The sequence below is a fragment of the Bidens hawaiensis genome, unplaced genomic scaffold, assembly GCF_021521415.1.
Source record: "Bidens hawaiensis isolate Kalapana, Puna unplaced genomic scaffold, B.hawaiensis_p1.1 tig00021497_1, whole genome shotgun sequence".
In the NCBI taxonomy this organism is placed as follows: domain Eukaryota; kingdom Viridiplantae; phylum Streptophyta; class Magnoliopsida; order Asterales; family Asteraceae; genus Bidens; species Bidens hawaiensis.
Window position 1 is genome coordinate 131,253 of NW_027493334.1, and position 72,089 is coordinate 203,341.

Genomic DNA, 72,089 nt, shown 5'->3' on the forward strand with positions numbered 1-72,089 from the left:
AATTGTCTTGCCATAACGAACTGGTCCTTGTAACGAATTGAACCTTATAACGAACTGGACCCTTAACGAATCAGTCCATAACGAAACAGTCCATCTAACGAATCGGTCCATCTAATTCGTCATCTCCCTTAACGAACTGGTCATAACGAATCAAGGGTAATTTGTTACCCTTTTCCCTTAACGAATCAGAGACGAACTAGAGCTAGTTCTTTGTGCTCCCTTATGCGAATCAACTAACGAATCACTTTCCGATTCGTTAAGTTCCCCTAACGAACTAGGGTTAGGTCAGGGAATGTCAGAACATTCCTTGACATTCTTTACCTCGTATAACTTTTCCGGCGCCGCCGCCGGAAAACCGCGGATTCGCCGGAAAAACGAGTTTTAACACGTTTTTCACCGTTTTTCGTCTCGTTCGATCCAGATCTGAGCTAGGGTGACCCCTAAGCTCATCATAGGTTCGGTTTATACCCGATTCCACCCGGATCTCATGACTTAAACGGTTTAACGGTGTTGGCTTGTCGTTTCGTGATTATATCTAACGGGTTAAGATCATACAATATCATACTATCATTACCTTGTATCGGTGGTTGGTTTCCTTCTTGATTTCGGCTAAGAGAGAGAGAGAGCTTATGTGTGTGTGTGTTGAGGGTGTATGGAATATGTATGAAATGAATGATTAATGGGTATTAAGGGTTTATATATTTATGGATCATGGGCTTAAGCCCATGGTCTTTTTCCTTCTTTCATAACCCAAGTCCATAACCCAACACTAGCCCGACTCATAATAACTCATATTTCATTTATTAACCGGAAACCGAAAAACAGGATGTTACAGAAATTAATGCTAAGTGTTTTATATCATTTAAATGATTTATATTTTATATTTATTATAATTAAATCACTTAACTATTAATTATCAACATTTAATGTTAGTTTATGATTATTTTACCTTTTTATTTTACCTTTTCAATGGTTTATCTTTGTCTACAACTTTTATTATTATTAATGGTGTTTACTAATTCATTAAATAAATTTAACAACATATATTTTAATTAACATAAAAATTAAGTGATATCTTATACCGAATATCACATAAACAATATGTAAGGCCCCGTTACCGGTAGCCCTACTTTCGTGTTGGATTTACTCATAAACGTAGTTCTAAATATCAGAGTTAATTAAAACATTCGCGGAACATTAAAAACATTCAAACCATTACATTCCATAGCCATAATTCTTATCTTATCGAGCATTCATAGTTATTTAAAAACAAAACATAGTCTTTTAAAATAAAACATCATAGCAAAATCTTCAGATGCCAGCTTCGTCCAACTCTGCCATGTGTCCTCCTCAAGCTACCTGCCTCATTTTACTCACCTACGTGCATACTAAAAGTCAGCTATGCTGAGTGAGTTCTAGTTAAACACATAATCATACGTTACCTTCTTACATTTCATACTTAACGTCTTAACTTTCTTTCATACACACATAAGTGCATATGCTTTCATTCTTACATTCATACTTTCTTTACATACATAATCATACGTTTTAAAGAGACTTTCGCCCTATAACCTCACAGATATCATAAGGGTCTGGTCCCTATCATCACAGATATTATAAGGGTCTGGTCCCTAACATCACAGATATTATTAGGGTCTGGTCCCTTTGTTTCGTGTAACTGTACCGTACCTGTTCATACATACTTTCCTTGACAATACGTACAATCTCCGAAGAGCGTGCCCGTACCATCATCATAACATACATACATTATGCATACATCATATATTCACACATACATCATATCTATCATCATACTTATCAATCATATCTTAACTACCACCTGACGGTACATGCAATATCCGAAGATCGTTCACGCACCGTCAAACAATCATCATACATAAATCATACAAGGCATACACTTACCACTTAAGATAAGTGTATTAACTATCACATCGAGTATGCACACAGCCCCGAAAACATAACAAGGAAGTGGGGCTAGAAACTCACCTCAAGGCGGTTGTGTTCACCGTTTACGGTTATCCCCTTCTTTAGCTGTGCGCGACTAACTGTATAATAATTATACGTATCAATAACAATCACTACACATATCGTCTTTCTAGTTTAATTATTACCCTCAACGAATGGGGGTCCGGGGGCAGCGCCCCTGGCAGCGGGGTTCTAGGGGCGGCAGCCCCTAGCGGGGTCCAAGGGGCAGAGCCCCTGGCTGGGGTTAAGCTGCCAGGTCAGCTTGGAAAAATTTTATTTTCATTAACAGTCTTAACACATTTTCCATTAGGATTTGAATCATTGACTAATATGCTACATAAAAGTTTAAGGGCTTATTTGTAATTAAATCATTCTTTTCTAAGTCCAGGGACCAATTCTGTCATTCTATTAAACTTCTAATTCGTTACTTATCCTTAACGAACTGACTTGCCATGACGAACTGGTTCTTGTAACGAATTGGAACCTTTAACGAACTGGTTACTTACACGAATTGGACTTTTAACGAACTGGACTCTTAACGAATCAGTCCATGTAGCGAACCAGTCCAAGTAGCGAATTGGACCTTCTAATTCGTTATCTCCCTTAACGAACTGGTCATAACGAATCAAGGGTAATTCGTTACCCTTTTCCCTTAACGAATTGAACACGAACTGAAATCAGTTCGCTATGTTCCCATGGACGAACTAGCTAGCGAATCACCTTTAATTCGCCATATTCCTGTAGCGAACTAGGGTTAGGTCAGGAATGTCAGAACATTCCCCCTTAACCTCGTACCACTTTCCGGCGCCGCCTTTCCGGCGCCGTCATTGCCGGAAAGCTGCCGGAAAAACGCGATTTCGCCGGAAAAAACGGGTTTTAGCTCGTTTTCACCGTTTTTCGTCCCGTTCGATCCAGATCTGAGCTAGGGTGACTCCTAAGCTCATCATAGGTTCGGTTTATACCCGAATCCACCCGGATCTCGTGACTTAAATGGTTTAACGGTGTCGGCTCGTCGTTTCATGATTATATCTAACGGATTTAAGCTCAAACAGTAAAATACTATCATTACCTCGGGTCGGTTCTCAGTTTTCTTCTTGATATCGGTTTAGAGAGAGAGAACTAGAGAGAGAATCTTAAGTGTGTGTTTTGGATGGTGTAAGGGATATGTGTAAATGAATTAAATGGAGGATTAAGGGTATATATATTTTTGATCATGGGCTTGAGCCCATGGTCTTTCCTTCATTCCTCCATAACCCAAGTCCATAACCCATATCCATTTACCCAACACGAGTCCATCTCGTATTCTATTAAACTAAACCGATAACGACCCGCTATAAAATAAACGAACTTTATTTTATTGATATAACCGAAAGTAGGATGTTACACAATAGCTTCATTTTATAGTAGCGAAACAATTGAACGAACGAACAAATCAGTTTTTCCTTTTATTGAATTATCGGCTTTGTTCGTTGTGGAGTTATGGTAAAAATGTTTTATTTCTTTTTAAAGCGACCTGGACTATTTTTTTTTCCCTTCACCTTATCACTATCCTTATCAACTTGTGTTAAGGTATTCAAACACAAGTTTATAATAGTAGTTTTTAACAAGCGTCTCTGTTATTTTGCTACGTGACAAATTTCAAAAAAATAGTTTTAAATTTATTTTCTTTTCCTATCATTTTGCAATGAGTTTTATGTTAATATTTTTTAAATATTTTTATTTTCTCAAATTTGCTACGAATTTTGCTACGGATTTTACATAAACTTTATGCTATTGAGTTTTAAATACTAATTTTCTGCTACCAATGTTTTGAAATCATTTTTATGATACTTATTTTAAGTTTGTTATGGATTTTGCTACCAATTATAGGATTTCATTTTTACAATACTTATTTTCTCAAGTTTGCTACGAATATTGCTACCAATTTTACGAACTCGTTTTTATAATACTTATTTTTTCAAGTTTGCTATGGATTTTGCTGCCAATTTTATGTAGTCATTTTTATAATACTTGTTTTCTCAAGTTTGTTATGGATTTTGCTACGGATTTTTTCTTGCAACGGAATATTCATAGCAAAATTGTAGCAAAATGTGTCGGTAGCTAATCTGTAGCAAAAATTGCTACCAATTTTTTTCGTAGCAAATAATCCGTTGCAAATGACTGCTTATGTAGTAGTGGTATCGAATACCGATCAAATTCGCGTCGACCCACCATAGTAACGCTTGGGTTATACGTACGTCAAGATTTCAATGCTGGTGATTTGCCAGCTCCCCAATACAATTAAAAAAACTAGCTCTTTTGTAATTTTAATTAGGATACTAAAAAATATTTCAATAAAAACTTATATGTGTTTCTGTTTCTTAACAGCTTGATTTTGGAATACACCGTCACGATGTTAATTCGTTAATTAGGTTTCAATGTTTAAATCGATTCGTAATCTCATAGATTCATACGTTCTCTTTATGTGTATAATCAACACATGAGTGTAACACTCTTCGATGGTACAGATGCAAAGTATGACACTCTTTGATGGTACGGCATGCGTATCAGTGAAATGAACAAAACTTGAATAGTCGAGACCAAGAGGCCATGGGAGTGGTTTATCTCTGGGCATAGAAAGTTTTACAGGGAAAAATGTTTCTTTATACGATTCTTTTTCTGGAAAAAAAAGGCGACACAACTAGAGTTAAGGGGCGGGCCTTGTAGGCATAAAATGCATAATGCACGTTGGAACGCGGGAATTCGAGGTCTCATGAACTACTATAAAAACATATTTTTTTTTCTTTTTGGACAAATGATATTAGGTCAGGTCTATTATTAGTTATAATAAATTATCTAACAATTATAAAAGATAATAAAAGTTAAATCATTTGAAAAATATAAGAGCGTGTTATGATTTTGCAAATGATATTGTTTTAAGTTTTAATAATTCATTATTTTAGACTTTTGTAAAATGTTGTGACTTGTCATGTAGTGTTATTTTCGATCATTTTCAAACCTAGCTATTGTAACAACCCTAAAAACAGGGCTGGAATTTTTTTTTAAAGAAAACTTATTGTTTCATACCGAGAGTAATATTGGTTGAATAGTTGAAGTGAATCGTACACCGATGGGCTTGCTCGAACTATCAAGATTATAGCTAATGGGCTCGACCCAAATTAATCAAATGAAACCAAACTCGGTTAACCCGAATGAACCCGATAACTCCAACCATTATATGAACTACTCTATAATTATTTAAATCATACTGGGTGTCCTCAATATTTAACTCAAACATCAAATGGTTTCTTATATTACCATCCGGTCACCAAAGCAAACGGAACGAGAATCGATAAACGTGATTTGTGACACATTAGAGATCATCTAAATAACATAAACCAGTGATTTATATATATAAATCGGTTCCCATATGCTATTATATAAATTAATTGATGAAGTTTAAAATAATAATAACTAAACTAATATAAGAAACTATGATATCTCCAAAATAATCAAAACAAATCCTGCTCAGCCAATTGAACCCACGCAGCCCCTTCCCCCCCTATCACGTGATCAGACACTGCCTCCAACCAGAATTCTGCATGCCTCATCACCCAAGAAATTCTCTGCAATCTGACCTTCTTTCTGGTATACTAGTAACCTGCAATCACAATTAAACTCATTTGCAAACCTTCATCAATATTGTTCTCTACAATTACTCTTGCTTGAAGAACCGAATTTGCCAAGAATCACCATAAACCGGGTGATCATTTGTTGTAACTACCATTGTAATGTTGTTCATTCCATTCTTATCTTATTCGTTTGATATTCTACTAAACCGGTAACCAAAATCACAGACCCGAAGTTTCTGTTTCGCTCACAAATTCAGTTCAAGAACTAGATTTCAATCCTACTCGTGAAACCCTAAAGTATTTAAGGTAACCATGAGTGCTTGTTTATCATTCTTGTCGTTTAATTCTAAGTGTTTCTGAAACCCATGTGTTGCCCTATGAATGGCAAACTATGTACATGATGAATCAAAATCATGTACAGGTCATTACTCCTTCGAGAACCCGAACTCGTTACTAGCTATAAACTGATTTTACAATAATAAAATCCTAAAAGATTAACTCAGTTTTTAAAACAAAAGAACATGGTATGGACTGAATGTATTAATCTTGTTAAACTTACCAGAACCCATAAAAAATATAACCTGTTTTGAAACCAAAAGTCTGGCCAGAAACGGCAGTTAAACCATGACCAAACTGGAACCTCCTTAGCTGCCAAATTCACGAGTAAAACAATTCGAAACGAACCCAGAACAAGACTGTATAAAATCTAGAAATTCGCCATACTTTTCAGAAGTTTATAACATCACTTGGAGCCCCTAGAATGTCCAAGCTAAACTTTCAGATGATAGTTCATAGTATAAACACCCTGATATTTAACTTAAAAACCTTCACTTTAAAAACCCGTAAAACCCAAAGAACCGACCTGAAAACACAGCCCCCCATGTATGACATCTTTTTATGTCCAGGTTTGATATTTATAATGGGGTTAATGTAAGCAAAGAATCTGTCCAAAAGCTGCTAGAGTTTCATACGCCATTATAAAACCGAATAAAAGGTGTTAACGGGCCAAACCGCACCAGTAAGCGGCCATATTAACTTTTGGGTGTTTAAAACGATTGTCAGAAGTTAAACATATCTATTTAAGTCCTTAAATCGGGAAAAGACCAGCCCCAACCTATAAAAATAAATTGTGTGTTATAAACCGTTTAAGCCGACACTTTTGTGACGCGTTAAACTAAGAAATGAGTGGTGCAACCTTTACATTACTATAGCATCTTTTTGCAGCCTTAAGCATAATGTTCTCATGACATATAATCTGTTCCAAAACTATTTTAAGTGAAACATTGTTTTCAAAACCGAACAAAAGGCGCTAACGGGCCAAAACCGGGGCCGTTAGCAATAATGCAGCCATGAGTGTCTTTTTAAAACCCATGAAATGTCAAAACAACCCATTTATATATATTATAATAGGTCTTAACAAGTTAGATAACCAAAAGTGAGTTTTTGTTAAAATTATAACGAAGGGGCATTTTAGAAAACCGGTTATTTCTTAAAAACTGAAATTATAAAAATATGATATTAGAACAGAAACCTATGAGCTAAAATGACATATATAAGTTATAAAATATTAAAGGATAAGTGGGTTTAGAAAAAAAGGCCCGTTTGCAAGTTTAAACTCATTGTTTCGTTTAAAACCGACAACGAGCCGACCTTAAAAGACTAAAATGCTTCAAAAATATAAAATGGATATTTTTCCATAAGTGATATGTAAAATACTTTATTTTAACTTTATAAACCGTTTTCATTATTTATAACGCCCTTTTTGTAAAGAAATGACGTTTATACGCGTGTTACGGTAAAACCGACTTAAACCGAACAAGCATTTTGAAACATATAAAATTAGGATTATGAAGCTTTTGATTTTTAGCAGCAAGTATGAATCAATAAAATCACAATTTGAGTTTTACTTATATTATAAAAACTATCTAAGTCTTTAACTCGTTTTTGCCAAAATAAGCGTTAAACGAAGGTACATGGACTAAAACCGTACAACCCCAAACTTTCAGACGTGCAAATATTCCATTTTTATAACATATATTTTTCTAGAAAATGGGATATATCAATTAACAAAGTATTCGTTTATATACACTTTTCTTTAAAGACATATTGTTGAAAACGAACAACACCGGTGATGGCGGGCATTGTTATCTTTCGTAATCTCATGACATTTTGTTCCAACCAATAATCATTAAACCTTTTATATGAATAAATATATAGCTTCAAGGGTCATATGGTAACCCGAAAACCCAAACTTTCCTAAAATGAAAACTTTATCGAAACCCGACAAATGAACTAAGGTAACTACAACTCCCGGAAGTTGAATTATATACCTAAACACAAAACATCAATCTTATTAAGTTATTTAAGTACAAAATTCCCGTAAAAGGAAACTTTACTCATCGAGAACCAAATGCGTTGGAAAACACTTAGAATTAACTAGTACACAATACCAATAGTGATTTTTACATTGTTCTTCGATAACTTATTGTTGATAAAAATATATATTAGGCGTACTTGGTAATTTCTAGCATAGTGAAAAGCTCATTGATTATCCTTCATATACATATTGCATACGGACTGAGGTGAGTTTCGTGCTGCCCATTTTACTTAAACTTTTTGGGCTGGATACATGCTGGTTTTACTTATGGTGTGATATTTATCAAGAGGTGTTTTACTGCTAAATTTTGTCCCAACTTTTACACAATCATTAGCCCGAGGGAATGGGCCGGAGGCTTGTATGGGTAGTACTATTTGGGAGACCCCCACGCACAGTGACCCTATGTTGGGTAAACCACACTGAGATCTGCGGATCGTTGCGGCATATAACCTACGTGTTTGATTATTGCTTTTAGCAGGGTGATAGTCCGGGACAGTTTAACTTCTAGTATGAGTTGGGGATACTTATGCTAGTTGCAGGTTTGATTGTGGACTTGATTGATGTGCACCATGCTTTATACTTACATGCACGCAAACTTGCGCACTTTTATAAATGAACTGTTTTATGTGTATGTGAGCTAAACTCACGAACTCACCAACTTTTTAGTTGACACTTTTTAGCATGTATTCAGTTATCTTGTAGATAGTGATTTGGATTAGCATTGTAATGAGCATGACTAAAGATAGAGGCGTAAGTCGAGCAAGAACAAAGAAGATTAGATGCCAATGAGATTAGTAGAACCCAACACAGATTGCAGCAGTGTCAGAGAAGAGAAGAGATAGTTATGTAATTACACCTTGTCATAAATACTTAGTACAAATATTGTAACTTATCTTTATCAATAATATTACGCTTCTTACACATGGTACCAATTTGTCCATAAAACTCCCAGGCCCCCATGGCAGGGTGTGACAGCTATAGCATATTCGAAACTAGTTTTGTCATATGATTTGGTTTTCTATTTTCGATTACTTGCTCAAAATATTTATAGCTACAAATAATAACTTCATAAATTAAAATCAACTTATGATATATAATTTATAAACCATATACATAAATATAATATAATAATACACAACAATATTGCACATAGTCTTCAAACCATGCCACAAATTAGGATAAATTTAAAACGACATCGGATCATACCCAGCTTCACAATGAAACGTAGTTGGATAAAGTCTCGCAAGATCTCGTCCTATCAAACTCATCCCCTCATAATTTCCCACACATGTTAAAGACTCGTTACCGCGAGCCATATCACCATGTGAAGGCGCTGCATGGTAACTTAAATAACTACCAGCAACAAATCAAGTTAGATTTAACTCTTCTGAACACATAGCGAATTGTAAGCCACCCACTAGGTTTATTTTATGTAGGTGATAATTTCATCTCTTAATCTTTTATTTTAATGATGTTATTGTTTAATACTCGCGTGACGTAGATCACATCACATGCAAATTTTACAACAAGGTCACTAAGGACGGAATGATTAGAATAACATTAGTCTTGAGATCCCATAATGACTATAATAGAAGTAACAGTAAAAAATAGAGAATTAAAAATAAAAAGAGTTACAATTGAATTATTTTATTTGAAATAGAAGATGAAAAACTCAAATCCATATTTTATTTTATTAATGATTTTTTTAGTACGTCAAAGAAAGATACATGCTTATATAAGATTCATCACCCTAATGGCCATTTATATTTGAACACCCAATTGCCAGGGGTATCCTTTGAAAAATAAAAACCAGTAGTTGATGCTAGCCAATAACATTTATGATCCGTTAAAATGCTTTGACCACATTCAACTGCAACATTGTTATTAAAAATATTAAAATCTACTTCTTGTAGCGGAGTGCCGTCAGCATTCACCCAGGTAAACTCCCCTCGAAACACTGTAGATTCATCATAATTTCTACGAAAGCTCCAATTAAATTGGGTTTCTTTGGTCATTGTTTTATTACCAAAATCGGTATCCTTGGAGGCAATATGAGCAATGAGATGGTCGATTTCGTTGATAAGAGTAATTGTATACGATTCGAATGAGTTGATTACTTCTGGACGTGAAGATGTTACAAAGCAAACCAGATATGATATAAAAACCAAATGACACACACAATTTTTCGAATTCATATTATATTTTTTGATAATGATTTTTTGATAATGATCCTAATGCTTAGGTCTGTTATATATAAGGGTACGTAGTTTTTGTGAACTACTGAATATAATACTGTAATATAATAAGATTGTTTATTACAACATTTAATATATTATGTTTGTTTATTACATATGTAACAATGTAACAGTGTTATATTACATATATGTAATTTAGCAATATTGGTATAATAGATGTAATATAATACTATTATATGCATGTAATACCACAATACAAATTACATGTAATAGAACAATATTGTTATATCATATATGTAATACATGTAGTATCGCAATCGACATTTTTTTAGGTGTATTGGTTTTTATTAATCCTAATTATCATCGTTTGGTCGTTACTGGTCCCAACTAACGAATTAACTGATAACGATCCAACATTTTATCATACATGTTCCCAACGGTCAGGTTATCTTATAGTTGAAATAAAATCTTTTATTTTAATAAGTAGATTAAACGATGATTTATGTTAATAGTTGAAAATTTTTGTTACATTAAAGTTTTAACTTATTAAATAAACGATTCAAAATAGTGTAAGTAATAGAGGATATTAACATATGTGTTTAGCTTTTCACATTGTTTTCTTGTAACTAGATTTTATTTTATTCGTATTGTTATGAAAACGTATTAAAATTTATAAAAGCGTGGATATAAAGTACTCATACGAAAAACTATTTATTTTGTCACACTTTGTACCGTTTTGCTTTTAACTATGTTGATGCTTATTTGACTATGCAAACGACTTTTTGTTTAATCTTAGATTTTAACAAAGTAAAATAACATATAAAATCGACATTACTTTTTTTACATAGTTGCATTGTTGGTCCTGATGTTTCTCCAAAATAATAAGATTGGGTACTAAGATTTAAAAGTCACATATATAGGTAATAAGGTTTTACTGTTGTAACAATTTAGGTACTAACTTTAACTTACGTTAAATTGTTAACAAAAGGTGGGAAAAAGAACTTAGGCGTTATTTTAAATACAAATTCTCATTAAAATGTTTGGCATATTTGTGTTTTGGAATTTCACGCTCTAATTAGTACGACAACTAGTGATTTACCTGGTGCGCTGTGTGACGAATTCAGTCGATAAAACTCAGGTGTTACCGTTACGAGTCAATGTGAATTCAGTCTATATTGACTAGGTTTGTTATGGTACATAATTAAACCTAATAAATAAATTTATCAAATTAACATACTTAAATTTAATAACAAAAAAATAGAAGTGCTCATATAGTCTATTCTTTTTAAATTGCCATATTTAACACAATATTTATTCGTCCGGTAAAAGCGGGCATTGTGTGGGGCCCCGTTTTATTCAATAGTCTTTTGTATTTGTTTATTCAACTTACGATGTATCTTGTTAGCTTATTGGTTTCTTTTATGTATGTTTGGGCCTAAGACATGTAAAGAAAGCCCATTGGGCTAGTTATAATACAAAGTCTAGCATGGCATGCCTTCACCTATAAAAGGTGAAGCATGCACATGCTAGTACCAACCTTTTGCAAATCCTTTCTTATCCATTCACTTACTCTCACATTTTCCTTTCTATTTCGGGTAATAACAACACCAACAAGATTTGAGACTCGGTCGGCTACAAGTGATTTTCGCTAGCTTGTAGTTAGATATTGATTCAAGAACTAGCTGTTTAATCCGTTCTAAGGACCTACAAGTTGTGTTACGACGGCGAATTGATATGTATTTGATGGGTATTGGTTACATTTATAAAGGTCCCTTAATAAAGCCGAGAATATAAATTTGTTGAATTAACATATAAAAGATAAACATGCAAAAAAAAATTAACATATTTAAAACGATGTTTATTCGGACGGTAAAAATCGGGCTTTGGTAAAAGCAGTGCGTTGAAACCTGGGCATTGGTAAAACTGTGCGTTACGACGGCGAGTTGACGCAAACTCTGTTAACTTTTAACGGAAGTTAAAGTTAGTACCTAACATTGTTACAAAATTAAAATTATAGTACCAATACATGTAACTTTTAAACCTTAATACTCAATCTTATTACTTTAGGAAAGCGGTAGAGACTAGCTATCTAATCATGTCCCTTCTTTTTTCAACTTATAAGAGCATTCACGTCATGGAAAAGATTAAAATATATCAAAAAAAAAAAAGAAGAAAAAACACGTCAAAAACCTTGCTGGTGTGGTGAACAAATTGTCTTTGGTTGGGTTGAAAGTTCATAACTTTGTTAAAGGAGAACTCGGGGATGGCAAGGCAATATGTTTTTGGTCGGGCATTTGGTGCGGTAATTTATAATATTACAATTTCGTCTAACTTGATGCATTGCTGGTTGTAATATGTGTTTTCCAAGTTGTACATCATTTAGTGCGTTTGCTTATCTTATCTTACTTCTCTTTTGTCACGACATCTGTCCCTCCATCCCACCTGTCTCTTTACTTTCTGCTATGTAACTGCATGTTCACCATCTTCATCTTCACTTCCGATGAACCTACACTTCTTTGAAACTCTATGCTTCTTGCGATTTTCAGTTTTTGCTGCCTAATCTGACATTGTGTTTTTGTTTCGCAGGTGATGGTGATAAAGGCATCGGCCATTTCCTTTGACCAACGTCCACCCTATTTCCCATTTACCGCGACCGGAAAAGGTAAATCCTAATTTTCTATTTACCTTTCAACACATATATGGATGTTTTGTTTGTTTATACTTTATACCGTAACTAGCGTAGCTTAATTTTTGTTGTTTAGGTCTTGCACTCCACATATTAAAACTCTTTTTGTATTATTGTGAAACCAAATATGAACAATAGTGAATTTAAATCAGTTGCTCAACTTATTGAGAAACCTAATTACTATGTGTGGTTTGTTCAGTGATTTAGGGTTCAAAGGAAGTGGGTACAGTTTCTTCATATAGCAAAAGGGATTATGAAAGTAGCCATCCTGAAAAGAATGTGAATTCTCAATGTATTGATTGACTTCTAAGCTGGGTAGCCGTCTTTGTTTGCCTCATCGTTCGTCGGAGGTAAGGCCTTCGTCTCTTTGCCCTAATTTCATTTCCAATATATATACACACATATATATTTTTTCAGGGGACATTGTGCAATACGTGTTGTACAATCTGAAACATAATTCGTACCATATTCTGATTGGACCTTCAAAGCTACTACACTTCAACCGCTTCATCTCTCTTGCGTATGAAACCGTCACCTTCTTCGTAATTTGTGTTCCATGTCTTCTTCCTCTTCCATTGATGCTATAAGTCAAATTGTGCTTTTCTACACAAGAAGATATTTTTTTTTTTATCAAATTATAAAGATTTAAAGGGCATTAATCATATATTTTACAACCTTAGTTGAATTCTTTGAAATGAGATTTAAGAGTATACAGGAACTGAGTAGACAATGTAAGTTTGGAGCCATATTTGATTGGTAGTTACTCTAAATGTGTTAAAAAACAGAGGAAATATGTGTAATTGACTATGGTTTTATCATAAAGAAAATTTGAAACTTTTTTTTTAGATTATTGGTAAGGCTTTAAAAAAGCCATTTAGTTTACGTTTTAGTTTGTTTTGGTTTGGTAGTGCATGTTTTTGTAGCATAGGCCGTCATTTGGATTTGATCTTTTTGATGATCTTGATTCTTAGTAGCCTTAAAGTTTTTAACAGGTTAACATAGTTCTATCATTTATATAAGTTTAGCCCTATTGTTCTATAGTCAATCACTCAACACATATGTTGACTAATTGAAGCAAACTCACTATTGTACATTTATCGATGTTGGCCTGCACTCTATATCTGATAACATTCGTTTCATCACAATGGAATGAGTTGGAACCAGTTCTGCTTGCTCATCCTGAGGTGACATGTTTCGCCTTATGTCTATAATCTATCATATATACAAGTTACCGGTCCAAAAATATTGTTTTAAAAAATGTGGTAGATGAATGTGGGGCAATGGATGTATTCGTATTTGGATCATTTGTTGTTCATGTTTAATAATCCATGAAGATTTTTAGTGATATGTAACATTGTATTACTAATGTGTTCTTTGTTTTTTAGGCTATAAAGACTTTGGTTATCTATGCCTTACATACATTTTTATCCTATTCTAAAAAGGTATGACATGATGCATTATGAAATAATATCTATGTGTTTCCAATTCAAACACATTGTCAGTTTTGTGATCAAACATCATGTTAAATTACAATGATCTATTTCTTTGCAGATAAGAGTAATTTCAAGAACTGGATGTTCAGCTGGATAAACATTTGGCAAATTTGTGGGTAATAACGTGTCAAACTAGCATGGAGGGATATGAACTGGACGACTTAGACTTGCTGATGATGAAACATGATGATAGTTAGATGCTACAGAACATGTACAATGAGTGCTTGCTGTTCATCCAAGATGGAGATGGACTGCAACAGTGAAGTTTTTTTTAATGAAAGAGATCAATTATGTACCTATCATATATAATCAAAGTTTGGTTATGTGTGAAATTTGTATTTATTTATAACAAATCCATGATCTGAGCCTCGAGTAGTTAATCGCGATAATGTTCGAAGTTTAGTTTTTAGCATAGTTTGTCGCCCCGTAACGCTGGGGTCTTAATACTAATTATATATATATATTAAATAACTTTCTTATGCATTAAAGTTGTACCTTTTGTTATGAATCTTATTTTCTTACGCGTGGCCCTCTCTTTACAGATGTCCTCTTCTTGGTTTAACACACACCTCTTTCACCTTTTTTAACATTACTCTCTTTTGATATTCCAAATGCCAGTCACCATCACCAATCTCTCTCTCTCTCTCTCTCAACTGGTTTCACCGCCAAAGCCACCGCTCTCTTTCTCTCTGTTCTATCGGCTCTACCTTCCTCTCCACCGGGGTTCTTATGTCTCATCGGCGGTGAGTTCGAGTGAACCCCTTACTGTCGCCACCCACCATGGTCGCCATAGGCTTTAGCACCACCTGATGGCCCGGTAGCCGGTGGTTTGGTGACGGAGTGGTATTCTTCACCTACCGTTGCCAGGTGGCGGTGGCTCGGTGATGGGATGTGTTGGCTGTTTTAAGCGACCCGTCCAAGAGAGATGGATATATAGTTTGCGTGCGTTGAGGGTTGCTACTTACCCCATCCACACTGGAGGCAGTTTGCTTTTTTGGCTGATGTGGTTTGTGTTTTGAGGCTAGAACTGTGATGACTGTCTGTTTCCGTGTTATTTTCGATAACATATGTTTGTTATTGTTTTCGAGCTGTGATGTGATGACTTTACACATTTCTATGCACGTATTTATTTCGATTTTTAGAAAGAAACAGAGGAAATTAAGGTTTTGGCCCGGTGGACAGTGGCGTAGCCAGAAATTTTTTCCTACGGGTTCGAAAATTTTTAAGGGACAAAAGACCGACTGTTTACCACTTATATTTGGGTTTTCTACGGGTTCGATGTTGAAATTTCTACGGGTTCGATGTCAAAATACACTAATATATAACACTAAAACAAAATTTTATACGGGTTCGGCCGAACCCATTCCCTTAAGGCTGGCTACGCCCCTGCCGGTGGAGAAGCTACAAAACCTCTCTGAGCCTCTATTGTAACCTTAGATGCGGTGCACATGAGGTGTTCATATGAATTCAAGTTTTTGGAACTTATAACTTGATCACTAGGATTTTGGAGAGAAAATGAGGATCATGTTTAAGTTTACCCGTCTTCCTCCTTATTATCCTCAAGAGCCATAAATGTGATCGTTAGTTATTTTATTGTTGATTACTGCCTTTTTAAATCGATTTTGTTTCTAAACGGTAAAACCTATTGATTGCGTCTTGGTTGCGATTTCTTGCTCAGTGGATGTAAATTAATTTATAAACTCCAAAAGTCAAAAGAAAAGAAGGTATGAATCTCTTTTAATAGTTTTGTCTTTTGAACGGTCTAAAGTAAAATTATCCCCAAAAAATATACTTACAAGTTCATTTTTTTTTATATTAACATATGTTGCAACCATAACGGAGATCTGAGCGTCAAGTACTTTTAAGTTACATTTCGTGTATTGGAAAATTTGTTAGTTGGATTTGTTTGCCATTTCAATGTTGCTTTGTCTTAGGTTTATTAAAAACGATAAATGATTGGGATTTTGTTTCCGTTGGTTTTGGGTTGAGGTTTATATTGTTGAATGGTTTCTTTTAGAGGTTTACTTTATGAAACCAATACATTTTTACCAATACCATTGTTTTAGCATTTAAGAAGAGTGGCTAATTTCTATTTTGTTGTCTTTTCTCTCATTAATGTCATTGGTGCTACAATGGTTAAAAAATAGCGTGACGATTGGCAAAGACTACAACATGTGTGCTCTTGCTAACTTTTTCTTACGCAAATTTAAGTTTTGAATTTTAAGGTTTATTTTCTTATGTTTAATGATGAGTTTGATGATCCAACTCCAGCGGGTGAAAACTGTCAATTCACAGGTTCAGAACCAAGTTTAATCAGGTGAGGCTTATTCAAGTTCATAATGTATGTAATATGTTGCGTCTAATTCTTTTGTTAACTAATAGTTGCTTGATTATGTGATGTAGGGTTTCTTAATCAGGGCCAAGTTTCATAGATTAAATCACTTATCGAGCTGCTTCTGCTTCAACAGGAGAGACCGCCAAAATTATGTACACGTGCCCGAAATATTCTGTAAAACTGTATTAAAACTTTTGATACTTTGTTCCGCACATGTTATTTCTATGAAGTTGGCTGGAATCCAATCATACAGTGTACTTTTTGTCTAATTTCTAAACTGATATACTATACAATAACCCGTGCTATACAATAACCCGTGCAACGCACGGGTTCTTGATACTAGTTAATTCTAAATTTCAAGTTGAATTTCCTAATATTTACAGGTTGGAAAAGAACAAGTCTTGCAAAGTTAAGGAGCGATTTTGGTGGTATGGTAACCAGATTGTTTGGCAGTGGGATTGGTCTCGTATACCCGACATTCGATGTGGAGAGAAAAGAATGGGAAGACTTGAAACGACTAGTGGCGGCGGTTTGGAAAACTGGCGCTAATTCTTGGACGTGGTTGGGAGATAATCATGCGAGTCTTCGGTAAAATTGGTTAAGAAATTAATGATCTCAAGTCGAGACATGAGCAATCTTTTTGTTATTGAATGGTGTAAATGGGTTCCGTCTAAGGGTCAAATCCATGTTTGGAGAGTTGAATTGTACAGAATACCTACTCAAGATGCGTTAAATTAATTAGGAGAAATATTCAAGTTCAACTAAGTAGGTGTGGGTTTTGTGGCTCGGCACTTGAATTGGTGGACCATATTTGTTAGATTGCTCGGTGGCTTCGGAGGTTTGGAAGTCGGTTAGCAACTGGTGTAAGGTGCCGATGATTGTGGCTTCTTAAGAGAGATTTACTTATGCTTCGTGATCAGGTGGGTTTGGAAAAAGTCAAGAAAGAGGCTTTCCAATGGATCGTTGTTATATTAAGATTGAAGTCATTATTGGAGAAATAAAATTGTGAGGTTCCTTTGGTTTTAAGTATAAATCGAAGTTTAGAACGACTTCTTGGTTATATTGGTGTTCTTTTAACTTGATGTAATTTTTGGTGTGTTTGGTCTCTCTCCGTTTTGAAGAGGGGTATTTGGTGGTTGTTTTGTGGCGTGTTTATAAAAGTTACTAGCTGGGTGCCCGCGCAATGCAGCGGGGCGCACGCGCAACTTTACATTGAATGAATAGTCCATGTCGGTACATAGTCCATGTCGGTACATACGTCACCTGATGACAGTGCGCACATAGCCTGAAATTGGGCGCGTAACTTGTGCAAAGCCAGTTGCGTGTAATCGAAGATTGAACACACGTAACCAGACGGGAATGCACGTTATCGACATTAAAACATGCTTAACCAACAACACGCGTGTAACTCATGGCGATTTACGGTGTAGGGTGCTGGGTTGATCGTTTACCAAGATTGGGTTATGTGCGTTACGTGGTGCTGGACTTCATTGGCCCCGGTACATGTAAACAACGGTATCCGCGTAACTTGTAACGAAAATAACAAGGAAAACCTGAAATATACAGTAATTTGGAATAAATCATTTTTATAAACCAATTCGTTTTGACCCCAAACCCATTCTGATTCGACAACGTTCTGACATGGCCCCTTTTTACTCGAACCCGAACCAAATTAACCATTTTTTGTATCGACTCATTCCGACCCTAATGTACTTTTACAAATGACCCAAGCTCGCCTGACTCGACCTATTACCCGGTTATAAATGGTAAGCGCGCAACATACTAACTTTTTAAAACTAAAAAAACTATAACAATATCATACTCAAATTAAAGAGAATAAAATGCTCGTTTTTATGATGTATTTTTTTTAAAAAAATATTAACGTGTGAAAAATTATGACCGTTAAAAAAGTCATAGGGGCCATATGTGTAACTATTATTAAACTTTACAAAAATGTAGTGAAGTTGAGGGACTAAAGTTTTAAATATTATATCCCCTAATTTCTAAATTTTTGATGCATTATATTGTTGTATATAAAGCAATGGGTTTGTTACTTCTTAAAATTTAAAAGGTCCCTAACTCATGCTTATATATAGATATATAGATATAGATAGTAAAAAAAACTACTTTGTAGAGAATAAATGTATGATAGGCTGATAGCAATAGACAAGAGTTCATTGGGCATACACATGACACTATTCAAAGTTTGAAACAAAGTTTGCATTTTGAAATTTTCCTGCACGTAGTTATATTTTACTAACATTAAATAGGGTAAATCTTTTAAAAGAATATATCATAATTTCCAATTTATATGAGACCACCGCCATTTCATCACTTTGTTTGATCATCGATCTTCGACAGAGGAGCGGTGGTTTGTAATCAACGATTCTCTTGTTCATTGTGAAGTGAGTTCTCTGAAATTACTTGATAATACTATAATGGACTTTTTATTTTGGTTTCTAATTAGTTCAGTAGTTGCATGTAGGGTTTTTTAAATCTGCATGATATGTTTATTAAAAACATGTTTGCTTTGCTTTGTAAATGATCAAGTGACGACAATGCCATCAAAATCAATAAACAAACTGACACAGCCAACAAGGAACTGGTCGGAGCTCCCTTCAGATTTAATGGTGAATATACTTGAAAGAATTGGTGTGGATGACATACTCCTGAATGCCCAAAAAGTGTGCACTGCTTGGCGTGAAATCTGCAAGGATCCTGTCATCTGGAGGGCCGTTTATATTGACGGAATTCCAGCTCGAAGAAAATACGAAGCTGTGGTATATCAGGAGATGTGTAAGCGTGCTGTGGATAGAAGCCAAGGCCAATTGCTTGATTTAACCATCATTGGTTTTTGCGATAGTTATCTTCTTCAGTATGTTGTTGATAGGTATTTGTATTTCATTAATCATTGATAACTTACATATCCGTCTTATAAAGCAAATTTTTTATATGTTTCTCTTCCGTTAACAGATCAAGTCAGCTTAATTAGACGTCTAAAAATATCAAGTAAATATGTTGCAAAGCTTGGAGTCTGCAGTAATTCTGGTGCGCTGAAGAATTTATCATTATTGGAGGAGCTCAGTCTTGTCAATGTAACATTTATGCCAGAGGACATTGAAGTTGTTGGTCGGTATTGCACCTTGCTAAAAACACTCAAACTGAACCTAGATGTATATATATGGAATGGCGATGAGGATGATGATTTGTTGACTATGGATTATGAGGTGGCCTTGAACTCATTGGGAGCCGCATAAAAAACAACGGGTTGCAGGCAATACTAGATGGTTGTTGTCACATTGAATCACTTGACTTGTGTCGGTGCACATTCCTGGATCTGAGGGGGGACTTAGGGAAAAGATGTTCACAACAGATTAAATATCTCAAATATCCTCGTGATTCTTTTAAAGGGTGTCTATTTACTTATAGACTTTCAGATGATTGATTCTGGTGATGAATAAGGGGAACGCACCGACAAGGTTTCGGCCTTGCTCAGACAAAGGTAAATCTGGTATTAAAAACTTTGGTGAATTCTAAGGATGTTTGTTTGGGATTTATAATTCGTACTTGAAATATGGTGTTTTGTTTATGTGTAATTCCTAAATACGATTTTTGGTTTCTTATATCTTGGTACGGCTGGGCAGATCGATATTCCTATGTTTTGTGTGAGTTTCTTGTTTATATTCCAATATTCGACGAGTGATTGTTTTGTATCTTAAGTTTATTTTAGAATAAAAAAATGAAAAAGAATTCTGCTATTGAAAGCGGTCCCAGACTCCAGAGATCAGCTCGATTTCGACTGATGGATCAAGTGATTTTATAGGCTGGCTCCTCCGGTTTTACTGATTGTTTTAAGGATGATAGGCTAAAGTTTGTCACGGAATCAAGATCGATGAACCCTTTTGAATTATACGCTTATTGGGTCTGCTTATCTCGCTCGCACCATAGCCGACACATTGGAATTTGAAATCTATTGGAGACGATGGCTTCATTTTCAGAAAATTAATTGGTATCTCTGTGGTGGTGGCCTTGGCTTATGCAACCCGTTTCTTAAACAAGTCAAGCCAAACACGTACGACAAACAAGTCAAGCTAAACACGTACGGCCCGTTCAAAAGTGCTTTGACTTGTTAACCCACGTTAAGAAAATTATCTTGATTTTAGAGATGAGAAGCATTAAATTTTGAAGTTAAATACTTTCATTTTTAATTTATCAAATAACTATTAACTTTTACAAGTAAAATTAATTTTCTTTTTATACTTTTTTTATTTAGGGAAAATTCTCAAAATAGGTATTTTCATAAACAAATTCCTAAAATGACTATTTTAAACTAGCCATGGCAAGTAGCATATGTTAAGTAGTTTACAGAACCAATTAAAACATGTCACGTGGCCATATATATACATCTATTTTAGTGGCCATATGTCGTGTTTTGATAGTCACCAAACTAAATTGGTGATCTTCAACATGACCCCGGTTAGTGGGAACTGTATGAGCTAGGCAGGCGAACCAGATGTGACGGTCTAGACATACTAAATTACTAATCAAAGACCAATTAAGTGAGTCATTAGAGGACTAAAAGTTTAGATTGTTCCATGGATGTTTTGGAGCTGAACACCAAGCTAGAAACTCGTTAAAATTACCTTGAAGAAACTGCCAAACAAAATATATATTGATGGAACGATGGTGGTGGTTAACAACATTCGGTGTTGTATGAAGCTGGCGGCGTAAAGTGTTTTGAAATCGGAAGAGTTTGCCCAAGCGAAATGCGTTGGTGGTGGCTACACACACACATCGTATCTTGCAAAACATATCAACAATTAATTTGTGGTTTCCTGATCAGCATATATATTGGAGCTCCGGTGGTAGTGAGGTTTAAGCCGGTAATTATGTCCAAACACATTGGCGTATATTAGAATAAATATGAATAGACTTGGGATATGAATAAACCCTAAAGTCTACGGAAGTCTCTTTACGGCTTTAAGACGTTTCATAGAGCATGAATGCGTGGTCTATTGATTCAATGCCATGCTAAGAGATCTGGGCATGACACACTACTCGGTTTCTTATAGCATTCAAGGTCATGCATATTGGACCTTATCAATACATGACTATATATAGCAACCACTGGGAATGATCATATTCGTATTCAACTAAAGGATCATCTGTTTAAGCATTTCCAAGTTAAGGATATTGAAAGACTTAAGTAACTTCTTGGCATTGATCGAGTTTCAATATCTTAATACAAGTATGCATAGATTAGATATCCTTGAGAAAACAAGTTTATTTAGATTGCAAGGGAAATCATCATATGCATGTTAGATGGAGACATAACTATCTACAGGTACAAGACATCTCATATGTGAACTTTCATGTGTGGAGCTCAATATTTGTGACAATGAAGTTGTCTTACATATATATATTACCTCTAACCTATGATTATTCCATGAGAGAATAAACACAATAAAATTGAGATTGACTGTCAGATCCATCTTCGGAGTCGAAAAGATAAGCTTTATTGATTATGTTAAGTCTAATGGACAATTTCACGAAATCTCTTGGATGTCCGTTGAAGATTTTTACGTGACAAGCTTGGAGCATTTGATATATATGCTCCAGCTTAAGGAAGAGTGTTAAGCTTATCGATCATTGGTTGAAATTACAAAAGGATTTTGTGTACTTCGAATAAAAGTAGTAAAAAGGAACCACAGAGAAAACTATACAAAGTTAGAATAAACTTTATGTTCTACTTATAAGGAATGCACCTTAACATTTCACTGCATTTTACAACCTCAAAACAGATATCGTATTCTAGAATGCATCGAAATAATTTCAAAGCCACATCAATATTAGTTGACAACTCAACATGGATCTGTTGGCTAGTGTAGCCGGACATGTGGACCATCAGCGTAGCTCGTATGTTTTCAATTTCCTCGGCTGGCCAATTTCATTGGCTCGTCGTCATGTATATTTTAGCATGCGACTTCATCGTATACCAATGGTTGTATATCCTATCATCAGCTTAATTAGCTAGCTATTTTAGCTACCTTAGAAGTTAGCAGGCGGCTCCAAATGTTAACCTTCTATAATTACTGCATAGTAATTAAAAAAAAATCATATATACTTAAAATGTATGTGAACATTGTAGTTTTTAGTGATTGAAATGGAATATTGACGATGGGGATGTTTAATACGTTCCAATTACAGACAACTAGACAAGCTTCGTTCCGGTTTAAGCCGAGGCGTTCAACATTTTCTCATGATTATGTGTTAGCATCAGTCTCAACTCACTTTCAAGAACAGGAAACAAAGACGGTTTGCCAAGGACAGATCATTTAACAAAACATGATAACGATCTCATAACAATAACAACCAATAATGATTCGAGTTCCATACAAGATTCTAAGCGTCTACTTAGATGTACATCAGAAAACAATCAATCACACAGCTCATCACTTCTACACATATTGCACAACATCATGAATGCCTATTATATCACACCAAAAACCATACTCAGTATCATATACTTATTACCAAAAAAACACCTCATGATTGACTAACATACAAAACCGGGACCAAACCAGCCAGTTTACCATCCCTACCCGGCCTCTTTTTCTTCACCTGTCATAGATTTAAAAAATCAAAACAAAATATCAAATACCCATAAAAACAAACTTTGATGAACAAAACTAGGAATGCAAACGAGCCGAGCCAAAGAGTACACTACTCGAGCTAAGTTTGTTAGGCTTTTCTGAAGCTCCAGCTTGAGCTACGCTCGATTCACGCCCATGTGTTCGGGCTCAAGCTCGAGATCGGCGTGGCTCGAGATCGGCGTGGCTCGAGATCGGCGTGGCTCGGCTCAACCCATTAAAACACTTTTAGTTTTTTTTAAACGGGCTTATTGAAAAGTAAATAATATTACAAAACCATGTAATCATATTTGTAGAGCTCGAGCTGGTTGAGCTTCGCTTGTTTATTGTATATTATATAATTTATATATATTAATTATATTTGATATATATTTTTTAATTATAACTTTTATATATAACATAAATATATTGTTTAGTTGTATTTATCATAACTTTATATATAACTATAACTATATATAAATACATAATCACGATATTAAATAAAAACTATATAATAAAAGGCTCGTAAGGATATATTAATTACTTATATCTATATTTATAATTATTTTTTATAATATTTTTATGAAATTTGTATATATAACGTAAATATATTATTAGCTGTTTTTATCATAAATTTATAAATAATAATTATTAAACAAATATATATTTACTATATTAGACAAAATATATAAACAATAGGCTCGTGAGTCTTACGTAGAACCAGCCATCAACTTCGTACTCGATTTCAACCTCTTCTCCAGCAGTTAAGTTCAACTGTAACATAGAAATTCTTATAAGTTACACGTCAAAAAAGGTGTAGTTTAGATAAAAAAAGGGTGTTGACTTAGAGTCAAAGTACCTCATCATCACCACCAGCAGTAAAATCATAGAGTGCTGATCCAGTTTGTACATTCCCTGAAGAAGGCCGTTCTTCTTCATGAGAGTCAAAGCTGCTTGACCCCTGTCCAGCCAAAGGATTCTCAAATGACTCGTATCTTTGGTGAACGGGTGATGAGTATGGAGGTGGCTCTTCTGTGATCTGTATATATAGAAAATAGATAGTCATATAGTTTGACCAGCTAACTTTTAAGGTTCGAGTTAAGTGGTTAATGACACTAACCGCAGAGCCGTAACCCTCATAAGAAGAGGAACCACCAGATGGCTTTTTGTTTCTGCTCGTACCTGACTTCTCCTGAAATTGTGAAGAAAAACCGATCAACACATTTAATTGTAAAACTGGTAATGGGTCCTAACTCGTTTATTAAGATTCTTTCCAAATAAAAAACAAAAATCAACACTTGTTTGCTCAGAAGAGGTTCTATAAGCATACAGTATAGGTGCAACCGGTCAGGCCAGACAGGTAAGGTGGTTTGCCAAAACAAGTGATAATTGATACAGGTCAAAACAGGTTGGGTTGACCTTTTAACACGTTTTGTCCAAAGGTATTGAACTTAAAAAAGAAGTCAAATTCGGTTAGAAGATTAGATTATTTCAGGAATCATCAAACTATAATAAATACATAAATTTTAGAAGATTTTAGGTGTTAAAAACACATATTAAGCAACTAAAACTAAATGGTCCGGTCCGCTCCCATTTTGAATACTTTATAACGACCCATTAAAAAAACATTGAAAACCGACCATAAAACCATTTTCATGGTCTGTTTGGGTGAAACAAACATTTAGTATTCACACATTTAGTTAGAATATAATTAAACCAGGCATCTTGATAGATGATAAAATGATTTGCAATTACATGGATTATAGAATTAGGATTTAGGAGCATCAGCACCACTTACATCATCTAACCAACTTCAATCATTAAAAGAAATATAAATTTTCATGATTTACAAGTTATTACAAGTTACATACCGCAGGTTGTGAAGACCTGTAAGTTGATGGTTTTGAACTGAATAATGAAGGATAATTCATTCCTCCAAAGTGGGACGAAATCGATGTCTCTACTGACCCTACTGAATCTGGAGAAGAAGATCCAGAAGACCTACCATCATCATCCTGCAAGAAGCAAATATACATTTTACATCATCATGCATAATGACAAATCCAGATCTAAAGGCACACTACTTACATCAGCTTCCGCAGTTTCTAAGAGAGTTTTAGCCCACATGTCATCATAACTCATAGAAGGTCTAGATATAATGTTCTCATCATCAACATCAGGTGCGTCAGTACCAGCACCAGCGAGAAACTCGTTAACCTACAAAAACAAAGACCATGTTTATAATTTAAGATCTTCAATAAACCAGACTTAGTTAAATTCAAGTCATGTCATTGGTTCATTGCATAAAAGGTAACTACAACCCGTTTACCTATGAACGGGTCCATTTGGGTTATGTTCTTGGTTTTAAAAAGTGTGTAGGTGAGGCGTAATGCACTTATATTTTAATAACATGGTTTAAGCTAACGATATACTAATAAACGGGCCAAATGTTTAGTTTCATTGATCAATACAAAAGAGATAATTTGATCAAGGCAAGAAAGCTTATTAGTGAGTAACAAACTAGATAACAGCCCACCCTATTCATTGCAGGAGCATTGTTCCACAAACCATCGTCGGCAAGACCTGTTGCCCAAGCATTTACTAGATCATCATCAAGATTGTCAGGCTCCGCAGGTGCTGGTTTAGTAGCCTCGTATATGAGTTCAGATATCCCTGTAGCAACAGCAACATCTCTCATGCCACTTGATGCAGTTATATTATGCCGGTTCCGATAGATCTCAATAAGCTTTGCACTGTTGTACATTGAAAACAACACAACAAGTGAAACAAACAACTGATCAAAAGACCAAATGAAGGTCAACACTCAACAACATTGTTACAACTGTAGTAAGTTAGTCAATAGTGTCAAATAGTAAAGTAAAGGAGCTGAATTGTAATATCTGTATAATTGTAAATGGTGATGTCCGTTATATACAGATTGAGCTAATAAAACAGGGATTAGCTTGAAATTTGGATTTGGATTAACTTCTCTCTAGTTTCCTTCTTACAATTCTAAGCCTAACAAGCTTAGGTCAATGAAGGTCAACAGCATAAGACAGTTACCTTGTGGGCCCAAGAGGTAGATATTTTGATCTTGGAACATAACAGAATAGTGAAACAAGATCGAGAAGCCTCTCATGTGTCTCATAGAGCTTCTTCAGTTCATCATCGGTCCACTCTTTTTGGGCATTATCATGATTACGCATGTCCCTGCCACCACAAGTACAGAAAGTATTAATTACATGATTAAAAGAAACAAATTTGAGGAAAAATAATCACGCGTGCGCACTTTATGAGATCATCTTGTGCACTGTACATGTCATCAAGGACCTTAAGCATCGGACTGAGCAAAGATCCAAGCCCAGTACCACTAGCTCCTTGATCTTCACCATTGCTAATATGCATATCTGAAAACTGGGACTGCACACCACCTTGTGCTAGAGCATGTAAAAACTCATAGATCTGTATTCTGTAAGGCTCACCCGATCTGATTGCCATGGTAGTAAGAGCTTGTGCAGCAATTATACGAACCTGAAATGAAAACATTGATTACAAGAATAACTTTAAAAGCCACGAGTGCTTCTATCTGATGTGGCATTCTATTTGATTGTCTTTTTGGAGGGAAAAGTTTTTAGCCCCTTTTCCACCTAACTCCAATTTCATTTATCCACAAAGATTTGGTTCTTTCTAGCCAACCACAAGTTGGCATGTGTCCCACTCGATATATTCTCTATTTATTTTTTGTTTTTCGTTTGTAATTATCAATATATGATGTGTTCTAAAGTTCTAAATATACCGTTGTGACATGTTTAACATATCTACTTTTCGATGTAAATTTTCATTCAAAACAGAGTTGTGCATGATAATGTACAAGACAGCTAAACACTTATGTGCAAGTCGTTACAGCTGTCACCTAGTTTTGAATGTTATATTATGGCCCCTCAAAAACTTACAACAGGTCACCTCTACTTTTCCATAACTTTTTTAAGCGTGGGTTTAAGTAAACGTCTTGGTTTCGACAACCTCAGTTTAGGGTGCCACGACGTGCGCAGGTTTAATACTAGTATATGAAATAGTAATATACATTGTAGGTACATGAATGAGACATGCATATTATACTAATATATATATACATAATTACATATCATACTCATATATACCTCCCAACTGCCAATGAAAGCACATCTCTGTAGTCGAGTGAGAGCATTAGCTAGAGTAGGGTTGCGAGAACTAGCAGCTGCAACCATTTTATCTGCATCTAACATCATGAGTGCTGTACCAGGAGGGGTTGCTGATTCCCATGCATACTCAGATGCAGCATAATTTGCATTTTCACCAAGGAACCATACCTATAATAAGTATGTTAGAAAAAGACATTACAATACATACTCAGTAATAAATATGTGTTTGAAAGGATATGATGATGATGGTTAGTATTGTACCGCTGCTTGGACTAGTCTCTGTAAAGCTAAAGCCGACTTTGGATCAGATGCGAATACCCTATCGATTGATGTAAGACCGGACATTGAACCAGGTTGTGGAGGTGGTAGATCAAGAACTATCGTAACGGCCTCAAGTGCTGTATGTTTCCCATCTGGACCAGCTCCAACCAAACATGTCTGAAAAAGAAAACATATATATATATATATATATATATGCATCAAGTGTTGGGTTCGTAGGCCTTGTTGGCCCGGTTTATTATATGAAGTCAAAAGAGGAGACGGGTGTGGGCGGTCGGGCCCAAGCCCGGCCCGGTTTAGATTTCTTGCATAATAATTTACTAACCCTAGTTCAGTCTCTATATAAACAACATTATGTACTTGTAATATTGGTCACTCAATAAAGATATACCTAGTTGCCACCCGTGGACGTAGGTCAGTTTAGACCGAACCACGTTAAATCCTCGTGTTCGTTTACTGCTTTCGTGTGTGTGTTCGGTTTCGTGTGTGCGTTTAATCCTAAAAAGTGGTATCTAGAGCTTAGGTTCGGATCACACGAAGAACACGGGAACCAACCTTCCGCCGCCGCCACCCTACTGCGCTAGGGTTCCGCCGTCATCGTTTTTTCGCCGCGAGAAAACCTTGTTGTTGCTGTCGCAACACCGCTAGAGTCTTACCGACTCAGCCGCAGGGAAGAAAGGGGTGATCTCCGGTAGGGTTCCGCCATACCCAGTCGCCGGAGTTGTTCAGGTTCGGTTTTATTTTCGAAAGCATTTAACCACCGTGTACCGTTGTTTAGTTGTGGGTCAGACGCCGGAGTTTTTTGTAAGATATTGATTTTGAGGCAGAAGCTTAATCGATATTTTCTCACTAAGAGCGTGTGCTTGGTAGAGAGAGACGTGACCATGGTTAATTATATTTGTTCAAGTTGCAGCATACCTTTTTTGACCAATAGCCAGATTTGACCAAAATTCTTGATTCTTTTTTGTTTTAAAAGATCAATTTTTGTGTGGGCCAAGTTTTCTCTATTTAGGTTCGAAAGTTTTATCGGGCAGTTTAGCCGAGGCACAAGGACAAGATATTTTTTAACAGTTTCAACGAGTCAAGAACGAGCCAATCAAGATCCTATTTTTGTTGAAGAACAGTTGAAGTCGTTTAAAGAAACGGAGAACCAGTGCCAACCGCGTTTGTCAGGTTTATCGTTTCAGTTTAAAGTTTCGGTTTCTGATTTACAGTTCGTTATTCCGCTGCACGTATAAATAGGTTGATTTTTTAACAGAGTTCAGTAGAACAATCGTTAAGTTCAGGCTCGTGTTGCTGTGTCTGTCTCTGTTTTTTATTCAGTTTTTCGTTTTAGTCATTGTTATGGCAGAAGACGGAAAGTTTTCGATACAGAAGTTTGACGGACAGAAGTTCGGTTGGTGGAAGATGCAGATTGAGGCACTACTTTGTCAGAAAGACTTGGATGTAGTGTTCGAGGATGAAAAACCAGAAAAGTTGTCAGAAGCAGATTGGAAGAAGTTAGACAAGAAAGCTAGGGCTTGTATTACATTGTCGTATGTGGCGTTTAACGTCATGAAAGAAACCACAGCCCGTGGTATGATGGACGCACTATCCAACATGTATGAGAAGCCTTCGGCAGCGAATAAGGTCTATCTTATCAGAGAGCTAGTGACAACTCGAATGAAAGAGGGTGGGTCAGTTACAACTCATATCAATAATCTTAATTCGATCTTGTCCCGCTTAGTGTCAGTTGACATTAAGTTTGATGATGAAGTTCAAGGCCTCTTGTTATTATCCTCTTTGCCCGACAGTTGGTCGCAAACAGTGACTGCAGTTTGTAGTTCGTCTACAAATATTACTTTCGATGGGATTCGAGATCTGATTCTGGGAGAAGATTCAAGACGCAGAAGTTCAGGTGAATCATCAGGCAATATGCTAGTCACAGAAGGTAGAGGTAGGGGAAAACAGCGAGGCAGTGGGAGCAGGAAGAGGAGTCAGTCTAAGACTCGTAAGGATATTGAATGTTGGGGTTGTAAAGAGAAAGGACACTTCAGGAATCAGTGTCCGAATGGTAAGAAAGAGGTGAACGTTACAGAAGACGACACAGATGACGGGGTCAGTAGTGATGAGGCTTTGGTTTGTAGTGTTGAGAGTAGCGTTGATGCTTGGGTGATGGATTCTGGTGCATCGTTTCATGCCACTCACTGTAGTCAAAGGGAATCTCGTGGTTGCTCGTGGCAAAAAAAATGGGTTCGTTGTATATGGTCGATATGTCATCGAAAGGAGTGGATCCAGTTTTGGTGAAAGACAAAATCCGGTTCACAGAATCTCGTGGGCAGAAGAAGGTTCGTTTTGCAAGTAAAAAACCCAGAGCCAAAGTGAAGATTCAGGATGAACGAGCTAGGAAGGTTAAATCAGTTGGGGGACATCGTGACAGTGGGAGCACAGGTCGTGTTTCAGTTACAGTTCCAGGTCGACAGTGGATTAAGAAAACCAGTATTCCAGCTGTAAAAGTCTCTCCAATGAATTACTTGCTGAATATGGAGAGTGTTTGTTCTCAGGTTATCTCAGGATCCGGTAGTTCGTTACAGTGGGAGCCGGTAGGGACAGAGAACGGGTCAGGGGCAGTTTCAGCCATGACTGACGTGTTGGAGCTCCGGGGAGCTTCAACGGGCCTTCAGGTTAATTGATGAGAAGGCGGTGGCAACTAGAAGAAGTTTAATGTTCAGATTACAGAAGTACAATCAGGAGTGCAGACAAGAGTACTCAAGGCCTCCGAGTGGGAGATTGTTGGGTTCGTAGGCCTTGTTGGCCCGGTTTATTATATGAAGTCAAAAGAGGAGACGGGTGTGGGCGGTCGGGCCCAAGCCCGGCCCGGTTTAGATTTCTTGCATAATAATTTACTAACCCTAGTTCAGTCTCTATATAAACAACATTATGTACTTGTAATATTGGTCACTCAATAAAGATATACCTAGTTGCCACCCGTGGACGTAGGTCAGTTTAGATCGAACCACGTTAAATCCTCGTGTTCGTTTACTGCTTTCGTGTGTGTGTTCGGTTTCGTGTGTGCGTTTAATCCTAACATCAAGTATAAGAAAGAATGAGAAGAACAGTTAACATAAAAGTTCAGATTCCACTCAGTGTTACAAAAGTTCCGGATACGACCACTCAAGAAGCCATATTGGATTTCCGCCATTGCTTCATTAGCAACTAATTGTTGGATTAAACCTCCCAAAATACTAAGCATGAATTAGTCATCTTTTCCATCTTGTTTTTAAAATAGTTTTTTTTCAACAAGAAAAGAATATTTCCATTGTTCGAGTAACTGTATCAATGGAATAATGAAACTAGCAATTTAAAAAGTAACTATATAAAAATAATAATCCTGATAATTTCACAAATCTAAAAACATATATAGTGTGGATTCAAAAGTTCCTTCATGTAAACATACGAGAATTAAATTATTATACGAAGGGGATTCTAATTTATTTCAAACAAAGGACATGGGAGCCCTGAGTACTTTTCAGGCAACAAGGTATAAACATTTTATTTTAGAAAAAGCACATTTTACATACATCTTTGTTAAGTTTTCCGTATCAACATTATCTTTTATATAAATACATTGAACACTCTCTCAATTGTTAGTGTCATACTAATACAGAAGAAGTAACACACTGTATTTGGAAGTAATAAAGAAAAACCTACCTTCCATAGTAGTTGCAGTACATCAGCATCAATTTTTCCTGGGACTTTAGTAGCAAATACTCTTGCAATTTCAAGTAGTGTAACTGCCATATCTGGAGTAGCCTATAACAAAGTATAGAACAACAAAAAGGAACAATAAGTACATTAATTAATTAAACAAAACAGGAAATAAGATAGCAGCTTGTACAACAGGTTCAGGTGGCAGTACATTAAAAAAAAACAATTAAGCATGTCCAACCAGAAAATTTAAGATATATGGAAAGCAGCTTAAGTAAAATAAAGGTCAGCACTCATCACATCAAAACATGGAATTCCAAAACGCATCTCTAAAACATTAATACAGAAATAAAAGAGTTATTGGGTATAATAATCAATTACCTTGAAACGAGCATGCAAAGTGAGCAAAATATCATTTAATAAAGCTGCGGACCAAGCAGGATCAGAGAGCTCTGATGCAATCATTGATTCTAATTCAGCAAACGTTTCTTGTGGGCTTTGCATCCATATAAGTGCTTTAATCACCATTGCACGAACATAAACACATTCGCATGCCACAGTTGTACGAACCACCTCCATTAACGAGGCCAATAGACTCGCAACTGTATCCTTGTTACCTGCTCCATCTTACACACAATGAATAACCTAAAGGGAGTGCAAAAGAAGGAAAAAAGAAGTGCAGTAACATATGTATTCTATGTTGGGTTCGTAGGCCTTGTTGGCCCGGTTTATTATATGAAGTCAAAAGAGGAGACGGGTGTGGGCGGTCGGGCCCAAGCCCGGCCCGGTTTAGATTTCTTGCATAATAATTTACTAACCCTAGTTCAGTCTCTATATAAACAACATTATGTACTTGTAATATTTGTCACTCAATAAAGATATACCTAGTTGCCACCCGTGGACGTAGGTCAGTTTAGACCGAACCACGTTAAATCCTCGTGTTCGTTTACTGCTTTCGTGTGTGTGTTCGGTTTCGTGTGTGCGTTTAATCCTAACAAGTGGTATCTAGAGCTTAGGTTCGGATCACACGAAGAACGCGCAGAACCCTCCCGTCGCCACCGCACCAGTAGGTCGATATACGGCAGCAGACAGTTCGTTTTAGGGTTCCGCCGGCAGACAACCGCCGCCGCCGCACTAATTTGTCTCAGCCGCAACCCGCGTGACGGTTGGAATTTGTTCAGGTTCTGTTATTTTTTTTTTAAAGCAATTTATCATACCCGCCGCTAGAGGCAGTGCCATTGAAGTAGATACGGCAGAGATAGCAAACTAGGTTTTGCTGAAAACACAAAAAATAGAAGCAGAAGAAGAAGCACGTGAGCAGTAGTAAATTTGTTAGACTTTGGGCATTCGTACCTTTTTGTTTTGTCAAATAAAAAAGGAATATTGGGCCTTGATATTGGCAGATCTTTTTTTCCTAGTAGCCAATTTAAGTCTAGATCAAATTATATTTTTTGTGTGGGCCGAAAATCTCGTGGGCTTTAACCAGTTTCGATTTGGCGAGAACCAGCGAATCAAGATCCTATTTTCGTTGAAGAACAGTTTCAAGTCAGAAGAAATTTAAAGAAACTTAGAACCAGTGCCAACCGCGTTTGTCAGGTTTATCGTTTCAGTTTAAAGTTTCGGTTTCTGATTTACAGTTCGTATTTCCGCTGCGGTTTAAATAGGTTGATTTTTAACAGAGTTCAGTAGAACAGCCGTTAAGTTCAGGCTCGTGCCATTGCTGTGTCTGTCTCTGTTTTTTATCCAGTTTTTCGTTTTAGTCATTGTTATGGCAGAAGACGGAAAGGTTTCGATACAGAAGTTTGACGGACAGAAGTTCGGTTGGTGGAAGATGCAGATTGAGGCACTACTTTGTCAGAAAGACTTGGATGTAGTGCTTGAGGATGAAAAACCAGAAAAGCTGTCAGAAACAGATTGGAAGAAGTTAGACAAGAAAGCTAGGGCTTGTATTACTTTGTCGTTGTCGGAAGATGTGGCGTTTAACATCATGAAAGAAACCACAGCACGTGCTATGATGGAGGCGCTATCCAACATGTATGAGAAGCCTTCGGCAGCGAATAAAGTCTATCTTATCCGAGAGCTAGTGACAACAAGAATGAAAGAGGGTGGGTCAGTTACAACTCATATCAATAATCTTAATTCGATCTTGTCCCGCTTAGTGTCAGTTGACATTAAGTTTGATGATGAAGTTCAAGGCCTCTTGTTATTATCCTCTTTGCCCGACAGTTGGTCGCAGACAGTGACTGCAGTTTGTAGTTAATCTACAAATATTACTTTCGATGGGATTCGAGATCTGATTCTGGGAGAAGATTCAAGACGCAGAAGTTCAGGTGAATCATCAGGCAATATGCTAGTCACAGAAGGTAGAGGTAGGGGAAAACAGCGAGGCAGTGGGAGCAGGAAGAGGAGTCAGTCTAAGACTCATAAGGATATTGAATGTTGGGGTTGTAAAGAGAAAGGACACTTCAAGAATCAGTGTCCGAATGGTAAGAAAGAGGTGAACGTTACAGAAGACGACACAGATGACGGGGTCAGTAGTGATGAGGCTTTGGTTTGTAGTGTTGAGAGTAACGTTGATGCTTGGGTGATGGATTCTGGTGCATCGTTTCATGCCACTCACTGTAGTGAAACGATGAAGAATCTTAAATTTGGGGATTTTGAAAAGGTTCGACTAGCGAATGATGATATTTTAGAGGTTACGGGTATGGGAGACGTTGATTTGATAACTTCAGCCGGTACTTCTTGGACTTTGAAAGACGTGAGGGTTATTCCAAGTTTGAAGAAACGTTTGATATCAGTTGGGCAGTTGGATGACCAAGGGCACGATGTTAAGTTCGGGAATGGGCAGTGGAAAGTAGTCAAAGGAAATCTCGTTGTTGCTCGTGGCAAGAAAATGGGTTCGTTGTATATGGTCGATATGTCATCGAAAGGAGTGGATCCAGTTTTGGTGAAAGACAAAATCCGGTTCACAGAATCTCGTGGGCAGAAGAAGGTTCGTTTTGCAAGTAACAAACCCAGAGCCAAAGTGAAGATTCAGGATGAACGAGCTAGGAAGGTTAAATCAGTTGGGGGACATCGTGACAGTGGGAGCACAGGTCGTGTTTCAGTTACAGTTCCAGGTCGACAGTGGATTAAGAAAACCAGTATTCCAGCTGTAAAAGTCTCTCCAATGAATTACTTGCTGAATATGGAGAGTGTTTGTTCTCAGGTTATCTCAGGATCCGGTAGTTCGTTACAGTGGGAGCCGGTAGGGACAGAGAACGGGTCAGGGGCAGTTTCAGCCATGACTGACGTGTTGGAGCTCCGGGGAGCTTCAACGGGCCTTCAGGTTAATTGATGAGAAGGCGGTGGCAACTAGAAGAAGTTTAATGTTCAGATTACAGAAGTACAATCAGAAGTGCAGACGAGAGTACTCAAGGCCTCCGAGTGGGAGATTGTTGGGTTCGTAGGCCTTGTTGGCCCGGTTTATTATATGAAGTCAAAAGAGGAGACGGGTGTGGGCGGTCGGGCCCAAGCCCGGCCCGGTTTAGATTTCTTGCATAATAATTTACTAACCCTAGTTCAGTCTCTATATAAACAACATTATGTACTTGTAATATTTGTCACTCAATAAAGATATACCTAGTTGCCACCCGTGGACGTAGGTCAGTTTAGACCGAACCACGTTAAATCCTCGTGTTCGTTTATTGCTTTCGTGTCGTGTTCGGTTTCGTGTGTGCGTTTAATCCTAACATTCTAATGCTTCCTAACATGGATGATGAAACACTAAACTATCCGATAACACTCAGCATGTATGTGGAAATTGGAACTCAAGTCAGTTGCAAATTTTGCACAGCCGGAATATACACAGCATGACCAAAATTGGCCATTCTATATTGCTAAAATAATTATCTAAGTTTTTCAAATAAACAACTTGAGAGGTTGTGACTATTTGAATACTCTCAAGTAACATTCGATTGGTTTGACCCATTTACTTATTTCCATTTCAGCTAGTATAAAGTAGCAGTAACTAATATTCGACCCATTTGACTTATTTACTTTACAGCTAGTTTAACTAGCTGTAAGTAACATTCAACCCGTTGGACCCATTTGACTTATTTCTTTAACAGCTAGTTTAAACTAGTTGTAAGTAGGAAAAATTTCGACCCATTTGAGTTATTTCATTTACAGCAAGTTTAAACTACTTCACCCATTTGACTCGTTATCAAAACAATCCAACACGAATCGACCTGTTTTCACATGAATAGGATCAAATTGCTACCTCTAGTCAAATACATAAGAGCTATGGTACACATATCATAAATACTTAAGATCGGAATCATATCCATTTACCTTCATGTTGAGATTTTCCATCTTCCTGACCATTATTATCGGCAAAAGTATTAACATCTCCTCCTTCATCAATTTCATGCACCCCCAAAGAAAAAGCAGCAGCACGACTTTTACCCATCTCCTGCACAACTCTGGCAGCTGCATGAAGTACCGGCCGGGAAAAACTACGAAAAGAACTCTCTAATCTGCAACAATTTAACAGGAAAATGTAGAAGTTTTTTACACGTATAATTAAAAACACAAGACATTCTTGTTATTTTAAGAATTACACTCTGGCAGTACATGTAGTTAATGAAAAAAAGAGAAGACCCACAAACCAAAATCAATATCATCTAGATATGAAAACACGAGAATGGGCTAAAATCCAAACATAGCATAACTTCCCCCCCCAAAAAAAGTGAATGTTGCTACTAAATAATTAACATATGTATAGAGATAAAATTCTAGTATTTTTATGATAAACAATAACTATTTCAGTTGTAGACTGGACTAATAAACTAGCTTAGAACAAGCCAATAATACATACATACATAAATATAAAATATAAATACACACAAACACACATAAAAATAAAAGTGTTTCAGGTCAACCAATCCCGTACCAAAATTACCTATTCAGTCCCATTACCCGCCCCACCTCTAGGAACTCAAAAAATATGTATAATTATATTAAATAAGCACTCAAACCTTCTCATGACAAGTTTAATAAGGAGCTGTGGACGTCTCGTCTTGGAAGATTTATCCTTGTCCTTCACAGAAGGTGCTTCAGGAGCCTTAAGAACTTCTCTCGTTAGTTTATACCAGCCAAGAGCTCGTTCTTCAGTCCTGTTGGCAAAACATTATTGAAAACCAAAAAGGCTTAATAAACCATAAGAAAAAAAAGAAAAGACTGCAAATTACAAGTCAAAATGGATAGATTTTCTACAAGTCACATCTACCCCAAACATGTTTCTAATAACTTTATTTCTACTATGAGTAATTTGTGTGTTAGAATTGTTTATGAAATTACAGTAGTTCAATAGTAATCTAACTTTTCTGAAAAACAGCATGCAAGATTAAATGCAAATAAATACATGTTGAGAGATAATTTACCCAATTAACTTTAGCCGTACATGAACCAAATGCTCAGTGAACCATTCGTAAACCATACGGCACAAAGTTCATTTATGTTCGTTTATTCAATGAACGAACAAGAACATAAGTTGTTATTCGTTTAGTTAAACGAATGAACATCAACACATGTCCGCTCATCCAATTAAGTTTGTGAGCGTTCATTTACGTTTGTTCATCTAATGTTTATACCAATTCGTTTATTAACGTTCGTTTGTTTAGGCTTGTAAAGTTTGTTTCTTTACATTCGTTTATATATGCATTTGAATTTCTTAGGCCTATTACAATTCAGTCTAGTTTATGTTCATTCACCTATCTTCAGTTATGTTTGCTCGTTCGCGTTCGTGAACCGTTTGTTTATAATATTAACGAACAAACATAAACGACCACGAACACGTCCAATTTCTTATGGAACGAACATGTACAAGAAAACCCTGTTATGTTAATTGTCCGTGTTCGATCGCTTGTTCAGTTAAAGGTAACAAACAAACACGAATATGCCCCGTTTGTGTTCGTTCGGTTAGTTTACAAGCCTAGATTGACTTGTATCCTTTTGCTACACCCGTTAAAAACAAAAAGCAAACTGAATCGACCCATTATACTATATATAAATGAAAACCTAATGCTACAGTATCATGGCATAACTGTAATTTCCTTTGTTTTTCTTAGCATTTTTCGTGCGTGTATATGGGTTACAGACTTGACTTTTCCACCTGCTTTGAACACCATCAGGGAATTACTACAGTATATTTTTATGTTATCCTACTTTAGCCCTTTTTGATATAAAAAAATTAATGTTTGGCCCCTGATGTGTTGATTTAAGGGCATTTAAAAAAAATAAGTGGTATTATGCTCATAGTAAACTTTTCTGAATTTTTTTAAGGAATTAAATTTGAGTTTTCATAGTAAACTTTTCTGAATTTTGTTTGACTTTAGTTTCAGATGATTTTTATGCTCACCACAACTAAGATTTATAGTTACTAGTTATGCCGAATTCGAGTTATTAGGAAGTAATACATTGATGCATGGACACTAAAACCATTATAAACAATAAACGCCCAGGCTATTTATATTTGAATTGATTTGTTAGTAGTTTGGCATTTCGTATGATGTTAAACACTATAAAAACAAGGATAGGCATGATCAAATGTTACCACGCGCCGCGAAGCGTGTGACTAAACACTAGTTTAAAAAAATGGGTCGAAATGACGGCAATATAAAAAAGTACCTGTTAGCGGTTTCAGATTTCCCCAATACACAAAGAATAGCCTCAAAACAAACTCTGTCACTGGGATCAAGGAGGAGTTGATACAACAAAGATGTAAACTGGTTTTTAATGTCTGGCCTTTCTATAAAAAAATTAATAAAAGAAAAACATTTCAGATCTAGATAAACAGTTACTTTTCAAGAGTAAGCAATAAAAGGATAACGCTTACCATCCAGTGGCTTAGCTCTAGATATTGAATGACACAATCTGGCCAAAGCAACTCTAGCAAGCACATCATGTAAGTGCAAAACATCCTGCAAAGCTCCTAATTCATATAAGATCCACAAATTAGTGGTGAAATTATTAATGATGATACTAATGACAGATGAGCAAAATATTCAACTTACCACCAGGCTGGGCGAGCTTCCCTGCAATTCAATAAAGAAAAGGAAGATTTAAATACTTATTAATGTTCAATTAGGCTTAATCATTATTGCAGACTTCTCATAGAAACTAAATCTATTTAACGAGTAGAATTCAAATATGAGAAAGTTATGTTTTAGTAAACATGATCATCTTATTACTGATATCAATATAAGCAAATAATATTATGAACATGCTTTTCAGCCACATACAAAAACATAAAGCATGCACAGTAAAAACATGATCACTTAGAAGACTTAGAAGTTTTGTTTATCGATACATCATGTTTAATTTGATTAAATCAAAGATATATGCTTCAAAGAAAAGAAAGAAAGTCACTGAAATAGTCAAAACTTCATGGTTTTAAGTTTTAACCTTTTGATATATTAACATTACCTAAAGCCATTGCAACAGCATAAGGATCTTTTGTAGCTAGCTCAGATATGATCTCCAAAGAATGTCTAACAGCCACAGGATCAGAAAATGAAACTCTGCAATTGATAATGAGATTAATTTAGAGTAAAATCATTTTATTAGCATTAATAGAAAGATGCAAGTAATCATCAAATGGAACTTTTAATACCCATAACTCAAATCAATAACTTTCAAAATGTTTTGACTCTTCGAACTGTTATTCAGGTTAATGCATAGCAAGTATTGAGGTGGTTTTGACAACCTATATTGTACATTAATCATAATAAAACCATGTATTATTTTACATAAAGGCCACTAGAAATAGAAAGCAATCCCTGAAGTTTCCAGAAAATTGCCTGAACCCTACAGTTTCTGGTGTGATGGCTTATTTTCGTGGGAATAAGGTTTGAACCAAACATTACCATTTAAAAGAAGAGACAGTAAAACTAGTTTTCACAATTCAGACTTCAGACGGTCCGCATAAAAAATTAACAAAATAAAGCATGACATTGATTAAACTAATAATCATTTATCATAAGTGCCAAAAGAACGATAACTGAAGCATAAAGCTAATTATAAATGTTAAAGAGGCCAAGTAGTTACTGATGACATCAAATATTATAGAGTAGAAAAAACGAACTAACCCCTGAACAGCACGATGGAGAAATATAGGATTTCCTGGATCCAAAGGAAGTCTTCTCAATGCACTTATGGCACCGTATTGGAGATTACTTCGAATTATAGACTGATATTTTAAATTAAATTAATAAGGATAACATAAAGAGCATTAACTCATCAAATGCTGAAAAAGTAGAAAAACTGCAATTATCCAAGATTACCTCTTTATCACCACCCTTTGCCCCAAATATGCCTTTCTTACGCTTATCAGGTGTATCAGCAACCTAATCAACAACATAAAAAAGCAACAAAACATGATTCACAATCTATTGCTACTTTGCAAGTCCCTAAAAAACAAATAGGAGCAATATTTAAACTAAAAAAATCAAGAATAACGTGTAGGTGTTTATGTGGCAAACCTTATCAAGAATACCAAATACAATTTCGTACAGTTTTTGCAAAATCTCAGGACTATTAGACGCATATGTAAGAGCCTTCAGTGCTTGAAGCCTTCGTGCATGAACTTCAAAAGAAAAAAAAACCCATTAAATTAATATCATTACAAAAAAGCACATATATAAGTGAAAAGTGAATTGTATGATCATCACTTGAAGAAAGCAATTACTTGTTATTATGCTAACCATATTAGTAGAGAAAATGGCTTTCAGAAGAAAGCGTAGAGCCTAACAGTTTTGGCTAATGGTTACTAGTACAATGAGAAAATTTCATGATATAAAACTTGAGTTGACTAGCAATAAGTTATGTCAATTCAAGATTTATTTCTTATTTGTTATGTTTTAAGATAAAAAGGGTTCGCAGCTGAAGTCAAAAAAGGTCCCTGAATAAACCTGCAACTTATTTCAATTGATGGTACAAAATTCTATAAAAATGTATATCACGCTCCATCCCTAAATTTAGAAAATAACCACACCAACTATATCATTGGTAAGATATTGAATGTAGAAACATTTAAACAAGTTAATAATCAACAACATCTCATAAATAATGAAATGCCAGTCATGCTAATCATATTCAAGGGTACTAAGTTTTTGTATTACTTAGAAACTGAGTTAATCAATGGCAACTTAAAGAACAAGTTACTTTAGTCTTATCAGAAAATAGCAATCAATTACATAAAATAATAAAAAAGAACACTAAGCAGGATATTATTCATAGTTCATAAGGTGAAATTTGCAGCAAGCATATGTGAATGACTCAACGGCATGATTAATTACACAATTATAGTGGCATGCATTTCCAAATGAGGATTGACACAAGCTATAAAGTGGATAATTATAGCATAGAAATTTCTTCCCTTCGGTTTACAAAAAGCAAAAAAGATTAGACGGCCTGCCACCACAAATTAGAGACCTCCATGTGGACCAAGAGCACCATCATTAGATGATAAATCCATTGCAATATGCCAGCATAAAAATTGACCACCAATTTTAGTTTGCTTATTAACCTGATAACTTCAAAGAAACTTATTTCTAAATCCCGATTTCAGCAATTAGCCATTGCGTTGTAATATGATCATGAATTCCTTAAAGTATTTTCCATACCATTAGGGTTTTCTTCTTTTATACATCTGACTCTTAGCAACTCCTATGTCCAGCTAGTGAATATCAAAAAACTATAATTTTCCTTGACACAGAAATTTGATCAGATCCTAGTTGTGCTTAGTGCATAGAGCCAAATATTAGAATCACAATCAAACTAATCAGGTACCTCAAAGATTGCTTTCTAAACTTAAAAGCCACAAAAATATAACCAATAAATGGAATCTGAAGGATATAAAATATAAAATACTTAAAACTAACACCACATTGCAAACTAAAATAGATAATCACTTGCATTCAGGATCAGGATTTACAGCCTCTGTAGAAAGACGATCTAGTATTCGAGGTACAACATCTGCTCGAGTGACCCCACCAACAGCATCAACTTCAGCTAAAGAGTCCCAGTTTGGTGTGGGAATCCCGCCACCTGGAGTTAAACCTTGTGCTCCAGTATCAGGCAATATTCTTGCTAAGTAATAATAAACATACCGTAGAATAGTCCTATCTTCACATTGCTGACCAAGCTACAAAATAAAACATATAAGAAGACAAAAAAATAATAAGTGCAATTGCACTTTTAACTAATCAGCAACCAAACCCAAGCCAAAGTTTTTTATAACATAGAAAGGGCGTAGCGTTAATTGTAATTATGAATACCCTTACCATTTGTTACTCATCAACAATCATCCAAATTCCAAATGTTTGTATTTTAGAAAAGTAAAGCTTATGCAAGCAAGTTCATACCATAAGAAGAGAAGGTGCAAGAGATGGATCAACAGAGTTGTACACAGCAAGTTTCGGGAACACATGATGCACCAACTGTCTCTGTGACTTTTTCTGCAAATGCCATGCAATAACCACTATTTAGTGGCTACCAAATGTAATATAGACTTTCAACAGTTATTCAAGTTTAGGCAAGAAACCCATACTTGGTCAGATGAAGCAGCTAATTCATGAATACTCCTTGCAAGTTGTGCATAAGAAACCGGCTACACAAAATAACTTAAAAAGCATCAGCCAAAATAAAATAACTTCAAACTGTAAATCTAACCATATACTTAACTCTAACATAGAAAGAGCACACTGGAATCAACTCAGTTAACCTAAAACTCTACTTAATTAATAATAACTCCAAACTATTATTTATCTCTCATAAAATTGCAACGATTTTCATACTGTGATGCCTCACATCACTAGATATATGATGAACAACAACAAACTATAATCAGCTCAGGGGCTGGTTGGCAACCTCTGCACCAGTAAGTGCCGTAAGAGGTATGAGTGGTTAAGAGACTCCGAGCCAGTAAGTCTGAAATCTGAATCAGTATCAAGTACCCCAATTTGATGGTGAAGGAGGTGGTGCGTGAGTGGCAGATTGAGGCTTATGAACACATGTGAAGGGAAAAATGGGTAAAACTTTCATTCAGCATCATTTTAAAGCTTAATGTGTAAGAGGTTTGTTGACCGATTCAGAGTTGTCATTCTGGTGAACCAAGCACATTTAATGTGATTGATTCATAGGTAGCCTCTCAATGGAATCATTAAGAGGCTACCAAACAGTCAACCTAAAATTCTGCTTAGTTAATCCTATTTCTAAACTACTAGTTATGTCTCATAAACATTGCAACAATTTCTATACTGTGATGCCTCACATCACAAGATATAGGATGAACAAGAGCAACCTAAATCAGCTCAGATAACCTAAAATTCTGCTTAACTAATCATAATTCCAAATTATTAATTATCTCTCAAAAACATTGCAACAATTTCCATACTGTGATGCCTCACATCACTAGATATAAGAACAAACTATAATCAGCTCAGTTAACCTAAAATTATGCTTAATAAATCACAATTCCAAATGATTAATTGCAACAATTTCCATGCTGTAATGCCTCACATCACTAGCAATTCATTGTAATAGCTAAACATTTAAACAATAATATCCTGCTTTAAAGTAACAAATCAACATAATATAATACAAATACAGTTATACAGAAGTTTACCTTCTTCTTACTATGCTTATGAGGTATCCGAACAGCGGCACGTGCAGCGGAAACCGCATCACTCTGGATCTGCATCAACGTGGACCGCTTAGACTTCCGGTCAGTAGTGGCGGTGGTCGTAACCGGCTTACTAAACGGACTGGCGGCTCGAGCCGGCTTGGCAGTTGAAGGCTGAGATGACGTGGAAGAAGGCGGAGGCGCTGATGTAGGATCGGAACTGCTGAGATCCATCAGCGATGTTCCGGAAGAGTCCTGATCAGATCAAGTATTAGTAATTGAATTAATAGATCATCAAGGTAATAGTAGAGATTGAAGGTCTTACTGCCATGAGAATTGAGTATCAACTCAACAGAATGAATGAATGAATGAGAAGAATTCGGTTAATTCGATTGACTCGGAATCGAATCCGATCTCGTTTCGCTGTCTTCCGTCCGGTGAGTTTTGCTATACGATATGGGCTCCAAATGAGACTCATGTGAGCCTAATAATATCGTTGGGCCAGAGCAAGATTGTTCACGAGTCGAGCCAAGGAGGTTTCGAGCTCGGGCTTGAAATTAAACAAGGCATCCAGGCTAAGGCTTTAGCTTGATTTTGAAGCTAAACGAGATTTAAATCGAGCCAACGAGCCGAGCCATGATCGAGCCGAGCCTAGGTCGAGCCGAGCTTGATTACAAAAATGAGCGAACTCAACTCAGAATGTTTCAAATCAAGTTTTTTTAGCTAGTTATATTCGAGATTTTATCGAGCGAGCCACGAGACCGAGATTCGAGCCTCGAGCTTTTTGAACAGCCCAAGGCCAGAGTAACGGGTACTACCGGGTCGGGTTCGGGTTTGAACAGATTTTGATATAAACAGGTGGAACCGGATAGGCTTTTTCGAATATGAAAGGGTTTGAACAGAGTGTGGGTCCCACAGGGACTAATACCTTACCGAGTCTTTTTTGTGTTTATTATTAAGATTCTTTTTCGATAAGTGTCAAAATTGGGATAGTGTTATTACTTCAAATTCAAAAAAATCATCTTATTTTAAAAAAGGAATCACATGGTATTTTTCTTTTTATATACTTCTTATGTATGTGAATATGAATTTGGCTTCCTTTTTCCCCATAATCAATATTCTCAATTACGATCAACATCTTCTCGAGCCCTTACTGAACAAATATATTTCTATGAAAAAAAATAGAACATATTGCAGAAGTCTTTGTTAGGGCTTTTCAGGCGACTATATGGTTGTTCAAAGACTCTTTCATACATTATGTTAGGTATCAAGGAAAATCAATTCTTGCATCAAAAAGGACGTTTTATTTTATGAGGGTTTCGGGTCAAGTACAAAGTGTAAGGTCAAAACCTGGTATTTTGCTCACCTCTATTACCAACAGGATGTAGAAATACTTGCTTAAAACTCGCACATTATACAAAGACACGACACAAAACAATTGATATTGGTTGGCTCGTTACACTATTATAAAAATCGGAAGCTATTGCTTAACTATAGTACGTGAAAGAAAACCTACGCACCGCGGTGGGCCTTCGGTACCAAATTAAAAGGTTGGTTTAACATGTTAAAACTTGTGGGGTTGTTTGTGCAACTCAGTGAAACTTGAGAGTTACTATATTAAAAAGTTGTAAGGTTAATTGTGTAACTTAGTAAAAGTTGTGAAATACCATACGTAAATAGGTTTGTGAGTTTAATTATGTAATTAATGGACTTCATAAGTTCGTTTGATGCATGGACATTAAAATTAATTTAAATCATATGCAAGATACATGATGACATTTTTGTCTTTTTTAACGTCTCATTTTGTTGATCTTTGGCTAAAATAAGAGCTTTCAACCTTTTTTTCAGCCATTTCCTCTTGGGGGTGTTTGGCCTAGCTTATTTTTTTGTGCTTATACTTATATCTTTTTGAAGCTTATAGCTTATTTTATATATTTTGATAAGCTCTTTTTAAATGTTTGGATTAGCTTATATTCTACAAGTTGATAATCTCTTTTTAAGTGTTTGTGTTAGCTTTTTTTATTTAGCTTATGTTAGTAAAATGACCAAAAGGGGCATGGTTATATATTATCATATATCTTATATTTTATATGTATCTACTTTGTTTATATGTGTTATACCATCATTTTTTGATACATTTATATCAACGAAGACGTAAAACTTCTACAAAAATACATTAATATTCAACAAACATTCGACTTGGTTTGGTTAGATCTCCGGTAATCATATCTCTAACTGCACTCATGTATAAATCATCTATTTTACGTTGTGTACTTGTGCCTTCATCTATTTCATTAATGTCATTGGATTCTCGACTATCAACACCAGTATTTGGAGTGTAAGATTCTTGTTGCACCTTGTTAAATCCTTTATCATATGTATCTTTTTTTCTAATATAATTATGAATTGCCATAGATGCTAGCACGATCTTCACTTGTGTCTCGTAGGTGTAATTGACATGCATATGTTGTAATATCTCCCATCTAGCCTTCCATACTCCAAAAGTTCGTTCAATGACATTTCTTAATGATGAATGATGGTAGTTAAATATCTCTTTATGTCCTCTAGGAGCACGACTAGCAACCGTTTTTCCACGACGAAAATCTGGTATATGATAACGAATGTTGGTTCCTTTATATGGAGCAAGATAACCTCTAGTATTTGGATATCCAGCATCAACAACGTAATATTTCTCTATAAGGAATAAAATAAATAGTATTATTTATATAAATAGTTAAACAAAACTTAAGGTTTAAGCAAACATGGAAAGGTACTAACCACCTATTGAACGTGAAAAAATAACTTCGGGCATACGCAATGCTTCATTGAAAATTCTAGTATCACGTGTTGTTCCCTCCCATCCAGCCCATGCAAACGTAAAACACATGTTAAAATCACATGCCGCCATTATGTTTTGCGTCGCGTATCCTTTTCTACCAATATATTTTGGTTGCTCGTGTTCTCGAACAGATGCCCTCACATGTATCCCATCGATAGCTCCAATGCAATCCTACATAGAGAAACATATATGGTTCATTATTTCAAGGTATACTTTAAATATGTAACATATGATATGGACTACCTTGAACATCGGGTAATAACAAGAATTTAAAATTTGTGATGGTACTTCTTCATTGTAATTTGCGCTAGGCTTTATAATGTTTGCACTTAACTTAAGTACCGCGTTTAAATCAAGTCCATGTGCTAAAGTCATCAAGAAAATCCCAACTGACTCGTAAATAGAAATATTGTGTGTTTGTTTCAACCCGTAATGCGTTGAAAGATCCGAACATAACATTTTTAATGCCGGTACGTGAAGCCTAAAAACTTCATAACAACGTCTCTGATGACCATTAAGTATTTCTTGAATAAAGACATTGCCTGTGCGGGAAGATGTGTGACAAAGCATACGTGGATTATTCAATTTATGACTGATTATTATCCATTCAATGGCTAAACCACATAATAAGAGCCAATTTTTCTCTTCATCCGCCTCGTGTTCTTCATCTATATCATAATTGGTTTCATCACTATCGGTATCCATTCTATTAAGAAACACACATATAGATAAACACAACTAAGATTAAAATAAGACTAAACATGCAATTCAATAATAAATGAGAAGTCATTTTTCTAATAGAAATTATAACCACTAAGGAAACACATAATTTTATAAGCCTAAAAACATAATCACTTATCCATTAAATATTTTAAAAACTCCATCTTTGCACATCACTTGTTGGAACCATGAAGTTTTCACGAGCTTGCTTTTTCAAGAAAATGTCTAGTGCGTGATTATAATTCTTTGAACCTTCTTCAAAACCAGGAAATGTTAACACAATTTCAATGCACTCTTTTGTGGAAGGTGACGGGTTTTGCGGTGGATACGATTGTGAGCTTCTCGATGATAGTGCTTGCATAACAGTAGAAAATCTTTCCTCAAATGCAGAAGTTATTGAATTCATTCTCTTAGTTGAACGAAAAGAGGCAACATTCTTAGTCTTCTTCCTTTTGGTTGAACTATTTTCGGAGAAAATAGGTTCTTGGTCATCGTTGGACACATTTATCTCGTCACTATCACCTTTCCCTTCAATCAACTCTTCATCTTTATCGATCATGTTCTCAAACTCATAAGGAGTCTTAGTGTTATCTCCAACTGCAACACAATCTCGAAATAAAGGCTCGCAATACATCTTATACATCTCTAAATTTTGCCCTCTTAGCTTGGCAAGGTCCTTATCTCCCTGTACAAATAAAAGTCTATAATATGTAAGCTAAAAAATATTTTATATACTACATTTTACCAAAACTGATTTTAATGAGCTATAGAAAAAAACTAAACTAAGTAAAATATTACCTTTATTTTTTCATCCCACCATTCATATGATGCATCAATCGTCTTTCTCACGGGAACCCACCCAATTCCAGATTCAAGTCTCATTAAACGATCATACAACTTCCATTCTTTCTTCATACTTTCTCAATGATTTTTTATTTGCTTGTGGTCGAAAGTTTTCCCAGTACGCTCTTTCATGTACTTTTCCAAATTTCCATACCCAAATTTATTAACGTAACCAGTTGGCTTGTTCCCAACTCTAACCTCATTCAAACATAACTCAAGAAATATCATATGAGTTATAACCGTCATAGTGATCTTAATTTCTTTTTATTAGTTTTCATGACAATAACGCCATTATCATGGTTCAAGTCCATGACTTGAAAATTAAAACAAAGAGAAAACAATTCAATAAGTAAAAAACGAAGAGAACAAATTACCTCAGTATAAGAAAACAGGTCGGTGTACTCCACTTCAAGCAAATTTTTTGAATGCTTGATAAATGGTAGATTTGTGTTTGATAAATAAGATATTTTAAGGTAAGAGTTAATGGTTTGAGAAATTGTAGATGGATGATAAGAGTTGATCTTTTATTCATATGGCTTGAGATGTCACACCCCCATCTACGGCCAGTGCGGGCGACCAACAGTTGGTACTGTTTTTGTAATTATATCAGAGTTATGGTTTTGTGCGAAAAATATATTTGCACGGGTTAAAATAATATTATTAACAAAACACAGGATATAAAAGTTCCCGGTTAGTGTTTATGAAAGATATATTATATACATAAACCACCATTCTTATTTAATGTTTAACAAAAATGATCTGAGCCATCAGATTGCCTATCAACGACTTCGATTCTTCAAGCGAATAACCTTCATTACCTGTAAAACAGTTTGAAAATACGTCAGCAACACATACTGGCGAATATGCTGATGCATAAAATATTTAATTTACTTAATTACCACTTGAGACGTAACTTAGGTCTCAGGCCATCGTGGCTTAGGAATAATCAAGTTAAAAAACATAAAACACAATTACAAACTTAAGCTCTACTCGAAACCGTTCAGCAAACACCGCAACGTTCGAGATTACTTAGCTACCATCGATATACACATGATTACCCTCTCTCGGACGTAACTTAGGTCTGGTCCATCGTGGCGGAGGCATATAAACAGGTGTGGTGCGGTGCGGTGTGCCCACCGTCTAACCACATATGTAAGAATCCAAACAAACGTACACGACAGCCTGATGGACAGTAATTACTTTTGTTTATAATGTTTTAGAGATACGTAATCTCATGTAATTCATTTATTTAACTCGATAATACAAGTTATAAAAGTTGGACGTATTCACCTTTTAAAGGATCAACTTCACTTCACTAATCGGTCTTTCTTTTGCTATCTCGAACCTATAGTACGAGTATAACCTTTTATTAATACCAGATCTTGAATCTGGCTAAAGACTTTAGGCTCTTTTGTATAATCTTTACCGCAGTTATATTTTCTTTTTAAACCTTTAGTTTAAAATATACTTTCTTTCTTTTATAAGTTAAACTTTTAGTTTTACTTATTTACTTTTCTTAAACACAACGTTTCTTCTTCAAGAAGAAACGTATACTTTATTTCTTTACTTATTATTTAAGAAACTCAAATAATAATAATATCGATAACAAAGTGATGTGTTAAAAGGAGTCAAATAATTTATTAACTAAATATGCTAATCTAGACACTAAGTAATAATTCTAAACTCTTAAACTTAACTTAAATTACTAACCGACAAGTGAACCGGTCGACTCTAGTACAACTAAGTAAGTCCGGATATCGAACCAACGAGACTCTATAAATTACGAAACTAGCAAACAAGACTCAACTACAAGACACAACTATTTAATAATAATATTTGAGGGGAATTATTAAACTAATTAATTAAAAGCCTAAATTATAATTAACTTATTAATGGTTAACTAATGATTACTTAATTAAACTAATAATAAACTAATAAACCCTAAACCTAATTAATATAATAATAATAAAACATAATCATTACTCTTAAACTAATTAATTTAATATAAAACCTTTAACCTAATTAAATTAACTAATAAACAATTAAGAACACTTAAATTTATTCAGATGATTAAGATAACTACCTAGGCTAGAATCCCCAAAGTTACGGTTATTAATTAAATGGAAAACTCAAGTTATGGAACTAAGATCATAAAATAGACCCTTGACAGAAAACCCGAACAAGACCATTGAACCTCAAGAAGACGCCTATGGGTTTCTAACAAGTTTTAAGACTCACCGATTTTATAAATTAAACTTCCTTACGGTTATTTAATAATTTATGTCTAAGTATCTTTATGACGAAATCCTATCTTACAGCGCGGAAATCAAAGATAGTTGAAAAGACTCAAATATAGTTAAATGACCTAGGTAGTTTATGGAGTTTAGCCTAGCATCATAAAGTCCAAATCAAACAAAACAAATAAAACTGAAAACATGGTAAAAATCTAATGAACGAAAAATTAAAGGCGATAAAACCCGTAAGCTCCAAACGTGAACTTGTAACTCTTCACCAGTCGTTCTCTTGCCTTCAAAATCACCACAAGACTCGAAAATATCCTCTCAAGAACTCCAAATTCGTCTGGTGGCTTCAGGGTATATTCAGTTTTAAGTTAAAGATGTTTAAATACCCAAAACAAGGCACAACATGTAGCAAAAACGAAATAAAAAATCTTCCAGCACCCCTAGGCGCCGCGCGACCAGGACGTGGGTACCTGGCCGATTGACATGGCGTGTCCCAAATAGGGGGCCAGCCAGACCGGCCCGATCTGATCTTTTCTTTGTCTAGTTCCTTCCTGACTTGTTCCGAATCTCCATTTTGGCTCTTTTTATAGCTCGTTTTTCGCCCTTTTTGATCACGATCAACTTTCATTGCCTACAAAACATAAAAGTGTTAGTAGTATACAAATCTCGACTAAAAGCGAACATAAACTATTAAAATATTAAAAAATATATACAAGGGAAACATAAATATTTAGCATTATATCAAATATCCCCACACTTATTCTTTTTTCGTCCCTGAAAAAGTTTGATGCAGTTGGATCAGAATCGGAAAATACAGCCTTACAAACATATTGGTTAATTTTTAAAGCTCAGAAAAAACGCAAAAACTGCGATCACCGATATTGTTGTCCACTTAAACCCGTGCCTTAATCTTTACTGGGACAAATAAGATCCGACAATAATATTACTAAGTGGTTTACACAATTAAGACCCGCTTATTTTCAATTTTTACCGGACCAGACCACCCCAAATTGACTTAAACCTCAAAATTAGCAGAATTAAAACTTTTGTTGCTCTATTTTTCATGAATAGTTAAGACGATCAAGGGTATTGTTTATCCACCTAAGCTTAAGCATCAAAGTCTACCAAGCAGCCATTAGATACGATTAAGGTTCCATTTTAATAGCTAGTGTTCCCTACAACATGACATACCCCCGTTATCAAGCAATACCCCGAACCCATCACCATATGTGAGCATGGAAAATTTCATCTGTAGGGCTTACATGTAGCGTGTCCCTTATGGTCCGTTTCTTAATGGTAATGAGACGCGAGCAAGGGGACCCAACATGGCTAACAACGTGGATGATCAAGTCTGTAGTGTATTTGTACTTTTGTACTTTTGTGATCATGTTTAAAGACTTATAAGGGTTTGCTCTTTTTGGCTTTATTTTAAATATCCACAACCCCACTTAGGAATTGTAAATACCTAGATGAATAGATTGCATACAAACCCATGGTCTCCGGACCCAAGGCATCCCATCAATACAAGATTTAAGGTTATAAAACCATACGCCAATGAGGTGTAAAACACTAAACTAGCAGTTTAAGATTTATATCACAGACTACACGACATACTCTAACGTTAAACCTACCCAAGCATCATATGATAACGTATTCAAATTTCTTATAACTCATAATACTTCCACTTTTTCATACCAAAAATTGAGGCTTGAGTATGGCCCGACCTTTCATTACTTATCTTCCATGGACAAAATGCTTTACCCACCAAAGATTTCCATTTTAACCATTTTATCAAATTGCCCTTTCATTTTCAAGGCTGACCCTACCGACACATCCCAAGTTAATATGTTCTCTAGTATTTATCTCATATTATTAATAGTTTGAAAAACCGATTTCCGATAAATATCATCATCTCTCACTTTAACGCAAAAAACTAAAAACAATGGACATTTTTAAAACTTTTTATTTATTTATTTATTTATTTTTATTTATTTTTTTTTTAAATTTAACTATTAGAAACTCAAGTACAAAAAACGAAAACAAAACTAAAATTAGTTGAAACACTTGTATTTTTTTTAAATATAACTATTAGAAACTCAAGTACAAAAACGAAAACAAAACTAATTAGTTGAAACACTTGTGTCCCATCCCCACACTTAAATTTTGCATTGTCCTCAATGCAGGCACGGGAAACACGACTCGAAAAAAAATTAAAAAACAAAAGCTAAAATTATAAAAATAAAAAGCAAAAACCTAAAAAGATAAAAATAAAAACATAAGAAATAAAAACATAAAAACAAAATACAATGGAAAAGATTTAGCTGGTAATATGCGAGACTGTCAATGTGTCAGACTATTTCCATGGGTGCTCTCCTTACCGATCGCTCAACGTGATTTAGCAACTCATTCTATCTTTCTGAACGGACACGGCCACTCCTCTCGACAAACCTAAGTAACATCAAACACAATATCTAAAAAATAAAAGTTACTTATAAGTCTTAACATCCACCGAACTCCAACCCTCCAAACCCGACCAAAAAGTCTAGAATAATATATCAATACAGACCAAATAGAAATAAAAACATTATAAAAATAAAACTAAAATAAAAACATCCTAAAAGATACAAACTCCCATGTTGACTCGTCTTCCGAAGCTCAATCCTCATCCTCCTCCTCCTCTTCTGACTCCTGCTCAAAATAGTGAAATGGCTTTGCATTATCGAATTCCGGATCACCCGGACTGTAAATAAGTCCTCCATAACCATACCCCGAACCACCCGGGGCACTCGACCCGCTCGGACCCGCAACATCCGGCTGTCTGAGAAAAGCAGGCAAACTAATCCTCAATCCAATCATCAAATACCTCATATGATCATCCTGTCTTTGCTGATTCGCCATTATAACCTGTCTCAAATCATCACGTTGCTCAGTCACATAACCCCTAATCTGATCAAAAACGGACTCCATCCGGTCATACAATGTCACACCCTCAAATCCACTAACGGAGTTTTACCGTCAGAGGCTGTGAACTAACAGGATCGGAATCATTAGTTACAATCAAACCATAAATAAAGTTTTCAAAATACGAAAACATTTAAGTGAAAATAAGTGCGGAAGCGTAAAAACCATAAGACAAATGTTGCGTCACGCAAGACGACTTAAAACCCAATTGATAACAGTTTAAAACCAGTTTGCATAAACAATAGCGTATCAAATAATGCATGATCCTATACCGCGCGCCCGCCTCGGCTACCTGAGAATAACATACTAAAAGTGTCAACACGGGGTTGGTGAGTTCACAAGTTTATATAAAATAAAGCGTTTAGCGTTTTGCGTTACCAGATAGTGTTAAATCGATTATATATCTATAGGTAGCTAGCCTATAAAGCAATTATTACTAAGTGTTCGATACCGAAGCTGACTGTTTATCATGTGCCTTGCCACCAGGTCTATCCCGACCATGGTAATGTGTTAGCCAAGATTACACCCACTCGACCTCCAGTCGAGTTTAGCGTTGGGTGGGGTTTGTCAAACTCAGTAGTACTACTCAATAATGACTCGCTATTTTCCAATACTAAACGGTTCGATGTGTAGGACTTCAGTTATTTCGTTTGCCACTTAGCCTTTACAAGTGATATATAATTTCATAACAAAATCTAAAAGCGTTTTCGGAGTACGTTATCTCCCCCAAGTGAAAAGCGTTTAAAGAGTTTAAAAGGGGAAAGTGAAACTCACTGTTTGCGAAGAATTCCCAAAAACAAGTCACCCAAGTGATGCGCGTCATAGAAAACTCTCACTAGCGTTCTATAACAACAAGGATATTTTCTAAGAGTCGGAACTGTTATCGAGTCTCTAGACCCGGCACGTAATTCCTATGCACAAGATAAGTTTTGTGTTTCATTTGTGACTCGTGTGTGACTTAACAAGCACATTTGTGATACGTTACATCTTGTGAACAACTATCTACGTGTCAAGTGTTAATGGTGTACATTACTAGCAATTATTCCCCGCAAGGGCAATTTGGTCAAAACATAACAATTATCTAGCAATTAGCACGTTTCATGTAATTTCACAAAGTTCAGCAGCTAGTTTCATCACGACAGAATTCTACTTGAAAGACTACTCTATTCAATAGATCATAGTATCTCAATTAATTCACCAAAAATCGTCATAAAAGCACACATGTGTTAGGTTTTCAGAACATATTTTATTGTATTTTTATTCCACATAGATTTCTCACAATGATCAAAACATTACAGCAAACTCACAACAGTCAAATTCATGCGCAACAGAATGTTATTTGTTATTCCCGTTAAATGAAAAATCTAATTAATGCAAGACCAATTGGGTTAGGTTCTTAACTCAACAAGTTAACTTCCAGAAGTGGAACCAACCCATTTGGTCTCGTAGTTCATGAGATATGATATTTATAAAACAACTTAACAGCTGGTCTCACAATTCAGATTTGCACTTCAGTTTTGTAAAATCATAAAGATTAACTTTTACTGGTCCAAAAATTACAAACTTGGACTTTATAGAAACTAGACTCAACATATCACCCTGTAGTGTTAACAACCTCAACCAATTTCCATATTAACAATTAGTTACAATTGTCTAAACATAACTTACAATCTGTCCAGTACCAGTTTTGACCTTTTATCACATTTAAATCATTTGACTAACCAAAACACCTCCAAATTAGGCGTGGTTGGACTTTCTGAAAACTAGACTCAGAGTACTACCTTGTAGACTAATAATTAGCTCAGTTTGCTTTTATATTCAACAAGTTACACATCGTTCAAGTTTAACAATCACTGCTGTCAAAACTCAGCAAGCATAAACAATCATCTAACATGCATCCTAAACATACGACATAACTCAAAACATGTAATACACATAATTAATCATAGAAATCAGTAGTAACCCTCTAGGGTTTACAAACAATCAATGATTCAATAATCTTTCACCGTTCAAAATCACATATGATCATCAACATCAATAGCTAACACATAATCAATCATCCTCTAGCAATAATCAATCATATAAACACTTAATACATAATTTGAAAAGTTAGGGTTTCATATTTATACCTTAAAAACGCAGAAACAACCAAGGGAAACGTGAGAGATGCTTAGAAACGAGTGTAGGATGCTCCGATTATGAAGAACAAGATCAAAACTAGGTGATATGTGTGTGTGTGTTGGCTGCCGATCGCAAGAGAGGGGAGGGGGGGGGGGGGGGCGATCGGGTAGAGAGAGAGAGGGAGTGTTAGGGTTTAGATTAATATTATTATTAATAATAACATGTTACATCTAGGTCCCTCAACTTCTAATTTGTACTTTTCTAGCTTATTTTAACTAGTTTGCATACTGAGTTAACGTTCCATACAATGTTATCACATAACACATAAGTCTAACACATAATTATCACATAATTATTGTTTTGATGTTTTTCGTTTATTCACCAATGGTTTGCGTCAATTCGTTTGCGTTTCGGTGCAATTCCCGAAAGACTACACATGTAGTAGTTGTCAAGCGTCATTTAAAACCTTAGTTTAAATGTAATGAGATGTGCGTTATAGATCCAGTGATCTGAAGTTTGAATTGACGGAGTTTGAGTTAACGGAGTTAACCTGAAATTGACGAGTGTCACATCATTCCCATGTTAAAGAATTTTCATCCCGAAAATTTGAGTCAAGTCGTGATGAGTGTCTGAAAAAGTAAGAAAAATTTTCAGTTTGTCATATCATCCCCTTTTAGAAAGAAATTTCGTCCCGAAATTTAATTTATACCTCCGGTGATTTCTGACGGTTTGTCGGGTTTCGCGGTTTTCTGTGTTTGGTCAGCCCTTCAAAAAGGTGAGGATACTTTTTCATCATTTGATCCTCCCGTTCCCACGTGAACTCCGGTCCACGTCTCGAGTTCCAACGAACCTTAACGATTGGAATCTTGCTGTGCTTGAGTGTTTTGGTTTCCCAATCCAAAACTTCGACTGGTTCTTCAATGAAGCGTAACTGTTCATCAACTTGCAATTCGTCCAAAGGAACTGCTTGGGTTTCATCGGAAAGGAATTTCTTCAAATTGGATACGTGGAATACATTGTGTACGCCACTGAGTTCTATTGGTAAGTCCAGTCGGTACGCCACCGAACCAATGCGCTCAGTAATTCGGTAAGGACCAACGTATCGTGGATTGAGTTTGTTTCGCTTCCCAAAGCGAACCACCCCTTTCCAAGGTGAGACTTTGAGTAATACTTGGTCGTTCACTTGAAATTCGAGAGGCTTTCGGCGCTTGTCGGCGTAACTCTTTTGGCGATCTTGTGCTGCTGCCATGTGGTTTCGGATTTGAACAATCTTTTCAGAGGTTTCAAGTACCAATTCTGGACCAGTGATTTGGCTGTCACCCACCTCTGCCCAGCAGAGAGGTGATCGACACTTCCGTCCGTACAATGCTTCAAACGGCGCTGCTTTAATGCTTGCGTGGTAGCTGTTATTATACGAAAACTCTACCAAAGGCAGATGAGGTTCCCAACTTTTTCCGAAATCCAACACGCATGCACGCAACATGTCCTCCAAGGTCTGAATAGTGCGCTCACTTTGTCCATCCGTTTGAGGATGGTATGCTGTGCTCATATCCAGACGGGTGCCTAGTGCGCTCTGTAGTGACTTCCAAAAGTGCGAAGTGAAACGAGAATCTCGATCAGAAATGATTAAGGCAGGCACTCCGTGTCTAGACACTACTTCCTTCATGTAGACGCGAGTCAGTCTTTCCATTTTGTCCGATTCCTTAATCGCTAAGAAGTGTGCAGACTCAGTCAATCGGTCAACGATCACCCAGATGGTATCGCATGCCGTCGGTGTTTTTGGTAGTCCCGATGAAATCCATTGAAATGTGTTCCCATTTCCACACTGGAAGTTCCGGTTGCTGTAGCAGGCCAGATGGTTTCTGATATTCTATTTTAACTCTTGCACAAGTCAAGCATTTGCTCATGTAGGTGGCAATGTCGGCTTTCATGTTTGGCCAACAGTAAAGTGCCTTTAAGTCATGGTACATTTTATCTGAACCAGGGTGGATAGAATATCGGGACTTGTGTGCTTCGTCCATCACTAGAGTTCTCAACTCTCCGTATCGTGGAACCCAAATCCGGTTCTCAAAATATCGGACCCCGTCCGATTTGGTTTCGAGTTGCTTGTTCATGCCCCGCATGAGTTCTGATAGAAGATTATCATCTTTCAAAGCTTCAAGTTGCGCATCGCAAATCTGATCGGGTAAGTTAGCATGAATCGTGAGTTGCAATGCTCGCACTCGCGTGGGTTTATCGTTTTCTTTTCTGCTGAGAGCGTCGGCCACTACATTGGCCTTTCCAGGGTGGTACTTGATGGCACAATCATAATCCTTAAGCAGCTCGACCCAACGACGCTGTCGCATGTTCAGCTCCTTTTGATCGTAGATATGTTGGAGACTCTTGTGGTCGGTGTAAATGGTAAACTTGGTACCGTACAAGTAATGCCTCCATATCTTAAGAGCAAACACCACAGCTCCGAGTTCTAAGTCATGGGTCGTGTAGTTCTTCTCGTGAATCCGTAGTTGTCGAGAGGCATAGGCTATAACCTTCTCGAGTTGCATCAACACGCAACCGAGACCTTGTATCGATGCGTCACAATGTACCTCAAAATTTTTTGTTCCCTCGGGAAGGGCTAGAATAGGGTCGCTACAGAGTTTGGTTTTCAACAGTTGAAAAGCGGATTCTTGTGCATCACCCCAATTGTACTTAGTACCCTTGTGAGTCAAAGCGGTGAGGGGTTGAACAATCTTTGAAAATCCCTCGATGAAACGCCGGTAGTAGCCGGCCAGTCCCAGGAATTTCCGCACCTCAGTCGGAGTCTTAGGTGCTTCCCAGTTTTTGATGGCCTCTACCTTACCGGGATCGACATGGATACCATTCTCGTTGATCACATGTCCTAAAAAGTGAACCTCGCGAAGCCAAAATTCGCATTTCGAGAGTTTAGCTATAGTTGTTCCTTCTTCAGCAATTCCAGAATTAACCTCAAGTGTTCTTCGTGGTCAGCCTTGTCCTTGGAGTAGACGAGAATATCATCAATAAAAACAATCACAAACTTGTCGAGGTACGCCTTGCATACTCGATTCATGAGATCCATAAATATGGCTGGTGCGTTGGTTAAGCCAAAAAGGCATAACTGAAAACTCGAAGTGACCATACCGAGTTCTGAAAGCCGTCTTTGAAATATCTTCTTCGCGCACTCTTAATTGATGGTAACCAGATCTCAGATCGATCTTCGAGTAGTAACTCGATCCTTGAAGTTGGTCAAACAGATCATCAATTTGGGGTAAGGGATAACGGTTCTTGATCGTCACCTTGTTCAGTTCTCTGTAGTCGATGCACATGCGGAAAGTCACGTCCTTCTTTCGAACAAATAAGACAGGGGCTCCCCATGGCGATGAGCTAGGTCGGATAAAACCTTTATCCAACAAATCTTGCAGTTGAGTGGACAACTCTTGAAGCTCTGCCGGTGCGAGTCGATACGGGGCTCAGGCTATGGGTGCTGCACCGGGGGTCAACTCGATTTGGAACTCGACTTGTCGAATAGGAGGGAGTCCAGGCAAATCCTCCGGGAAAACTTCTGGAAAATCTCGCACAATCGGTATATCTTCGATTCGCTTCTCCTCCGCGGGTTTCTCAACAATATGGGCCAAAATTGCCGGATGACCCTTTCGTAAATATTTCTGCGCCTTCATGAGGGTGATGACGCTGGTGGTCATGCCGCGCTTCTCGCCCTGAACCGAAATGTTCTCGCCGGAAGGGGTAGTGATGTGGACTATCTTGTCGTGACATATAATCTCCGCTCGGTTCTCAAATAACCAGTCCATGCCGACAACGACATCGAAACTACCAATCGTAAAAGGTATAAGGTCGATATCAAAATATGACCTGACAGTTTCATCTTACATCCCGCAAGAACATCAATTGTTTCTATAGACTTACCGTCAGCTAATTCAACAGGAAACTTAGCATCTAACGGGGTTGGAGTTAAGTCTAAGAGTTTACTAAAGGCTTTCGACACAAAACTCCTATCAGCTCCAGTGTCAAACAAAACAGAAGCAAAACAGTCGTTCACAGGAAACTTACCAGTCACCACATACGGATCGTTGCGAGCTTGGCCCGACCCAATGACGAAAGCTCTTCCTTTACCATTGCTTCCGCCACCGCTGCTGCCTCCATTACTCTCGTTCTACTTTAGTTTGGGGCAATCCTTCCTGAAATGACCCTCTTGACCGCACTCGAAACACCCTTTAGTCGTCATAGGTGGTTTAGGAGCACCCTTTGCCGCTAGGTCTCCCCTACATTCCTTGGCCTGATGACCCATTTTTCCGCATCCCAGACACTTGACGCGATCACACGGGCCAGCATGATGATAGTTGCACCTGTTACATTTAGGGTGTTTCCCAGCATAGCCGCTTGAACCCTGCCCGCTACCGTTGTTGTTATTGTTGTGACCCTGATTATTGAAGCTCCGAGTGAGTTCGGGCTTACGGTAGTGTTGTTGCTGTGGGGGGTTCGAGGATGAGGACCTGACGTTGTCGAACTTTCTCTTTCCATTACTCGGGTTGTTGTTGCTGTTGTTGTCAGTGCTCGGGTTGTCATGGGCTTTAGTGGTTGAACCTCTAGGTGGTAACGCACCTTGGGTCACTGCTTGATCTGTCAGTTTGTGAGCTAACCGGATCGCTTGTTGAATCGTAGCGGGTCTGGAAGACGTCACCATGCCCTGAATTTGCGGTGCTAACCCATCAATATACATCTCGATCCTCTTGCTCGGCGGGTCTACCATCCGTGGACACATCACTGCTAACTCGTGAGAACGGGTGGTGTAGGCTTCAATTTCGGAACCCACCATCTTCAACGACCAAAACTCGGATTCCAACTTTGCAATCTCCTCTCGAGGACAATACTCTTCACACATCATATTCTTGAACTCCTCCCAGTTCATAGCGTTAGCCAGTTCCAATCCAAGAATATGCACATTTGAATTCCACCAAGTGAGAGCATAATCTTCAAGTGTCCCAGCAGTAAATTTGACCCTACTGGCAGGTGGACAGTTACACATCTCAAACGCTGATTCAGCCTTCTCAGCCCAACGCAGGAAGCCTATAGCTCCCTCAGTGCCCTTAAACGAACTAGGCTTGCAATCCAGGTAGTTCTTGAAAGTACACGTTCCAGTTGGACCTCTAGCTTGATTCTGGACATGTGCGGCTAGAGCGGCCGCCGCATGGTCGTTCAGCAGAGTTTGGAGTTCTGCTGCAGTCAAGTTGATATTACCGCGACCGTGTCCAGCGTTTCTTCCTGCCATTTCCTAGAATCACAGCATAAAATGTCAGACATGAATTCTCGGTTTCATATGCAACACACCATACATGTAATAAAAAGATAGGTAAGAAAGAAAATAAAAGGAACAAACATCACATCACAACCATATATTAATCCAAATAATAATTCATGATTAAAACCATTGTATTCGCTACAAAGTATTTAAAATCAATCCTTAAAATCATAGAAAATAATAGTTTGGATGGAGACAACCCCTCCATCTAGGTGTTATCATCCTTAGATGTCATAGTCTGAGGACACCTCTGAGTGTTCCTCTGGCTCAGCCGGTTCTTCCTCCGGTTCCTCTTCGGGATCTTCCTCGGGTTCCCCTCAGGCTCCTCTTCGGGATCTTCCTCGGGTTCCTCCTCAGGCTCTGCCTCAGGTTCTGCTGCGTTCTGAGCAATTTGCATTTGTAAGACATCGCAATGCTCTAAAGCTATCTCAGTTCGGGTCCTTGCCTTTGCTGATCGCCATTATAACCTGTCTTTGCTGATTCGCCTATGCTGATTCGCCATTATAACCTGTCTCAAATCATCACGTTGCTCAGTCACATAACTCCTAATCTGATCAAAAACGGACTCCATCCGGTCATATAATGTCACACCCTCAAATCCACTAACGGAGTTTTACCGTCAGAGGATGTGAACTAACAGGATTGGAATCATTAGTTACAATCAAACCATAAATAAAGTTTTCAAAATACGAAAACATTTAAGTGAAAATAAGTGCGGAAGCGTAAAAACCATAAGACAAATGTTGCGTCACGCAGGACGACTTAAAACTCAATTGATAACAGTTTAAAACCAGTTTGCATAAACAATAGCGTATCAAATAATGCATGATCCTATACCGCGCGCCCGCCTCGGCTACCTGAGAATAACATACTAAAAGTGTCAACACGGGGTTGGTGAGTTCACAAGTTTATATAAAATAAAGCGTTTAGCGTTTTGCGTTTAGCGTTTTGTGTTACCAGATAGTGTTAAATCGATTATATATCTATAGGTAGCTAGCCTATAAAGCAGGTATTACTAAGTGTTCGACACCGAAGCTGACTGTTTATCATGTGCCTTGCCACCAGGTCTATCCCGACCATGGTAATGTGTTATCCAAGATTACACCCACTCGACCTCCAGTCGAGTTTAGCGTTGGGTGGGGTTTGTCAAACCCAGTAGTACTACTCAACAATGACTCGCTATTTTCCAATACTAAACGGTTCGATGTGTAGGACTTCAGTTATTTCGTTTGCCACTTAGCCTTTACAAGTGATATATAATTTCATAACAAAATCTAAAATCATTTTCGGAGTATGTTATCTCCCCCAAGTGAAAAGCGTTTAAAGAGTTTAAAAGGGGAAAGTGAAACTCACTGTTTGCGAAGAATTCCCAAAAACAAGTCACCCAAGTGATGCGCGTCACAGAAAACTCTCACTAACGTTCTATAACAACAAGGATATTTTCTAAGAGTCGGAACTGTTATCGAGTCTCTAAACCCGGCACATAATTCCTATGCACAAGATACGTTTCGTGTTTCGTTTGTGACTCGTGTGTGACTTAACAAGCACATTTGTGATACGTTACATCTTGTGAACAACTATCTACGTGTCAAGTGTTAATGGTGTACATTACTAGCAATTATTCCCCGCAAGGGCAATTTGGTCAAAACATAACAATTATCTAGCAATTAGCACGTTTCATGTATTTTCACAAAGTTCAGCAGCTAGTTTCATCACGACAGAATTCTACTTGAAAGACTACTCTATTCAACAGATCATAGTATCTCAATTAATTCACCAAAAATCGTCACAAAAGCACATGTGTTAGGTTTCCAGAACATATTTTATTGTATTTTTATTCCACATAGATTTCTCACAATGATCAAAACATTACAGCAAACTCACAACAGTCAAATTCATGCGCAACAGAATGTTATTTGTTATTCCCGTTAAATGAAAAATCTAATTAATGCAAGACCAATTGGGTTAGGTTCTTAACTCAACAAGTTAACTTCCAGAAGTGGAACCAACCCATTTGGTCCCGTAGTTCATGAGATATGATATTTATAAAACAACTTAACAGCAGGTCTCACAATTCAGATTTGCACTTCAGTTTTGTAAAATCATAAAGATTAACTTTTACTGGTCCAAAAATTACAAACTTGGACTTTATAGAAACTAGACTCAACATATCACCCTGTAGTGTTAACAACCTCAACCAATTTCCACATTAACAATTAGTTACAATTGTCTAAACATAACTTACAATCTGTCCAGTACCAGTTTTGACCTTTAATCACATTTAAATCATTTGACTAACCAAAACACCTCCAAATTAGGCGTGGTTGGACTTTCTGAAAACTAGACTCAGAGTACTACCTTGTAGACTAATAATTAGCTCAGTTTGCTTTTATATTCAACAAGTTACACATCGTTCAAGTTTAACAATCACTGCTGTCAAAACTCAGCAAGCATAAACAATCATCTAACATGCATCCTAAACATACGACATAACTCAAAACATGTAATACACATAATTAATCATAGAAATCAGTAGTAACCCCCTAGGGTTTACAAACAATCAATGATTCAATAATCTTTCACCGTTCAAAATCACATATGATCATCAACATCAATAGCTAACACATAATCAATCATCCTCTAGCAACAATCAATCATATAAACACTTAATACATAATTTGCAAAGTTAGGGTTTCATATTTATACCTTAAAAACGCAGAAACAACCAAGGGAAACGTGAGAGATGCTTAGAAACGAGTGTAGGATGCTCCGATTATGAAGAACAAGATCAAAACTAGGTGATATGTGTGTGTGTTGGCTGCCGATCGCAAGAGAGGGGAGGGGGGGGGCGATCAGGTAGAGAGAGAGAGGGAGTGTTAGGGTTTAGATTAATATTATTATTAATAATAACATGTTACATCTAGGTCCCTCAACTTCTAATTTGTACTTTTCTAGCTTATTTTAACTAGTTTGCATACTGAGTTAACGTTCCATACAATGTTATCACATAACACATAAGTCTAACACATAATTATCACATAATTATTGTTTTGATGTTTTTCGTTTATTCACCAATGGTTTGCGTTCGGTGCAATTCCCGAAATACACATGTAGTTGTCAAGCGTCATTTAAAACATTAGTTTAAATGTAATGAGATGTGCGTTATAGATCCAGTGATCTGAAGTTTGAATTGACGGAGTTTGAGTTAACGGAGTTAACCTGAAATTGACGAGTGTCACATACAATGACTCCACAGTAATAGTCTCGGGGCGAGGCTCTCTAACCAGAAACTAAACACCCGGTCTCTAGGATCTGTGTAGTGGCCTCTGATGACGTGTCGGTAAACCGGCTCGCATAGCCGAAGCAGCCTGTGTGTTCGGTGGTGGATGAACCTGTGGACCCATCTTAACATCCTCCCACGCTAACGAGTCACTCATCTTTAAAATTCCCGCATTTCTCAAATCTTTAACTCCCACAAACTCTCTTCCGGGTCCCAATCTCATGTATTTCGGTTGAAACTTCCCAAGCACACCCAAATTTCGAGCAATGATTGTGATGTATGGGCCCATGTCAAGCTTTTATCTATTTTTACTTCCACCACGTCTCATCCGATAGAAAGAGCATGCCAAAAGACTCGCATAATTAATCGGGACCTTCTCTACCTTCGCCAACAAACAAAATAGATCCAACCAGTTAACCTTATTATCGCCCAAACCACGACCAATCAACGTGTTTACCAAAATCCTATGAATAAACCGAAGCACCGGATCCCGAATATCCGAGCTCACCATCGAAACCGAGAACGAACTTATAGCAATCTTACCCCAAAACGCAGCCAACTCTTCATGACAAAAACTCACCTTTGGCTTACTTGTGAACGCACCTCGAATACTCGTCAGAAAACCCGGATCTTTAACCTCATCCTTCGTATAGAATCCGCTCACTACCGCAAACTTCGTGATAGTCATATCATACAATCTTCTTCCCAAGGCAAACGACACCCCATCCGATTGATCAAAATTTCCATCTTTATATTGAAACGTGCTTAGAAATTCTAAAGTCAACTCGTGATATTGCGGTTCGTTAAGACATAGCATAGCCATAAACTTTGGGCCCAATAACTCCTCAATACACCCTCTTTGACCAACCGCGTCTAACGAAACCCAATCAATCGTTTTAAAGGTTAAAAGATCCGAATTGATAAGCTTACATAATCGACCATATTCTTGTGAAATCTCCTCAAACTTAAGCAACGAGCTATCAATAATGTTCAGAGCTCTTCTTCTTGCCACGATCGGCCTATCTTGGTATTCAATCACACGAGTACTCAGCTCCATAAAAATTACCGGGTCCGGCTCATCTCGCGGTCGCGGAGCCGGGCCTCTTTTTCATTTTCCCGCCTCTTTTGACATGCTGGCATCCATTGAATCCTCGTAAAACCTCTCCTTATGATGGTGATGATTCCTTGAAACGACTCGACGACGCAACGAAACTAAAAAAACTAAAGTTAGTGACCCAAAGAAACGAAAATAAAATAAAGAAATTATAGAAACTCTACACTTGAGTTTTCACTCAAGAACCCCGATGATGATTTAGTTCGATGGATTGAGGGGAGTTTCCTCCACCTCGATTGAATCCTCCTGCCCTCCAAGATAATGCTTTAGACGATGGCCATTTACTTTCCACGAAGTTCCGTTGTCTGGATTCTCTAACTCCACCACTCCATACGGGAATACTTCCTTCACCAAATAAGGCCCCGTCCACTTAGATCTCAACTTACCTGCGAATAACTTCAAACGAGAATTAAATAACAATACTTTATCACCTTTTTTGAAGTTTTTACCTCCCTTTACACGTCGATCGTGCAACACTTTCCTCTTTTCTTTAATATCCAACGATCGAGAATATGCTGCATCACGAAGTTACTCTAACTCATGAATTTGAAAATATATATAATACACACCCCTTGTTACCTTTGGTAGTTGCTTCTCCGATTCCGGTCGGTGAGGTTTCGGACCTTGTAAGGCAAGGCTTCATGGAGAACTTCGTGTTCTTGATATATATATATATATATATATATATATATATATATATATATATATATATAAACTAGTTCATACATACTAACCATGCTTAACTTCTGCTCATTTTAGTTTATTTACAAGTTCCATGGTTATGGGTTTTAAGAGTCTATGCTTCGGTTTAACCGTAAATAGCTCTAAACCGTAAACCGAACTTTGCTTATTAGTTTTTGTTAAATACTTGTTTAAACATGTTTAATGTTAGATCTCAGTTTATGAAATCATTTTTATAAGTTCTATGGTTATGGGTTTGTGGATTCTAACCTCGGTCTTAACCCGAACCAAGATCCGAACCGAAAATCAAACTTTTGTTTAAAGACTTTATTGTTAACTTTTTGGTTGTAAAACTCAGGTATTTTCATTTGTACATTATTATACAAGTTCTTGGATATTTTGGCATGTGGAAACCATCTATGAACTATTTGTGAGATGGAACCGAACCAAACCGAACTTTCGTTAAAAGACTTTATTGTTAACTTTTGGGTTGTAAAACTTAAGTTTCATCATTTATAAATTATTATAGAAGTTCTTTGATATCTGGGCATGTGGAAACCATCTATGAACTTATTGTGAGATGGAAACCGAACTAAACTGATTTTCACTCGCTTAAGACACACAAGCGTGTTTTTAGCCATCAAGACTTGTATATTTCTTTAAAAATAGTTTACAAACTAATTTTAATTATTTTCTTAAGTACTTGGAAATGTTGGATCCAACTTGATCTCATAACAAAGTTTGGACCGACAAAACCGAACACTCGCTTAACGTGCGTTATTAGTTCTAAAACAATAGAACTACATACTTGGTTAAGTCATATTAAGTTTTATTGATTTATCTCATAACATTCATTATCTTGGAAAGTTGACTTTGGGTTTGACCAATTATCAAGACCCGAACCAATAACCCGAAACACTCGTTAAAACCCGTTTAGTATCTTTATTACAAAGGGATTTGCATTCATGCATTTTTACCTACCTTATTACTTAACATAGGTTGAGTAAACATTAAGGTTAGATACTTTAACCCAGTTTCGAGCAAACTTACATTTTTAAAGGGTTATTATTATAAATTCGTAAATATTTACATTTTAAACCTTAAACTTTATATTGTTGCATTTCTTATCATTTATTTCATTTAAAGACTTCCCAGACAACCTTTCAAATACAAGACTTCCTTTCACCTAAACTTTGCCCGTTAAACCTCATCCTTCCGGTTACCCGTTATTTTACCTATCAAGTTTATAACTTGAATGTGAGTACTTTCATACCCTGTTTTTCATCTTTTATTTTAGGGGTGACATTTCATACTTATTCAACTAAATGCTTTATTTACTTGAGTCTTAAACCACAAACGTTATTGTACACTTTACGTAAATAGTTGCTCGATTTGGTGTTCTATGATTATATGCTTATGTGTTTATCGCTTTTGGTTAGTGGAACTATAAAATCCTAGACTATTTGGCATCCCCTTATAGCAAGGTGTCGTTAACGTAATGCAATTAACGATAACTATAAAATCCTAGACTATTTGGCTACCCCTTATAGCTGTCACTAACGTAATTCTATTAGCGATTTTATCTTTTATCCAAGTTATTGCTTTTATTTATTGTTTCGTATACGATTTTTGTGGCTTTTTTCCTTACTATATACTATATGCTCAAACTTAAGAATTGCTCACCAACCTTTGTGTTGATAAACTTTATTTTATGAAATGTTACAGGTTTGACTTTGGTTGACTCGAGAACTTGACGAAAAACGTTATCAAGACTATTAGGATATTAGTAAAACGAACAATCTATTTGTTTACTTGTATTCAATTTGTTTGTATGAATAAGATGTGTTTTTTATCGATTTATGAAATAAATGAGTTGATTAAATATTGTCACTTTAATAGTGTCTTGTGTTTTGGTCAATCCGTTGCATCCTGACATGTTCCGCCGCCTTTGCTCGGGGTGTGACATGAATACTTGGTATTTTTGATCCAAAATTTTCATGATGTTACATATTAGTTGGTTTGTTTGAAATTTGTAATGTTTGTTAGGTAGTTTGATCTTGTCCAGTTTGAACATATCGATTAAATAGTGTTGACAGTTTTTGTTAGGTCGTTTAGTTTGATTTTTGGTTAGGTAGAGGTCGGTCTTGGTGAAATGTCTCGGGCCACTTCTAGTCTTGGTTTGTACTTCATTTTTGTTATTAAATTTTGGCGGGGCACACTTCTTTTACCTACAAAAAAATATGTTTGTATTTGTTATGGTATACTCATTGGTAAAGGTGTAAATAAGCCGAGCCAAGGCTTGGCTTGCTAAAAACATTTTAAGCTAGACCAGTTCTCACTATTACTAAAATATCATACGATTAATAAAACTAATACAAGTTCGATATCATATATTGCAAGTGGTCTAATAAACTAATAAGAGACCGAGTACCCGCGTTAACCTAAATACGTAATTGTGTTAAACTTAGTTTTTATGATAATATATTATATCAATTTCTTATTTTTTTAAATCCTAAACTATACAGACTACAAATTTGAATATGCAAAATACCAATAATTGAACGAACAAACCCTTTATCGACTAAATCCCTCTTGTGTACTCGCTGCAAAGCATGATTGTGCACATACATCTAACGTTATGGGTCGATAAAGAGCCGAGGTCATTTAGATGGACATAGTGGTCATTTCACACCTTTAAGGTGGACAAAGTGGCCATTTTACACATTTAATACACTTTTCGAATGAAAACACATCAATTAAAATTTGTACAAGAGGGGTATTTTTGGTATATTCTCAAAACATGGCAAAATATGTCACTGCGAATATGAGTTTAGAACAACTTTAACCCGAAGTCCCCCACCTAACCGGTGTTTATAGTTTCGTGTCAATTCAAGTTTTGGCGTTAAGAAAATGAGCATCTTTGTGTTCGTTTGTTTTCGTTTGTTAACTGTATAAATGAACTGTTCGTGGACGTGAACAGACGAACAAAACTGAGATAAATCCAGTCAATAGACATGTGATGAACAGTTTGTTAGTAACTGAACGAACAAACCCTTTATCGACTAAATCCCTCTTGTGTACTCACCGCAAAGCGCGTTTGTGCACATACATGTAACGTTATGGGTCGATAAAGAGCTGAGGTCATTTAGATGGACATAGTGGTCATTTCACACCTTTAAGGTGGACAAAGTGGTCATTTTACACATTTAAGACACTTTTCGAATGAAAACACATTAGTTAAAATTTGTACCAGAGGGGTATTTTTGGTATATTCTCAAAACATGGCAAAATATGTCGTTGCGAAAATGAGTTTTAGAACAACTTTAACCTGAAGTCCCCCACCTAACCGGTGTTTATGGTTTCGTGTCAATTCAATTTTGGCGTTAAGAAAATGAACATCTTTGTGTTCGTTTGTTTTTGTTCATTAACAATATAAATGAACTGTTCGTGGATGTGAACAGACGAACAAAACTGAGATAAATCCAGTCATCAGACATGTGATGAACAATTTGTTTGGTCCAAAAAGTTTGAAAACCTAGACTAACATATAATGGGCCAAAAAAGCTTATATGAATACTTTAACGACATTAAACGAACAAACTCGAACAAGTGTAAAGTACAAAAATAAATGAATATAAACTAATGGACATAAACGAATTTAGATGAACGAACGAGACATGTATTCATGTTTGTTCGTTTAATTAAATGAACACATTTTATTGAAAGCTGGTTATCCATACATGTGTTTTGTAATCTACATAATAGAATACTTTTTATTAAGTTTTAGTTTATTAAGTTACTAATATATATTTATATTTATATTTACATTTTTATATTTTTGCAATCATAGGGTATTTTTGGTATACTCAAAATTGCCAAAATTTCATGTTGCGAATCTAAGTTAATGGTTTTACAATCACCACAACATAAAAAAATAGGCTTCTAAAGAACTGGGCACGCGAACGAAGCATGCTCATGTTCGCTCATGTAACTCAAACGATGGACAACCAATCAAAGACGAAAAACTAAATGAACTAGAGTTTCTTGTTCGTGTTTGTTCGTTAAGAAGATGAATTAAATTATTCTCTTTTTGGCTAATTGTTGTCTAACATTTCAATTATTGGTATCGTAAACCATACGAAATCCAAATTTTACTAACACAAATGTCGGTAACAAAACAACCCGCTACTAACTGAATCACAATTGTGTTCCCACCGTAACGCGTGGGCACTCTTACTAGTGTGTGTGTGTGTGTGTGTGTGTGTGTATACCATCACATAATCTTACCTTTTTATACATACAACATTCACATATCATACACTTACTACATAAGTGAGTGTATTAACCTATCACATAGAATAAGCACACAGCCCCGAAAACATAACAGGGAAAACGGGTTAGAAAATCACATGAATTCTGTTCCTCTTAGAGCTTACGGTCACATATTTTCTCAGCTGGCACGACTAACTGTATAATAATTAACAAGAATTACTTAACTACTCCTAACCAGATCATATTTCTAGGTCAGTGAAACCCCTAACGAACAGAGGTCCGGGGGCAGCGCCCCTGCAGCGGGGTCCTAGGTGTCACACACCAACCTACGGCGAAACATGTCGGGGCGCGACAATATTGTATCATAGCTCAAAAGACACTAATTTAAATTACACGTGTCAATATCTTAATTATTCATTTCATATATCAAGTACGCAAAGCACAAACATTGATCCAAAAGAAATAACATTACAATCGTATATTCAAAACACAAACCAATTACTTAAAAGTAACTTGTTCCTTATTCATCATGCAACCTAAGGTATATTCTAAAACTTCTTCACTTGCTTCATCCCAAAAAGCTACGTGCGTCATGCGTGAAAATATATATTTTTGTCAACATATAGTTGAGCAAGTAATCACAAATTTTTGTATATAATAATATCGAAAATGACAACTCCTTGCGATAAACACGAATTACAACAATTAATGTGACAATAATATAAAAGGGCAATTTCTCTCGTTCCAACGGGTCGAGTTACTCCGACGTCGTATGATCATGCGGATGAGATACCAACAACTATAACAAAATAAACACATAATCACATTCACACGTATCAACTAATTGAGAAATTGCATATCTACGAAAATAATGGAATTATAGTAAAAACTATATGTGTTTAACTTGTGAACTGATATGGGCTAAGTTATATGCATATTATTATACATATTTCCTATACTTTTAAATACTTTTGAGCTAGTTTTTATTTAATATTACTCTCATGTGGTTCATATGTGAATTTTAAAGATTTCATGAGATAATAAGCTAAAATTAGCCAATCAACCCAACAATAATAACTATTGATTTATTTTACCCACTCGTCAGCTATGGATGCATTTCTTACTATATTTATGTCATATTTGTTATATTATAATGCATATCTTACTTATTTATTTATTTAATTAGTTAATCTTATTTTGTAGCAGATGACGACATGGATTAATATTCTTACAATTTGAAGTTAGTATAAATGAGTTGGTGGAGCAAAGTTTATGAGAAGAACATTGGTTGCTCGTGGAGTTGGACTTCAACAAAAAAGAAAAAGAAAAAAGAATTCAAGTGGGCTTTAAATGCAAGGAAGAATAAACGGGTATTGGGCGGAATTTTATGGATCACAAAAGAGAAACAAAACAAAGTCTAAAAGCCCATGAAAAAAAAACCTGTTGCTTCTGTCAAAAGAAAAATATATATTTAGAAGCCGGCATATATTTTCTGAAAAGGATAGCCGCTGCAGGAGCATTATTATTACTATTATTTTGTTTGGGGTGACATCTTGGAGGTCACGAGAGGCGCACAAAAGCAAGCAAGCAAAAAGCAGAAATTTGGTGGCTACTATTGTTTGTACGTTGGGATTAAAGAAACAAGCACACAGGCTTCTTAGTTAATTTAAGCTAGCAGGCTCGTAGCTTAACTGTTATTAATTCTTTTTCGATAAACTCTTCTATATGTATATGTGTTTTATTTTTGAACATGATTATTGGCTAAACCCTTTTAGTTATCTAGGCTTATGATGATCTTTTGTTGATTGTTTTGGACTTGTCGATTTTCGGGTTCTGTTTATGGGATTTTGATTAATTAAAAGTTTTGATCATATTTATTGGATGTGTCTCATGCATATTTATTTTTGATTTGCATAACGCCCCCAAAATATAATTTGGTTAAAAAGGGATATGTGAATTACTCATCTTATCGAGTGGTTATGAGGATGAGAATGATAAAATAAGGATGGAACAGTCAAACTCTTGGGGATTCGTTGACAAAGATTCCTAGTTGTGTATAATAATATGGATTAATTATGAATTAAATAATTACAAAGCTTATGACGGATTTGAGAATTCGTTAGGGTTTTACTAAGATTTTAATATTATTGGTTTAATTATCAATATTATTATTATTATTATTATTACAAGCTTAAGGTTTTAATTTTCAAATAAATAAAATATATAATAAATGTTGATACATAAATAAATATTATACACATAATGATACATATATATACACTAGCTTTTATCCCCCGTTTTACGGGGGTCGTTTTATATAATTGTTTTTAATATTTATCTATTTTTGAATTTTATTTTTTTTATTTTATGAAAATTAATAATATACTTATGGTTTGATATTAAATTGTTTCACAAATAAATGAGATGTTATAACCCGGTTTAAAAGCTATATGAGTTTGATGGGACCCAAGACCCGTTTATTTTTTTTACTATAAAATTGGTTTTTTAATTATAAATAATATATATCTTTTTTTTAAATAAATCAGATATTAATTTTTAGTATATTCCTACTTTATA

The 72,089-nt window shown here is 36.2% G+C and overlaps 2 protein-coding genes across 2 annotated transcripts; one reads left to right on the plus strand and one right to left on the minus strand.

Annotated features, from left to right (window-relative positions):
* The first annotated feature begins 19,241 nt into the window (after positions 1–19,241).
* On the plus strand, positions 19,242–19,940 carry LOC143563540 (putative F-box/LRR-repeat protein 22). Its single transcript, XM_077051058.1, has 2 exons — positions 19,242–19,533; positions 19,657–19,940. Exons 1-2 carry the CDS (start codon positions 19,242–19,244, stop codon positions 19,938–19,940), a joined length of 576 nt encoding a protein of 191 aa, XP_076907173.1.
* Positions 19,941–23,035: 3,095 nt separating this feature from the next.
* Positions 23,036–43,575, minus strand: LOC143563544 (uncharacterized). Its single transcript, XM_077051061.1, has 27 exons — positions 43,450–43,575; positions 43,128–43,379; positions 42,051–42,110; positions 41,866–41,958; positions 41,417–41,645; positions 39,982–40,085; positions 39,784–39,846; positions 39,589–39,689; positions 38,927–39,021; positions 38,515–38,535; positions 38,337–38,432; positions 38,129–38,249; positions 36,478–36,615; positions 35,792–35,976; positions 31,841–32,076; positions 31,463–31,564; positions 27,755–27,931; positions 27,473–27,661; positions 26,602–26,843; positions 26,376–26,522; positions 25,849–26,065; positions 25,401–25,529; positions 25,184–25,327; positions 24,433–24,504; positions 24,172–24,351; positions 24,027–24,086; positions 23,036–23,304 (listed from the first exon to the last, which is right to left on the minus strand). The coding sequence occupies exons 1-27, from the start codon at positions 43,453–43,455 to the stop codon at positions 23,230–23,232; spliced, it is 3,534 nt and encodes a 1,177-aa protein (XP_076907176.1). The 5' UTR covers positions 43,456–43,575; the 3' UTR covers positions 23,036–23,229.
* Positions 43,576–72,089: the final 28,514 nt, after the last annotated feature.

Excerpts from the sequence above, each read along its gene's own strand:
- LOC143563544 (XM_077051061.1), bottom strand. Across the intron at positions 41,646-41,865 it reads TTGCACCTTCTCTTCTTATG|CTTGGTCAGCAATGTGAAGA; the intron begins GTATGAACTTGC and ends TTTATTTTGTAG. Across the intron at positions 23,305-24,026 it reads AAGTTGATGGCTGGTTCTAC|GTGAAGAAAAAGAGGCCGGG; the intron begins GTAAGACTCACG and ends AATCTATGACAG.
- LOC143563540 (XM_077051058.1), top strand. The coding sequence starts at position 19,242 with ATGCCATCAAAATCAATAAACAAACTGACACAGCCAACAAGGAACTGG. Across the intron at positions 19,534-19,656 it reads GCTTGATTTAACCATCATTG|ATCAAGTCAGCTTAATTAGA; the intron begins GTTTTTGCGATA and ends TTCCGTTAACAG.